Source organism: Diadema antillarum, unplaced genomic scaffold (assembly GCF_040938485.1).
Source record: "Diadema antillarum isolate AM-2024a unplaced genomic scaffold, OU_Dant_1.0 seq00002464_RagTag, whole genome shotgun sequence".
In the NCBI taxonomy this organism is placed as follows: domain Eukaryota; kingdom Metazoa; phylum Echinodermata; class Echinoidea; order Diadematoida; family Diadematidae; genus Diadema; species Diadema antillarum.
Window position 1 is genome coordinate 3,195 of NW_027273071.1, and position 72,089 is coordinate 75,283.

A 72,089-nucleotide genomic window follows, 5' to 3' on the forward strand; every position below is an offset into this window, starting at 1 on the left:
TATGTCACACATACTTTCACTATGACATCATCATGGTAATTCACCTGGAAACATGTTAACGTCCTAAGTAGAACAGTCAAACCATGAACCACTGTGGGGCACAGTTCTGTCTATCATCCTAGGTGTGCAAGCTCACAGTAATTTGGGTAATATCTAGCGATGGTCTGAAATACAAGAGCCGCATGGCTCCATATATTTTCTGGTTTGCCATTTGGTCTTCTGTTGAGAAGTAGAAGGGTTTTGACTCAAAAGCATTAACACCCTTCTTGCTGTCAGGATTTTATTATAAAATATAGACAGACAATGATTATTGGTTTAAAGCCAATCATATATCCACATGCAACATTTAAAAGCTATATGCATATGCTATATGGTAAAGCAATAATAACCAAGAGAATTTCAGCAATCTTAATTTCAAAATATTGGTTGGAGGATGAAAGAAAACAATCAAAAAGAACAAGTAATAGAGAAAATATAGACAAACAGAAGGAATATCCTTCTTGAATATTGACGATATAGTCTTGAATGTTATTGTTCATGTTCACATCCGCAATCTCTGTGACTGTACTAAACACAATATCTCACCTTTATTCATCCATGATGTGATCATGTACCGATATTGAGCATAGATTTAACCAATACCGACATTCAATGCAAAGAAAAACATTTTCTGGACTTTAAGCAGCCAACAATAACAAAAATATTCTAGAGTAGCAGTCTCCCTCCATGGGGATCAAATCTCATGGCTCTCTCCTCAAGGTGTAAAATGAAGTGTTGGTTTCATTCCAATCACTTTCTGTGAAACTACGCCACACACAGTCTCAGTTTGCACATCATAACAAATACAGGTGTCGGGGGTTGAATTTCAAGGGGGAGCATACTGGTGCAAGCAAACATGTTGCGTCTGGACATCTGACCCATGCGATTAATTAAACATAACGAAATACAGAGCACATCCTTATTTGAAGCGGGATTCATGTTTTCAAAACGAGTTCTGTTTTCATGTTGGACATGCAACATGTATCACATTCATGCTAAAGCAAAATGTTCAGCAAAACTCAAACAGAAGAAAACTTGAGATAACAAAAAGGCAAGTTGGTGGTTGCGTATGCATCGAAATTTAGATGATCTTAAAGGCAGCCGATCGCCATCCCTAATGGTACGTAAACTCCGAACGACCGAAGTTTGTGCATGCAATTGCGCAATGCCAGACTCGGTGCTATATCCATAAACGTGTGGAACAATGCTGCCACTGAGACACGTGTGTGTGTGTGCGTGTGTGTGTATGCATCATACACAAACATTGTCACCGCGAGCTGCGGTGATTGGAGGAGAGAGGCCAGAAGACGTGTGTGTGTGTGTGTGTGTGTGTGCGTGTGTGTACGCATCATACACAAATATTGTCACCGCGAGCTGCGGTGATTGGAGGAGAGAGGTCAGAAGCCGCGTGGCTCTTTTGGCCTCTCTTCATGCGCATGCGCACTGAGAGTGTGCGTCCATTCGGAAGCTCCCGTGGCTCGCTCGGACAGCCATTTTGGGTTAGGAGATTAGCACAGAGAGCTCTCTTGTAGCCCACAGAACTCTTACGTTTTGTTCGCTGACCCATTGAGCCAGCGTTATTCTCATTCGGGGTCACTACATTTGATACAGAATGGGGGAGGCAGCGTGTTGCGTTCGTCTCCGTGCCGCACAAACCACTCGCCACGACTGAGTGTCTTTAAATAAAAACAGTACTAATTTCATGAACTTCACTGTTTTGAAAAGAGATTTTATCTGTATTTGCCAAGAGCCTTCTACCTTCTTACATACCAACATAATAATTGAATACTTGCAAATTGATTTTGCATGGTCCATGCAGTCAAATTGTATGTGTTACAAGCAGGTGTCACAGTTTTTTTTTTTTTTTTCACGTAATGCCTTTCACAGATTCTTTTCATCAGTCTTTGTAACATGCAACATGTACTTCATCTTTGCTATCTTTGCTTATATCTATGTTGAATGAATACAATGTATCATTTTTCAGACATGATTGTTTGGCTAAAATACTGTGAACTGAACATGTCCTGTCATGAAGAATAAACGAACAGAAAAATAAAAATAAGGTTGCTTTTAATACTTTGACATCAAGGGACAAAGAGTTTTGTGCTTCAACAAACCTATTCTGTCCATCTACTTGCGACCTTGGTTCAGTATCTTGTGCAGCAGTTGTTGACTGATGAAAGAGAGAGAGAGAGAGAGGAGGGAGAGAAGGAAAGGAGAATAATAATAATATGAATACTATACGGTTACAGACACTTTTGTATGCAAAACAGTACACTCAAGCTTTGACACACCAATGTATACGAGGCTCATGCTTTATAGAAATATACATTCCCCTACCCTATAAGATATTGTCTCTACTTGGTTGCTGCAGAAGGGGGAGGGTGGTTGGGAAGTCTACATCAATGATGCAGCACTTTCTCATGATCAACAATAAATTTTATGATTCTGTTATCCTGAACAGTTGACATTATAGCTCACATTGGTTAGAATGTACCTCTGGCAGTGAGGACAAAATAGTTGAACAGAGCACAAATTCCGGAAATTATTCTGCATGCCTTGTGTGTTTGTTGATAGGGAAACTAGACCACTGAACTGGTAAATGTGAAAACAGAATCAAAATCCAGTCTAGAAAGCTTTGGATTTTGTAATATGTTCAAATTTGAACACACTATCACAGATGACTAAGACAGGATAGCATTTCCGATATGATTTATAAAACATTTCCCTAAATATCAAGGACTGTCATGTTTTCTTGTGAGCCTTTTATATCACAAGTAGTCTTTTAGTGAATGCCAGCTAAAATACATAGGTCAACTGGGGAAACACAATAAGGAAAATAATAATAATTCACATTTATAAAGCGCATAATAACTAACAAAATTCTCTATGTGCTTGACATAGCATATACAATCGATCACAACATAACATATACAATCATCAATACTTGAACAGATAAGTTTTAAACAACAACTTGAACTCATTGTAGCAACACAAAGAAGGAGTGCATGTTGAATCAATTTAATCACATAGGTCATTATTCACTGTGAAAAGGAGCCTTTTTCTGCTCAAGAACCCCTCCTCCACCCAAAATAAACAAATAAACAAACAAACAAACAAACATACAACGGTGATGTTTAAAGTGTCGCAGTATGCAACACTGTATTTTCTCACTTGGTCAAGGGAATGCTGTTGGTCCACTCCAAACTTTACCGGAACAATGGCAATACCACGCTTCTTCCATCGGTTGGTCCTGAGATGATGGGGGGAATAATAAATTGTGTGACTGCTTGGTGCATGACTGCAATTTCATTCAAGTATTGTTTATCCCATATATTTTGCTGGGTTTTCATTTTCTCAAATTTTAGGACTTGGATGTCATTTGCAATTTTGAAACACACGAAAACATTAATTCTGATACCGACATGAATGCGATGTGCACTCGTACATTTCTCGGTCCATTGTTGTACACAAAAAATACAAATTTAACCATGTGTAAAATTGTTTCAAAGTCCTGACTGGTGAAAAATATAGGACATAATTATTATACAGTACCTCATGTACAGGATTTCATATCAACAGGACGTGTATTTCTTCCGTCTCACTCACGGCATATACATGAAATGATGAGAATTCTACATTATTACCATCATCATCCCTGTCACCTTCATCTTCACTAGAATAATCACCATGGTAACAACAATCTACAATGGTTATTGACATCGCCATGGTGATAACCATAAATATCATTTTTGTAAAATCAATCCAGTGACAACCATTCTCGAAGACTTTTTTCAAATATAAAATAAATCAATAAATCCATTTGAAATGTCATAATTGCCCAGCTGTAATTTAACCTCACTCAACAAATAAAAGTTCACTTTCCGAATACCATGAACATATCTATATTTCCTTCCAGAACCACAACTAACATGATCTGTAATTTCATTTATACTGTGCACTCCCGTTAGAACAAAATTCTCAATACTACGAAGTACAAAGTGAGGTCCCAAAATTATCATCTATAGGCCCTATATATCTCTATACACTTTACTGTTCGGCTATAATGAAAGAAAACAGCCGGTCCTAAGGACTTTGTTATAATATGGAGTCACCTGCATGTGTCATTTTCATTAATGAAATATGACTCTGTATTTAAGAGCATAACTCAAACCAACTTATAATCAGCATGGATTAACATGACATGATTATGAAGGAGTCAAAGGTCACACCGATTGAAAGCCTGGATCGCATCTCTCCTCCTCTGGTACTCGCTCCCTTCCAAGCACCGGTCCCAGCATCTCTTGAGAGCTGGTATCCCTGGTGGGACCTGGTACTGACTGCTGGTCTGCCAATCTGTGCCAAAGTTGATCTCATTGGCCTGTAACAGCAGACAATGTGACAACAACAAAAAAATCTTGCTGGTTGACCTGGTTCCATTTTTAAAAAGTGGTAGCTTTATTCACATTTGAAGAGTTTGTTTGCAAAAACCGATAAATCCATATTTGCCAAATGGAGATACTTGCGATTAAAGGTCAAGAAAAACAAAGAGAATAATAAGAAATTTTTTGCTTCTTTTGACCATAACTTCAAAAATGTACCTTTATATGTAATGGCCAATATATCATTTAAAAGGTATTATTTTGTACTTTATGACAGAGACCGTAATTCAAAAATGGACTTATCGGTTTTTGCAAACAAACTCTTCATTTATTCTTCACGCATGTGTGTATGTGTGTGCTCTTCGAATTGTTTTACATTGTCATCTACAATTGGGGGAGAAAATCACAAGTCAAAAAGTTCTCACAGTGCTTTTCACTTTCATGATAGAAAGATATGGTCTTCTTGATTTGTAGATTTTTATTCCTATCTCTGCTAGTGTTAGTTATTTGACATATTTCTTTAGGCAATTGAATTTAAATTTAATTTATCAAATTTACTCTCCATCTTATCTGTATGTACATGCATTGATACACTGTTTGTACCAAATGTTACATTGCAATTTTGTAATAAGTACCAGGTACCGTAATAATAACAATATCAACATCAACAATGATGAATTGAATTAAAATCCAATTAGATCTTTAAAAATACAGATCATTGATTACCTGGATGCAATAAAACTTATTAAAGGGTTCATACTCTTTCTCATTCATTAAATTCCATGACTTTCCATGACCTTTCTAGCCAGAATTCCATGACTTTTCTGTGACTATTATACATTTTTTTTTTACACATTAGACTGAAAATTTGATCTCAAATCAAAGCGAAGCAAAGGGCATTGATTATACACATCTCACACAAACAACAGATAAACTTCTATATTTGCAATTCCATGACTTTCCATGACCTTTTCATGAAAATATCAGTTTTCCATGCCTTTCAAGGCCTGGAAAAAGACTAAGCCAAATTCCATGACTTTCCAGGCTTTCCATGACCTGTATGAACCCTGTATTAAAAGCAGAAAAATGATATCTGCTATTAAAGTCTTGCCACAAACATTCTGATGCATCCAAACATCATCTAAATAAAACAAGCCTAAATGCCAACACCCTTCCCTTCCAACCATCTCACCTCCCTCTGTGTGATACTGCAGGAAAGCGCTATGTCAGAGATGATGTGCTGCATGCAAGCCGTGACCTGTGGGATTCCGAAGCCCGTCATTGCAGTGTTGGAGGGTCTGTTGGTCTTGCAGAGGTAACCGGTGACACGCAGGTGATCGATGGAGTATACATTGCCAAGATGGAGCATGGCATGATCAAGTATCTGTATTCATGGTGTCAGTGTAATACAGAGAACAGGTATTTGTGTGGATATGTGTCAGAGTGAAATACACACACAAAAAAAAAACCAAAACAAAACAAAAACATGTAGAGTTAAGAGTGTATTACAAAGAACATAGTGTCAAAGTGTAATACAAAGAACAGGTATTTTGGTGTATGGCGTCAAAGTGAATTACAAAGAACATTTGAATAGGAAGGGTTAATTAGTGTATTACAAAGAATACAGTGTTAGCATGTCATATAAAGAACAGGGTGTTACAGTGTGATGAAAAAAAAACAGGCATTTGGGAAAATGGTGTCAGAATGAAACACACACACACACACACAAAAAAAGACATGTTTTAAGAGTGCAATGCAAAGAACAGTGTGTTACAGTGTGATACAAAGGATATGGTATCATCGTGTGATACACAGGATACAGTGTTGTACACAGAAGTGATATGAGGTATAGGGTGTTGAGTTCCACTAACAAAGAGATGTGTGAAGTGATGACATCATCACCTCCCCTAATTTACATATTTTATTGCTTTTCATATATGTCTCTTAGAAAAACATGTAAAATTATGAATTCCATAACTTTCTTTGTTTAAGTCCAACTTTGGTATTACAAGCCTTATCCATTCTTTCCATATGCTTTAATTTTGCTTGATTTCTACCAGGTAGGCCTAAGTACATTCAACTCGATTATGGTGTGAAGTCACACATTTCCCTCGGCAATGCAGGAAAGTCTTCTCATCTGAAGTTTGTAATTCATGTCTTGACAGAATGAGCATGGTCTACAAAAAAAAAAAAAAAAAAAATACTGGTATTGTGCATGTTGACACAACATTGCTTACATCACCAGAAGCATCCAGACTCCAGCCACAGTCAATGTACAGCCGGATGTCCAGCGCTCCGACCCTCCCTTCCTCATTGAAGCAAACCCGATACTTCATGAGGAATGCACTTCTGAAGCCTTTCATCAGTGTGTCGTCATGGCGACTTAGAGCTAACCTCACTGGTCTTCCGGTCCTAGGATGACAGTGCAATAAGACTTTCTAAACAGTAAACATCTTTTCTTTATCAGGGTAGGACTATAATATATAAAAGTAAAAATGATATGATGTAATATCATCGCCGTTTAGTCTTGAAACTTGAACTCAGATAAATATCATTCTGCATACATCTGATGCAGTATAAAACCAACATGAATTGACATGATTTAATTTGATTTGAATTGAATCTATTTCCACTTTTTACATCAACAAATCTTATAATCAATTATAAAAAACGAATCAGTCATCATACACAAATTTGGCTCATTTATGGTACAAAATCAAAAGGGCAACTTACTTGCGCGCTGCTACAGCAGTCGCCAAGGCGTACTGTATGCGGCTTCCCTTTCCACCAAAGGCTCCCCCGAGTCTTCTGGCCTGGCACTTCACACTACTGGCTGGCACCCCAAGGCAGTGGGCAGCATTTAACTGTGATGACATTCAGAGAACAGAATTTTGAACATATGTTACTTTGTGGGGCAAAAAACCCCTCCATTTTCCTTTTCAAGTAAAACATTTTACAGCTCTTGAAAGCAAACAGCAACATACATTTGTATTGTTACCAAGTGTCCATTACTTTTTTTAAAAACTATTTTATGCAAGTTCAGAAAAAAAAAATGAAGCAAGACATATATTATGTTTCATATTTGTCTAATGCTTTCACTTAGAGTGTATGTTAGTATTTGATCAGTACTCAAAAGGATAGGCCTATCAACAATGAATTCTTCAATTGATCAACAGAGTTACCCAAGGAAGGTGAAATGTAGAAAGAATGCACAGGTGTCAAATTGCACTTCTTAAAAAAGCTTCTTCTAGTTCATTCGATTATCATTATTATTTTTTGTGGGGGGGGGGGGGCAAGAGGAAGCATATGAAGATTTATATTCATTCGGAAACTGTGACCTAAAAGGTCATGTATTTAACCCGTTGAAAACTAGTCCAAGTACATATATATATTCAGGCAGGTGTCTATGGAAAGTGTGTGTTTAGCAAAATCAGCTCTTCCTCAGTGGGTTAAAGGAAACCAAAACCAAAAGAGAAATGTGGATTGAGTGAAAGCAGCAACATTATTAGAACACATCAGTGAAAGTTTGAGGAAAATTGGACAATCGATGCAAAAGTTATGAATTTTTAAAATTTTGCTGTTGGAACCGCTGGATGAGGAGACTACTAGAGGTTATGATGTCATGTGTGGACAGCAATATAAAGAAAGTATAAAGTGAATTCCACAAAAATTCACTTTTCTAGCTTAATGAAAGAGCACTTGACTAATCGCTTTCAGAAAGCAGGGGGAATAATTGCTACCCTTAACATATGTCAGTATCAAGTTGATAGGATGTGTAATTTTCATGAAAAATGAATTTTTGTGGAATTCACTTTATACTTTCTTTATATTGTTATCCACACATGACATCATAACCTCTAGTAGTCTCCTCATCCAGCAGTTCCAACACCAAAACTTTAAAAATTCATAACTTTTGCATCGATTGTCCGATTTTCCTCAAACTTTCATTGATGTGTTCTACTAATGTTGCTGCTTTCACTCAATCCACATTTCTCTTTGGGTTTTGGTTTCCTTTAATGGAATCTACGAGGTCTGAACTTTCACCTGAACATGAGTTGGATTCTCTGATGTCACGGTGATGCTCATGCCATCAGACTCCATCGGCTCAGCGATGCAGACGCGGGGCTCCAGATAGGCGTGGTCCTGGCCCCCGATGTGGAGCTCGCCTTCCAGCAGGATGTACGAGGTGTCGGCCGTTATAGCGCCCTCTACGTCTCCTCTGGCGAGCACCCTGGGTTCGGGCTCCAGCATCGAGTTGTGTGCCACTGCATCCTGGAAGATGAAGAGAGAGAATGGAAGACATAATCTCTTTGGTTGACATCCACATTTCTCATATTTTTGTTGTTATATGTTCAGCATTTGTTACAGGAAACCAAAGCCCAAATACAAATTGGATTTGAGAGAAAGCAGCAATATCAATAGAGCACATCAGTGAAAGCTTGAGGAAAATTGGATGTCCAATTCAAAAGCTTTGATTTTTTACAGCTTTAATTGTTTTCCTATAAGTGTTTGTTACTCAAGATACAAATACACTGTAGACCCTCCCCCCTCATACAGAGCTACGTATATGTTTGCATTATTTAAAAGGCAAAAGAAAAATAATATATCAAATGAAATCAAAATCAAAGATCAAAACAATACATTGAAGAGAATGTAAAATTTCAGTAACCTCTAAGCACAAATACTGCACATGTACAGCATTGTCAGATTATTAGCTGGTCAATATTAGCTGGTCAATAGCAACATCATATATTTATTTCATACAGGACAAATTTACCTCAATAGTCCTTATCACTGGTTCTTGGTCCTCATATTGAACTCTGACCAGTTTTGCTGCCTTGAGGGCTGTCTGTCGATTGTCAGCCACTGCAACTCCAATCAGCTGTCCAACTGACTGGACCTGAAATTACCACAAAAAATGCAAAAATTAAAATGAAGTAATTGATTGTTTACTAAACCATGCTGATATGCAAACATTGCTCTTATCCTTTTTGTTCTGTATCGTTTAACCCTAACTAGGCCGGGGGGGGGGGGGGGGGGCCTGGGGGGGCCTCTGAGGCCCCCCCTCGACGTTCTGCGCGATATATCGCTAACGCGAAAAGCTATCGCCGCAACGTTTCATGACTTCTTTCTTTCGAGTCTCCCGCATCTTTTGACACCAAATTTGCGACGCCCGGGCGTGCGGTTCCGAAGTTGTGCATAAATATGTACGTGCATGTCAGACTAAAAATTGCTCAAAAACGTGAATTTGTGTACAATTTCAATGTAAACTGTGCTAACAGGCAAATTTCATAAAAGCATGATTATTTTGGGGTTTTATTGATTAAAATCAATTAATAACATATTTTCTTGATCAGAACAATGTCGCGGACAAGTTTCATCAAAAAACAATGAAAAACATAAAGTCGAAAAAACAAAGAAATACATAAGAAATTCAAAAAACAATGAAATACTTAAGAAATTTTTTCTGATGGCACAATTTTTTGTCCTTATATTTGCTCAAGACACTAAAAAGAATATTTTCACAAAAAATGTGCCCATTTTGAGCTTTATTTAGTGATTTATACCAAATCGTCTGATTTCATGCATCATGATGCATAAATTAGCATAATTTAGCATAAATGATAATTTTTTGAAAATTTAACTTCGTGGTACTTTAGATTACATCATAGGCAGTGTGTGCGCCAATTTTCGTCGCGATCGTGCGGTCGATGGCCGAGATCTGGAGGGGGGGCCTGGGAGGCCCCCGGCTCTATGATCTACCTAAATAGCCCGGCCTAGTTAGGGTTAACTGTTTTTAACTGTCAATTTCAATGAAGACGTCTTTTTTTTTTTTAAAGCAGTAATATGTAATATAGCAACTATTTCATCAACCAGCAATTTGACTTTGACAATTTCTATAGATAGTTGCTATCTAAAAAATAGGAATGCCTTTTAATGCTAATGATATTTTTCTCAACATTTTACTTTAAAGACCATACAGGTTTATCAAAGTTTCACCAAAAGGAAGCATCAACTGAAAGGCTCTGGATCTCTTCTGTAAGGAATCATTTGTGAAAATTTCATTGAGAAATACAATGAAACCACAATGCAAAAAAAAAGCAAATTGTCATGAAAATTTCATCTTCTTCTTTGATTTAGAATCCCGGCACACATGCACACTCAGGACTTCTTGAGGTGCATTGGGGACATTCAGGACTCCTAAAAGTGCATAGGCCTACTTAATGTTCTGCCATTATTTTTTGCATTGTATGATTGCCAGCCTATATGAATTTGATTCTTTTTTATCTCTTTGAGAGTGAAGCAAAACAACAGGTAAATAAACAGATTAAAAAAACATATCAGGTGAAATTTACACAATAAACAAACCTTGGAAGAGACAAAGCATTCCTCTGCTGGATCCGTCACCTGACCGTTGACGCCTGGGATGTCCAGATGGGTCACAAAGTCCACAACTCCTGGCAATGCCAACGCTTGAGATGCATCCACCGACCTGTGTCACACAGGATAAAATAATAGCACTCTCAATACTGCAGTGATTCAGAAAATTAGTGTTGGACAGAAGAGTGTGCTACAGTACAGATTGCATTGAAAGAGGTGCATATGACCCTACGAATAAAGCATGATATACCACTGGTGGCACACCAAACAAAATGAATTCACATACGTCCCTCTGTTTTGGTGGGGTAAATATGACAAAAGCCTAAGATGAGACCAGGACAATAGTATCATGATTATTCTTTTTACATTAATCTGAAAGTGTCCCTCTATGTTTCAGCTTCATAACATAGTCCATGCAAGGTAACTCTCAAATTTGAAGAGGTATTACATCTTAAATTACCAAACTATACATTGCAGGACATCCAGTCGCAGATCCAGGGGGGGGGGGGGGGGGGGGGGGGGGGGTGCACCGAGCTTGTGTCCTCCCTTCATTTTTTGCTAAAACAAAAGAAATAAAGAAAAAAAAACCAAAGGGGTACATTACACATGTGCCCATCCTTTTAAGTTTGTAAAGGTGCCCCTCCCCCTTTACGGAATTTCTGGATATGCCCCTGACATCTACACATTATCATTTTAATATTACATATTTGGCCATAATATATACTTTACTAATACTTTATATCTCTCCTACTTTCTCTCTCTCTCTCTCTCCATTTCTATCTAGCTATTATCTGCCATTTTGTCCTTCCATCTCTCTATCTATCCACCATGCATCTAGGGTTGTACTCACAGGATATTTGCATGGGGTTTGGTGCTGAGAACTGGGGCTGCTGACAGTTCACCTTGTTTGCAAAGACAGAAATTTAGCCAAATAAACAATCTTCTTCATGTACTTGAATCATACACATTCTCACTGCAAAACAAATTATATGTCTCCTACAATAATCAAATGCCATATTAGTCTCCATTTTACCCCAATATTCCTACTGTTCATAACAAATTCATTGGGTTGCCTTTTAAAATTTTTATAAGAGAAAAACATCCATAACTCAATACACTCTGAACCTTTTTTTCAGTAATCCAATGCCATAATAGTCTGTATTTTACTGAAAAAATTCTATTATTCACAGCAAATTCGTTGGGTAACTTTTTCAATTTTTTATAGGAGAAAAACATCCATAACTCAATACACTCTGAACTTTTTTTCAACATCACATCACATATGCTATTTGACAATAGTTCTACATTGAAAATGACGTAAAGTAACATTGCCTGTGATCACATTCGATATTTTCATAGCAATGTTTGCAATTTTGCTGATTGTACAGGCATGAACAGCAATGGTGCAGATTTTTTAGGACAAACAAGACTTCGGAACCAAGTGTTCACTCTTTCATCCTTATATCACGTCAAGGGAAATTCTATATAAAAAAAAAAAGACCAACAATGTTAAATATTTCACAAGTATTGTTTTCAGTGACAGTGAATAACACTGGAAGTAAAGAGGAATAGAAGACATGTTAAAGTTATTCTCAGAGAAGGAACTATACCATTAAGTGGAGGTATGTCATCAACAAAGACTGCTTTTTCACAGCTAAGTTCATTTCTAGAATGAAACTCCAGTGGACACTCTACCGCTGAGTCTTCATTTTGGCCATCACCTGAAGGGGGAAACTGAAAAGATACAATAAAGACAATTCTAAAAACAATTCACCACCAACAACAACAACAATGATAACGATAAATAATCATCATAATCACATGTACAATCATATAACTATCATTTGATTTTAACAATGATACGCAATACTCTCACTTGACACCATACTGACGACCAAATGAGTTTAGGACAGATGGGTGTGTAACAGCATTGAAAGGGGATTTCATCTCATTTCTTGTATGCTTTTTTGTATGCTGCGCCGAAAATATGGAATAATCTCCCTCTGTCTGTAAGGCAAGCAGCTACAGTTAATGAGTTTGAGTCCAGGTTAAAAAGTCATCTTTTGAACCATGCATTCTCTGTTTGAATTATATATGTCGTGATTATTACTTTGTAATGCTCAGTAGAGTATATTATCATCATAGCTGCGTAATACAAATGTCCTTTATTATTATTAGCATTATTTACCTGACAGACTTCGGCACTCCCAGGCACTCCAGGATCTGCACTGGATATCAGGCTGGGATCATGTAGGGGTATCCCCAGGGCTGTCTCATGGAGAACGGTCTAAAATGACATGTGGGAACCAAGAAGGGCAAATCAAGCATATGAGATAGCACACATGTATATGCATGGAGCACTTAGTCACGTGTGTCAAGCATACAAAAGCAAGCAAGTTTGTGGTTTCCAACCTACATGTTACTAAAATGTCTCCTTATTTATAGTGCTGGATGCACAGTTGAACTGTAGGAAAAACAATGATGAACTCCCAAGAGATTTTGCCAATGGCAATGCACAAACAACATATAGGAACAGAGTGGTTTTGCAAAACAAATTCAAACTCTGTGCACATCTCTACATTATGTTGAATAGCAAAGAAAACATACATCTTCTTATACTTGGCACATAGGCTTAATAGTGATATACTTTCTACACTGATTGGCCCGAATTCACAAAGGTGGTACAGGATATCTTTGTCCATGGTTTAAACCATGGACAAAGATTGTAACACCTTCGTGCATTCGGGCCATTAATTCCTGCAGAACATGAATAGTTTTGAGCTAAACGTGTAGATTTCAGACATGCTGTAACTCCAGCAGTAGATGAACTCTGCAATGCTAATACTCTCTCTAAGATGGAGATGTATGGAAATAGGCGGCTTCCATAGTGATATATCACCACACATGTGACCTTATACTTTAGATGCATTAACCTTCCTCACATATCTCAAGAGTCAAGTGACGGATCACGAACTCTTTCAATATTTAGTCCACATACCTCACATATAACTATTTTTTAATCAACTAGAATCTATCAATAAATCTCTCATAATGTCATATAATTTCCCTGCATCTCATACTTAAACTCATCATGATTAGATGTGAAAAAATCTTGCAATATGAATTCAATATCATATGATTATCTGAAAAAAAAAATACATCTCTTACTTTGTCATTCTGTGTGTCCCTGCACAATCTCACAAAACTTCTAACGAGACACGAAGCCATCAATGACCTCAGGAAGTTGACACCGTTCAGGTCAATGTCAGAGGGGTGCAGTTCCTGGGCTGCCTGGGTTGAGAGCGTGCTCAGTGCTTCTTTGAGGAAATCTTGGTCGAGCATTCTGTTAAAAGAATGAAATAGAAGAACAGAAAATTATGAGATAAAATTAAGCATGAGATTAAATTCATATATACAAGCTTATATATACAAACTGTAAATGTTATTATAACACACACTGAGGAAGCGCATAACTATGACTGGTAGTTCAAATTGCTAAAGCTGACACTATATTGCAGGTTGCATCATTTCTAATTCTATGTTGAAAATAGTTGAGGCAACATCACTTCAAGGTTTGCATTACAATTATGATACCACAAGCTTCAACATACTGTAAAAGTGGAAATTTTCATAATGGTGAAATTTTTGCACATTTCACGCAACCAGAAACTAGTGCAAAAATAAAAGCACGCGAATATTTTGCTTGCCAAATGTTTCAATAGTTAATATCTTGATTCTGCGGAATTAAAAACACACAACATTCTTCTTACCCAGCTGAGCACAAAAAATTACGAGTAGTCACAAGAAAATATCCACTTTTACAGTGATAGTCTAAGTAGCGTTTGCACGGCTTCCAAAATAGATCAGTTTTTCAGTCATGCCACTGGAACGATAACCACACTACTGTTGTCAATCTTGGTTTGGGTGATGGGTGGTATATATAGCTTCTACAATTGCTAACAAAACATATTTCACCGAACAATGCTCCAGCATAGCATTTTCTGAAACCATTGTTCTGGCATTTTAGTACCTCACTCTTGGCTATAATTTCCAATACCAGATTTTGGAAGAGAAACACCATATAGAGACACGATACAGCCATGTAGTGTGAGGGAAGAAACAAAGAAGAATTGATTTACACACCTGTCAGTAAATTTGATTGGTCCAAGACTTTTATCTCCTCCAAACATAATCACAAAGGTGGAAATCTTCTTCAAGTCACTGGCATCCATGGTGACAAAGCATCCACAGTTGACGGTTGCTAGGCAGTTCCTCTTCCTTTGGCCAAGTTTGTATGAGTAACAGAACTCATTCTGTTCATACAACACACACGCAAACAAGAAGAAATGCATCAGTGGAAGGAATAAGTACTATATAAAATTTGTCAAATGTTGGAAATGGCAAAATACTGATAAGTGATGATTTCTTCCAACAATGACAGGTGTTAATTCTCTTAGCATGGACTCATCAGTCTTGTTGTTCCCATTTTGAAGAATAGCCAGATGGTTTGATCTTGCACAATAAAGACACTTTTATTATATGTCACTGTAACTACCAATTGGAGCAAATGGCAAGATATTGCTGCAAATACTGACTTGTATGGACAGGAATATGTTAGCTTATATTCGCTTGAATTTCAGATATCAAATGTAATATCACACAAAAATGTTTTCATTGCTATCATTCTATGTATTTTCCCCATCAAACCTCTTCATCATTCTGGGATAAAGTACATTCTGTGCAAAAGGGATCTGCTCAAGAGACAGTACACTGAAGATTATGAGGCAAATAGCAACATTTTGACAGTGAAGAAAATTTGTACTGGCTTTTGTAACTTTAATAACAATGTGAGAGAAAAAAAAAATTATATATAGAGCAGAATAAATGATTTAATGTATTTATAACCAATTCCATTTTTCTTTATATTGATATCACTGAAAGAACTAAACTCCCATATTACATGGGGGTTCAGTCAAAGAGAAATGATTTTAACAGATTAGCAGCAGGAGAAAGTATTAGCAATCTTAAAGGGATGGTACTGTATTGGTGGAGATGAGAATTGGGCTTTTAACTTGTGTGCAATATACCAAGAAAACATTTATGAAATTGTACAGAGCATAAAATTTAAGAGGAATTCAAAATTTATTTGATGAAAATCGGGTTTGGAATGGCTGAAACATTAAAAAACAAAGAAAAACAAAGCGATCGTAATAAAAGGTGGGTCCCACATTTTATCAGGATCACTCCGTTTTGGATATCTCAGCCATTTCAAAACCAATTTTCATCAAATAAACATTGAATTCCTCATGGAATTACATGCTCTTTCATATTTCATGGGAGGTTTCTCATTATCTCACCAAAAAATGTCAGAAACCTGAAGTTAGGTCTCAACCAAAACTATACGATCCCTTTAACACTGTAAGGAGTTGATTTAAATCTAATTTAAATACCCTCCAGTCTGGGAGGAAGTGGATTAGCATATGAATTTAGTTGGGTTGGAGGCATCCCACATGCAGGTGTTTGACAGCTATTGTTTCCCGGCATAGTTAAGTTTGCAGCAGCCAGCGTATGTATAGGCAGGCTCACAAGAAGTGAAGCTGCCACACCCTGTCTTGCCACCAGACAGACCAGACGCTGCAGAGCCTTGTCTAGCAGTGATGCCACAACTGGGGTGTCCAAGGCCCAACTGTAAGTTTCAGTTTGTTTTATTTATAATTCTGTAGTATGGATAATGGCTGAGTTTGCTCAGATAGTAATTGTTATTGTATAGTTATATTTCTGGCGGTAAGCCGTATTCTGTAATTACTGTCGAACACTGATACCAGGAGAGTTTAGAAGCCCCCTTCTGTGGATTGTATTTGTGATATGAATACAGTTGATTTAATTTAAGAAAGTTGATATAGGGTTTTTTGTTTGTATTCGAGTATGATATGAGGAGGACTGAAGATAATTGTCAGGTAAAAGAGCAATTTTGATAACTGAAGTCTGAAGTATAGTGTGTCTGCGTTATAATAATTATGCGGAATCATGTCCCCGCGTAGTAAATTGTAATGATGATGATGCTGTAGATTTAATTGTCTGCTGTATATTTTGAGATTAGGGTATATTTGAGAGGCCCTTGTGATATTTCTGTATTTCTTATATAAATGGCTAAAATAGGCTGTTTGAGTGTATATGTAATGCCCTCATTATGTTTGTGAGTTGATGACGGCAACAAGGTAAAGGGATTATAGAAGTGGATAATTATTGGAAGACAGTTGTCCCGTGAAATGTTGTTTGTAATATTTTTCCAGACGGCTGTTAAGGGTATAGTGGAGCTTCGTCCACAAAGCTCATGCAATCACCGGGTCGAGACTCCACAGGTGTCTCCCGTTCAGCCGCTGCCTGACCCGTTGCCCGGATTTCCCTCGCCGAGTCCGAGACACACCCCCTCCACAATAACGCCGGTTACACGGGGCTGGATCCGTCGCCTTCGCTGAACCGCGGTCGACCGGGCGAAGGACGTCGTTGTCGCCCCGGCACATTCTCCAAGCGCTTCGCGTTCGCCGTCTCCAAGGACGCAAGGCTGTCGTCGCATATGGAGAACGCCGATTCGCGAAGCAAAGTCAGTATGACAACATTCCCCAGTATTAATGATAAACCGGAACCACAAATGTATTAAACTGAACTCTGAATGCTGACCGACATTATGGTCAGGGATATGAATTGTTGTGGCAGGCCACATGCCCACGCCGTCTCATATTTATGTCAATATTGTGAGAAGTGTCATGGTACTTGGTTACTTAGTTTATAAGTTGAAAGATGAATTTTGAGAGTTGTTAGTCCAGGACTTAGAAGGTTGTTAGTATTTGATATATGGGATAACAGTCATTTAATCTGTGAGATATGTTTAAGCTCTGAGCTCAGAAGACTATTATATTGTACGACCGGATGTATGATTTGAAGACTTGATTACACTCTGATAAACGCACACACAATTTCAACGGTACTTTATCTCTTTTTATATTTCATTTCGGGTGATCAAACTGCCTCATCTAGACCAATAAGCTAGTTCACGTGTAACACACTGTGACAATTTGGGGGCTTGTTTCCGGGAGTTGTTTGATCATAACTTTACCTGAGTTTTGATGTATAATTGAAGGACCATTGTACTGACGTATTTTGTGTGTAACCATTTTCTAAGTTGCAGTTAGCAGAAGGGCTCTTGCAAGTACAGCTGGCCTAGCGGAACCACGGACACGCCAGTGCACCATCACTGCTAGCATCCGGCACGCGTGGCAAGGACAAGCGCAAGCAATTAGCCCACTTCTGTTATTGGTGAGTTACCAAATTACCCAAGAATTGCTAACAATTGCGTTAGTTAACATAGTTTTCTAACACCTGATTGTGGGACACCCCGGGTAAAAAGTGAGATATTGATAATTTAGCTGGTATAAGTGTAATTTGTAGGGTTCATAATGGGTACTAAATGGTTTGATATTGGAAAGGAACTGGGTATGTCAGGTGAGGACCTTCAAAAATTTGTAGACACTAGGGAGAAGTTAGAAAGAGACGAACGTCAGGCAAATAGGGAAGATAGAAAACAGGAGGAGAGGATCCTAGATAAAAAACTTGAGCTTGCACGCATACAAAATCAGAGACTTTCTGAGAGTATGGATAGCACGGAGCAGGAAAACAGCCGTCGTTGGGCACCATCCCCTAAACTCCCCCCTTTTTCAGAAGGGAAGGATAATATGGATGCGTATTTAAGCCGATTTGAAAAATACGCAGAAAGTCAGTCCTGGCCGAGGACTAGTTGGGCAATCAGTCTTAGTGCACTGTTGCAGGGCAAGGCCCTTGATGTGTATTGTAGGCTTCCAGTTGATAAAGCCGATGATTATGATGCTCTAAAAGAGGCACTGTTGAGGAGGTTTGAACTTACCTGCGATGATTTCCGCAAAAAGTTTCGGTACTCTACCCCAGAGCAGGGGGAGACACCCAGCCAGTTTGTAGTTCGATTAGAACATTACTTGAGTCGTTGGATAGAATTGTCTGAGACAAAGCGGACATATGAAGGCTTAGTAGACATGTTGTTGAGACAGCAGCTTCTTGATAGAGGGGGAACCCCTTTGGCATTGTTTCTCAAGGAGAGGAAACCCAAGACTCTTTCCGAGATGAGTAGCCTGGCAGACACGTATGTACAGGCGCATGGTGGTCATTTTGGTGTCGCTAAGTTGAGTAAGGGTGACAAGAAGGCTAAACCACTAGCAAGTAGACCCCCTAACCAGTCTAGTGAAGGGCAAAGTCGTACAGGGAATCCCAGTCGGAGTCCGCCTACGAATAGGCGTAGAGTCGGTCCATGCTTTATCTGTGATAAGATGGGTCATGTAGCTTCTAGGTGTAGACTGAAGCCTCAAGCGGCTAGTCTTGTGAGTACGCAGGGTCATAGAGGTCGCAAGCAGAGTCCGAGTAGGCAGTCAGATAAACCCCCTACGAAGGATACGCCCCCTGAAGTTGAGAGTGCTCAGGCGTCGTGTCCGACTTGTTCCCATGCTATGCAAGATAGTAGTCATAGGCACGAAACAGGCGGGCTGTTGTTGACCTCATTTAATAGCCAGGAAGTGAAGGGAGAACCAACTCCCAGGGAGAGGGTTAAAGAAATCCCATTGATGTGTGCTGCATGTCAGCGTCATTGGCGGAGTCAGTTACCGGTAGTAGATGGTAGGATTGGATCCAGGAAGGTAGCTGTGCTTTGTGATACGGGCTGTTCGGGCGTAGTAGTGAGGAAATCCCTGGTGACTTCTGACCAGTTCACAGGCAAAAATAGACAATGTCTTTTGATTGACGGAACTGTGCGTCAATTTCCAGTGGCCCGCGTCCACATTAGTTCTCCATTGTTCGTAGGTACTACAGAGGCCTTATGCATGGAGACGCCGGTCTTCGATGTCATAATAGGTAACATTGAGAATGTTCATTCTGTCAGTGACCCCCATCCAGGTTGGAAGGATGATGATGGTAGTACTAGTACTAGTGTAGGCATGGCTGTGCAGACTAGGTCTCAGAGTCGGGAATCAAAGCGCCCGCAACGCCCTCTTGTTGTTCCATCGGAAATCCCTAATGTATCCCCGGAACAAATCAAACAGGAAACGGCAACCGATCCCTCTTTGAAAAAAGCCAGGGAGCTTGCTCAGGTTAGGTTGTCAGATGAAGAGAGGAGAGATACACACTTCGTCTTCGAAGATGGACTGTTGTACAGGATATTCCAGCCTAAAAGCCAGACTAGTAATTCGGTGAAACAGTTGGTAGTGCCGAGGCCATTTCGAAAGGCAGTGTTGTCCCTTGCTCATGAAGGTATCATGAGTGGTCACCAAGGCATAGGTAAGACTACAGAGAAGGTCTTGTCTTGTTTCTTCTGGCCTGGAATTCATGCGGATGTTGCTCGCTTCTGTCGCTCTTGCGATATTTGTCAAAGGACGGTGCCAAAGGGAAGAGTTCCCAAGGTACCACTTGGTCAAATGCCAGTTATTGACACACCTTTTCTCCGAGTAGCTATTGATATAGTAGGCCCTATCCACCCCACGACGACCAGGAAGAACCGATACATCCTGACGATCGTCGACTATGCATCTCGATATCCGGAGGCTGTTGCACTACCCAACATCGAAACTAGCACAGTAGCAGAGGCCATGGTCGAGGTGTTTTGCCGGGTAGGTGTGCCCCATGAGATACTAACAGATTGAGGTAGTCAATTCACGTCTGACATGATGCGAGAAGTTAGTAGGTTACTGTCTATTCGACAACTAACCACCACCCCATACCATCCGATGTGCAACGGATTAGTTGAAAGATTTAATCAGACGCTGAAACAAATCTTGAAGAGAGTCTGTGCAGATCGTCCTCACGATTGGGACAGATACTTGGGACCAGTGTTGTTTGCATACCGGTCCGCCCCCCAGGCTTCGCTTAGCTACTCGCCATTTGAGTTGATCTATGGTAGGCAGGTGAGAGGTCCCCTAGAGATTCTGAAGGACTTGTGGAGTGGTCAGACTCACGACCCAGAGTTGAAGACCACGTACCAGTACGTAGTCGATCTCAAAGAGAGGCTGAAGAGTACGCTAGCAGCGGCTCACGAGGAACTACGTAGGGCAACATCCAGGAATGCAAAACACTACAATGCTAGGAGTAGGCAGCGTAGATTTAACCCGGATGACAAAGTACTAATCCTCCTACCCACTGACCACAATAAGCTTCTCTTACAATGGAAAGGCCCATTTAGAGTCGCACACAGACTTGGTGACAATAATTATTGTCTAGATGTGAATGGAAAGATGAAGACTTTCCACGCCAACCTGTTGAAGAAATACACAGAGAGAGTAGACATGAGTAAGATAACCTCTAATCATGTGAATGAAGGTTCTGATGTGTATGCTGCAGGGATGTTGGAAGTCGTCGCTCAGGCCACGATCGTCGACCAGGATGACGACGACGACGCCGACGACGAGGAGGTAGTCGGACATCCAACCCCCAGCCCCATGACCGTACAAGTCCCAGTCCTAGAGGCAAACGAGACTGTAGAGGACGTAAAGTTCGGACCAGACGTGGAGGCTAAGCAGCAAGGCCAGATAAAGAGGTTGATGGGTGCGTATAGGGATGTCATGACTGACCTCCCGGGTAAGACACACCTAGGCAGCCACTCAATCCGGCTGACATCAGATGACCCGGTCAGACAGAAACCATATCCTGTTCCTCATGCCCTCCGCGGCGTGATTGAAGAGGAAGTTGAGAAGATGGTCGAGCTGGGAGTCATAGAAAAGTCTAACTCCCCATACTCTTCTCCGATTGTGATCGTGAAGAAATCTGACGGCAGCAATCGCTTCTGCATCGATTTTCGACGGCTGAATCGCGTCACTGTCTTCGACGCCGAACCTCTCCCCAATGCAGAAGAAATATTCGCCGGACTGTCAGGATCACACTACTTCTCCAAAGTGGATTTGAGTAAGGGATACTGGCAGATCCCTCTCTCAGACGACGCAAAGGAGAAGACAGCATTTCAGACAGCAAGTGGGCTGTACCATTTCCGCGTAATGCCTTTTGGGCTAGTCAACGCACCGGCCACGTTCAGCCGAGTGATGCGGAAATTGCTGGCAGGCATGAAGCACGTGACCAACTACTTGGATGACATCCTCATACACACACGGACATGGGAGGAGCACCTCGATACACTACGCGAGTTGCTTCGACGACTGAGAGCAGCAGGACTGACTGCTCGCCCCAGCAAATGTCAACTTGGGTGCAAACAAGTAGAGTTCTTGGGGCACCTCGTGCAACACGGAAAAGTCCAGCCCATGCTAGACAAAGTGGAGAAAATCCAGAACGCGACTAGGCCAGAAACCAAGAAACAGCTGCGAGCTTTCATAGGTCTGGCTAGTTACTACAGACGCTTCATCCCAAATTTTGCGTCGATCGCAGCACCACTGACTGACAAGACGAGGAGCCGAGAGCCAAGGCAAGTACAGTGGACTGAGCGTGAAGAGGAGGCCTTCATGCAATTGAAGGGTAGTCTTGTAGAGAGCCCCATTCTCTGTCTACCCGATGTCCACCGAAGATTCATCGTTAGGACAGACGCCTCATCAACTGGGCTCGGAGCTGTTCTCCTCCAAGAGCACGATGGAGAGAAACATCCAGTCGCCTATGCGAGTCGTAAACTCTTGGCTCGAGAACAAGCCTATTCCACGATCGAGCGAGAAGGCTTGGCGTTGGTGTGGGGAATTCACAAGTTCCAAATGTACCTTGAAGGCACTGAATTCACCCTTGAAACCGACCACCAACCGCTCCTCTATCTCAACCGTACCAAATGTATCAATAGCAGAGTGATGAGATGGGCTCTCGCCCTCCAACCATTCCGCTTCCGCATCGAAGCCATTCGTGGCTCCGACAATGTTGGAGCCGACTTCTTAAGCAGAAGCTGAATTTCTCTCCTTATTGCCCCATTCTCTGTTTTGAATGCATCTAATGGTTACATTTTGGCTAAGGTATATCACCTAGTGTGATAGATAGCTTTATAGTTTAATTTAAGGGAATAAGTATCTTCCCAGGACGAAATCGTAATTATAACCCCTTTTTTTCATTAGGCATGAAGAATACATGTCAGCCTTATGACAAAAAAGCGTCACTTTATTTTTCATTTGCCAGGTTATAGGGGGAGAAAAGCATAATGAGTGAAAATAATTTCTATGTCGGGTTTGGTAAGATAGTGAAAAAAAAATGATTCACTCATAGTGAGTGAAAATAGCTCTTCTGTTCGGTTTGGCAAAATGTGATACATTTTCTTGAAATGGGGGGTAGTGTAAGGAGTTGATTTAAATCTAATTTAAATACCCTCCAGTCTGGGAGGAAGTGGATTAGCATATGAATTTAGTTGGGTTGGAGGCATCCCACATGCAGGTGTTTGACAGCTATTGTTTCCCGGCATAGTTAAGTTTGCAGCAGCCAGCGTATGTATAGGCAGGCTCACAAGAAGTGAAGCTGCCACACCCTGTCTTGCCACCAGACAGACCAGACGCTGCAGAGCCTTGTCTAGCAGTGATGCCACAACTGGGGTGTCCAAGGCCCAACTGTAAGTTTCAGTTTGTTTTATTTATAATTCTGTAGTATGGATAATGGCTGAGTTTGCTCAGATAGTAATTGTTATTGTATAGTTATATTTCTGGCGGTAAGCCGTATTCTGTAATTACTGTCGAACACTGATACCAGGAGAGTTTAGAAGCCCCCTTCTGTGGATTGTATTTGTGATATGAATACAGTTGATTTAATTTAAGAAAGTTGATATAGGGTTTTTTGTTTGTATTCGAGTATGATATGAGGAGGACTGAAGATAATTGTCAGGTAAAAGAGCAATTTTGATAACTGAAGTCTGAAGTATAGTGTGTCTGCGTTATAATAATTATGCGGAATCATGTCCCCGCGTAGTAAATTGTAATGATGATGATGCTGTAGATTTAATTGTCTGCTGTATATTTTGAGATTAGGGTATATTTGAGAGGCCCTTGTGATATTTCTGTATTTCTTATATAAATGGCTAAAATAGGCTGTTTGAGTGTATATGTAATGCCCTCATTATGTTTGTGAGTTGATGACGGCAACAAGGTAAAGGGATTATAGAAGTGGATAATTATTGGAAGACAGTTGTCCCGTGAAATGTTGTTTGTAATATTTTTCCAGACGGCTGTTAAGGGTATAGTGGAGCTTCGTCCACAAAGCTCATGCAATCACCGGGTCGAGACTCCACAGGTGTCTCCCGTTCAGCCGCTGCCTGACCCGTTGCCCGGATTTCCCTCGCCGAGTCCGAGACACACCCCCTCCACAATAACGCCGGTTACACGGGGCTGGATCCGTCGCCTTCGCTGAACCGCGGTCGACCGGGCGAAGGACGTCGTTGTCGCCCCGGCACATTCTCCAAGCGCTTCGCGTTCGCCGTCTCCAAGGACGCAAGGCTGTCGTCGCATATGGAGAACGCCGATTCGCGAAGCAAAGTCAGTATGACAACATTCCCCAGTATTAATGATAAACCGGAACCACAAATGTATTAAACTGAACTCTGAATGCTGACCGACATTATGGTCAGGGATATGAATTGTTGTGGCAGGCCACATGCCCACGCCGTCTCATATTTATGTCAATATTGTGAGAAGTGTCATGGTACTTGGTTACTTAGTTTATAAGTTGAAAGATGAATTTTGAGAGTTGTTAGTCCAGGACTTAGAAGGTTGTTAGTATTTGATATATGGGATAACAGTCATTTAATCTGTGAGATATGTTTAAGCTCTGAGCTCAGAAGACTATTATATTGTACGACCGGATGTATGATTTGAAGACTTGATTACACTCTGATAAACGCACACACAATTTCAACGGTACTTTATCTCTTTTTATATTTCATTTCGGGTGATCAAACTGCCTCATCTAGACCAATAAGCTAGTTCACGTGTAACACACTGTGACAAACACACAAATTCAAATGGCCTGTTTATATGAAAATCGTACTCTTCTCAAGATAAACCAGTGAAGAACATATGAATCTCATCTCACCTGTTTGGTGAATGGTATAAAGACATCCTTAGCTATCTCACAGGGTTTCATGATGGTTCCCGTCTTTGTCCTGTATGTCTCATCAAGAGGCACTTTCCTCTCTCCTGAAGAGAAAAAATGACAGAAAAATAGGTGTTTTTAATGATTTCCAGGCAAAGACCCAATCCCCAGTGATTTGCACCATCTTAACCATATCCAAAGTCCTTTCCAGGATGAGTATTGATATTGATAGTGACACAACTTATTCTTGGGTAGGTTTAACTGAGAAATAATACTCACTTTACCATTGATTCAGTTTATGGTGAAGAACAGATCACATGAACAACACAGAGTTATAATAAAAATCATATAATTAGAGTTATAGTTTAAAAAAGCACTCTTGGAGAACAGACCTCCTCCAAGCAGCTCATTCCCACCCATATACTCATGCTAAAAATCGCACAATTCCCAATAATGAAGCCTTTTGTTTACATCATCAGCTTCAAACTATGCGGGGCCTCGCCCCAAGCAGAGCACACGCTTGAGAGCATGTGTGCAAACCTCAAATACACGCAGCCTGAATTCCCAAGTTCCTTGACCCTATCCTTCAAAAATTCATAAAAATGACAAATCCCTACCAAAATTTTTAACATGTGCTCCTTATGTGATCAACTTTTCCTAAAAGTTTTATCCAAATCCATACACAAATTTTTTGAGTTATTTTGCAAACAAAGAGACGAACTAACAACACAAACATAACTTCCTTGGTGGGGGTAATAACACATCATACACGAATACGAACATGACTGGACATCTTTTAAAAGTACCTTTACTAGTTAGCATAAATTTCCAAGTTCAATCCCCTAATGGCCTTTGTAAGGATAACAGAAGTGAACATGCCTTAAAAGTTTTTCCATGGAATATATAAGGTATCATTTTTATGGAATATTTCATTGCTAGAATTTGTATATATGGAGGTAGCAAAAACTAAAAGTGCTACACACAGGAAAACAACCAATACTGAAAATGCTAATTACTTTGATGAATGACAATGCACTTAGTTTAGAAAATGGTTTTCTTGCTCTGATTGTTGACCAGTTATGTATACTCATCATTATGTACATGTACCCTATGTACTGTTTTGCTATTTCTCAGCATATATATATATATATATATATATATATATATATATATATATATATATATATATACATATATATAAATGAGGAACAGTAAGAGGAATAACGATGTCAAAGCTACGCACCGATTTCTCCTCCCCTTCTCATATCTCTTATATATATATATATATCTTATATTCTTTTAATCATACATGAACGGCACAGTTTGCACAAGGTGAGGCATATGGAGAAGAGACACTTTGGCCTGAATTCGCAAAGGTGGTACAACTGAAACCATGGTTTAAACCATGGATTATGCAAATTTCTTCTGCGTAAATACGATTGACAGATTGCATACGCCAACAGACGCCCAGTAGTAAATGCACATCAATATGTCAAAGGTACGCCTATTTCACGCTTATTTCAGACCAAGGTCTGAGTTTAAACTACCTTTGTGAATTCAGGCCTTTGAGATGAGACTTAAGCTGTGAGTTTTTTTTTTTTTTTTTGGTTTGTTGTTGTTGTTGATTTTTTCCATTTCATATGTACTGAAATAAATGGTATTTGCTTTCATTGGTCTGCCATGCTTTGGGCATACCTATGCTTGCCTGAGTGATACATACTCCACAGATAGATATCTGTACTTACCATCCACTTCCACAAGTGTTGCTGTGGCACCACACACCATGAGGACTGGTACCAGATCTCCACGCTTTGAGAAACTCCAGATAGTGCCTCCCAGACTCTGAAATGTAAAAGAGAGAAAGGATATTCTTCTCTTGCAGAAAAAAAAAAGTGTTCATATTCTTCTATTTTTTTTAAGTCTATGACACAATACAGAAAAGTCACTGTGTCTTACAACTAGAGTATAATATGGCACCTATGTTTGTCAGTACTAACACAATTCTTTAAGAATTAACGTTGAAGAGCAGTGATTGTTGAAATGAAACTTAACCTGTCATACTCTCTAAATACTTTAATTTTGACATTCATTCTTGTTAAATGCCTGTGTATGACAATACACTGAAGGTTCCCCGGCTTTGTTAATTTGCAATGACAGATTTATGACAGCAATCTGACACACATGTGCAATGGTTGGTGGTAAAAGGTATAGATGCTAAGATCAATAAAAATCTACTTTGATGAAAAGGGATGTACAAGAATGCTCGGAAATGCTTGGAGCTCTACTAATTGTTATAATCTAAACAACTAAAGTAAAAAACACGCAACTTATGTTTCTGAAGTTTACACTTCATGAAGTGAAATTATAACAACTGATGCCTGGTGAGAGTGTTCAATATAAGCATATTACCCACTAGAAGGGATAATTTTAGCAAAATGGTTGGGGCCAAGTTTGCATTGATATTATATCCTGAGTTGAAAACTGTATGCTAATTATCGAGTTTCTCCGCATACTCACTGCAACATTTCTAATCTGGGGACTCGCATACTGCTGTACCAAGGTGATGATGGCTTGAAGAGTTCTTGTTTGATGCTCTGCGGTTGTCGAGAGAGGATAAATGTGTCAAGCATGAAAGCCTGACTGAAGAAACGTGGCTTGGGGAGCACAAAATACTTGAAAAGAATCCTTTAATACTTGATACAGACAGGGCCTGACAATACAGCATAGGGTCAACTTCCTAACAACAACAACAACAACAATAAAACTGACTGAAATATGAAATGATACAGTTTTTATTGTTGGTTTGACCAATATGGGCAATCACACACCACTTAAAAATGGAATGGTCCTCCTAAAGCAATGCCATCAGGATGAGTGAAAGGGCTGTCCATTTCTAAAAGAATAAGCCTACAGTTAAAGACAATCCAGAACAGAAAGATACAACCATGCACAGTCTAAGATAACACAATAGTTAAAAGTGAACAAATCAACATTATAAGTATACTTGAATGTCACTTGCATTAAAAAAAAAAATGGCATCTCCAAACAAGAATGGCTTACCAGGCAGGTCTTTGACCAGCTTCTTGAGACCATTCTCCAGCTGGGTCATGGTGGTCGACCCTCCAATGGTGACCCCAAGGTCAGAGGTCTCGACCCGGGTCAACTCCACAATGGCAGGACCAGGGGATATGACAAGTGGGAAGGTCACACATTTAGCTCTCTTTGAGTTGCCTGTAAGTTTCAACAGCCATTCCCAAAGAATTCATCTAGCATTATACCATATTTAAACAATTTCAAATGTGCATAAAAATGTGCTATTCCAATAAGTGAATTGAATTAACTGCAAGATTTGAAAGAGTTTCAATCAACATATGAAGAGGTTGAATGCAAAATTGATATATCTATGTTTTATCTAATTAGAAGTGTTTGAGATTAATTGTGATGAAAAACAAAAAAAAAATAATTAGAGTACATGATAATTCCAATAATATCATCACAAATGCTTCACTATGTAATGCACGCAGCAATATTGAAAAGATTTAACATTTTTGTATTTGATGATGACCTTACTTTAAAAAAAAACTTTGAAAAAACGTTTATCTGTTTGTGCGCTCAAACTCTTCATACCGTCCTGTGATGGCCGCACTAGTGAATTTTATGTGGCTGAAATTAGTGGACACAGTCTGATAAACAATTACACATTTAAATGCAAAACTGACCAAGAACAAGTGGGTTTCACTGAATTTTAAACTACATACTAATTCATCACCAGTTGGTGCTCATTAAAAAAAATGAAATAAAAGTCTTCCTTAGCAAATTAAGTAGATTAAATTAGGTACATGCATTGGATCACCTCACTGAACAATCACTGATATCAGCAATGTCTTAAAAGTAAGGGCTGTTAGGCTGCACGATGACATTAAAAAACAAAAGCAGTAAAAGCCCCCTCACCCATAATGGTATTCCCAACTATCATGGGAGCATCTGGATGCTGTTTCTTTAGATCCAAGAGTTCCTCCAGGGAGGCTAGGATCATCCACCTGACTCCGCCCCTCTCAAAAGTCACAGATTTGGTTAACTCTGCGCTGTTGGTCTACAATTGAGAACGAGATCAAATGAATGCCTACAGAAAGTACTATGGTAAAAAGAGATACTACGAGGATATTATAACAATGACATCACCAATATTCATGGGTGGTGTCTCTCATCCATGTATATAGGCAGTGGATTATCAGTATTAATTTGTTGGGGAATTGACAGGTACACATTATAGGAGTGGCTTAGATCGCAATTGATAAAATCACAGATTTATGTCAACACCAAAATCCTGTTACTTAAATCATAGTTCAGATGATATTCACATTCACAGGTTCCCTTCATATTTGTTGCATATAGATAGATATTCAACTCACACAAAAAAAGTTTTGTTAGAGACTCAACTATACAATTGTATTGTACTACCTTCTGATGATTCTATCTCATGTGGCAACATACATAGATAATGTAAGGCAAGTATATTGGCCGTCTCCATGGCATCTGATATATATGAAATTTACTATCTGTAAGTTTTGTGGCGTGAGACTAAGGCATTCTTAAATGTCTAAATTTAAAAGAAAATTCATTAATGTTTTTTGCCATATTAATATGCTTCTTGTGTTTTCAGTCCATGTCATATGATACCAAGGTACTTAAAATTGATTATCTCGACACTACTACGAGCAAAAAAAAATAAAAGCAGGACAGAGAGGACAATGTTTTAAGATCCCTCTTGGCAAAAAAAAAATGGGCTGTATAAATATAAAAGATACAAAGCTGTTTACCAACAATTCTGGTGGAAATATAGGCTCCTGAGTCGGATCATATGATGTATCACTTTGATGCACGGTCTCTGAAATCTAGCATGATTATTTAAAAAAAAAGGTTTACTCTCTAAGTGACAATAATCATATTAAATAGCTGATATTCAAATTCAATTTGATACATTGTAACATTATATTTCCTTGCCCACTTCATTACATAATGTAAGCATCATCATATTTTGCATACTAGAGATCAGTATACATTTAATTCAATTTTTATCAAGTGATCACTCCTGCACATATTGTGTGTTATCTACAGAAGATATAAACATAGAGTATATATGCACCTTCTGTGGGTTGAAAACTTGATTTGATATGAGCCTGGTGTCATGCCATTTGAATCAAACAATGTGTTTGTTTTTTATTTGTTTTGTTTGTTTGTTTGTTTGTTTATACTTTGATACAGTTTTGACATCTCCGACAATCATCACATGATAGCAAAGCATCCTCCTCCCTCAAGAAACATTCGCAAACTTTGAACGGTAGCTGCCTCATAAGTTAAGAAGTAATACAATGTATACAATGTATGGCTAGATAGGAAAGTAGATGGATAGTTGAAAAATAAAGGTATATTTCATACATAAATTTATTTATTCATTTACTTATATGCAGTACCAAATAAATTCTTACAAATAGATATCCAAACAAAATAAATCAATTAAGAATGTGTAATTCACTGTGTCCGGGTTCGAGACATACAAAGAAAAAGATAAACAGCTAGAATAACAAACTGACAGACTGACAGGTAAATAGAAAACTAGATAGGAACACTATACCAAGCTTCTTTTTCCTTTTGTACCACAAATTCTTTTGCTTACTTTGTTTGCTGAGACAGGCTGCTCAGGTTCCCTATCCTTTTCCTTTTCCTGTCTTGCACACTCACAGTTTTCCTGTTAGAACATAAATGCAAAATATGAAGAGTTTGTTTGCAAAAACCGATAAGTCCATATTTGCCAAATGGAGATATTTGCGATTAAAGGTCAAGAAAAATAAAGAGAATAATAAGAAAAATTTTGCTTCTTTTGACCATAACTTCAAAAATATACCTTTATATGTAGTGACCAATATATCATTTAAAAGGTATCATTTTGTACTTTTTGACAGAGATCGTACTTCAAAATCTTCAAAAATGGACTTATCGGTTTTTGCAAACAAACCCTTCGTATCTTCTTTTTTTATCCTTTGGATGAACATACTCTACATTTCTCATACATAGGCACAGAAAGTTTATTTCTAACATTTAAGACTCCCTGGAAGAAAATCACAGGCACATTCTATGCTTTAAATGTAACAATATTTTGCCCACCCCACAAAATGTCCTGAAGCTGTCCAGGATGGGCCTGTAGCTGGAGCATCGGCAGAGGTTGCCTTCGACGGATGTCACAACATCCTCCATGGTTGGTCTGGGATTATTTCGCAGGAGGGCGTACATGGACATCGCGATGCCTGGACTGGAGAAATGAAAGAGATTGGTCCGGCTCTTGGCGAGGCATTCCTGCAATGGTTGTAAAGGATGAGACTGTTAGAGGATCATAACGATAACTTTGTAATTTTATGTAACATGCTGGAATGAATCGTCATTTGTACATATACAACTTTTACTCAGTCCAAATCAACAACTGCATACTCTCTCATTCATCATCTATGAAGGAATTCAAAACTGAATTGAGAGCTTATGAGACCAACAAATAGACTAGGTACATATGAAAACTACATTTTGTTTACCACATTTTTTTTTTAAAATGCACGCTGAAATGACTGCCTTAGCTTGACTGCCTGAGCTGTGTCAGAACTAAGTGCTATACAGTTTCTAGTCATGGGTCAAATATCCTAACATTTCACATTGGCACAGAGTTTCATCATTTGTTGAGACATTTTTTTTTTAATGAATGCTATCGATAAATGCATACAATGTACACAAACTTGAGATGTGCCATATTAGGAAATTTAAAGTCAATATAAGATCTATATTTCAGATGTGACAATGTATAATCATAGAGGTTCACTATTAAGTGGCTGATGAAATTATAAAACTACAATCTCTTATTTGAAAACCTCACTGTGACATCATGGACATTAAGTGAGTAAAAACAAAATCGACTCATGGAAATTTATATCTTCTAAGATTTCTTACAGGAGTTGAACATTAAGCTCTACCGATCAATTTATTGAATGGAAGATAATCATTCTGTTCTTTGGATGCTACTGTTGTTAGAATCCTACTCCCTGCTCCATTTTTGTTTTGTTCATGAATAACTGAGTTGGCAGTTATGACTTCAGAGATCAAAGACTTCTGGATATATCCTCGGGGAAGTTAGGAAACAATCAGAAGCTTGAGAGGCTGTCTCACCTGTACAGCATGCAGTCCAGTCCTGACACTGCCCAGACCCTCTATTGTCGTGACTGCCTTGCCATGGATCAGGCAAAGTGGGTAGAGGCACGCCGTCACTGCTATGTGGCTGAAAAATTGAAGGACACCATGGCAAACTGAATTTTAAGTCCTGGGCAGGGGCTGCAGAACACTTTTAAATGGCGGTGGTGGTGGTGGTGGGGGGGGGGGGGTCCAAACGCATTATCAGGCTGGGGGCCCTGGGGCTGGGGGTAAAAACCCTGTGAAAATAATGATTATTCTGATGGGTTTGTATGATATTTCAAAATAATCATATATTTCATGAACATATGAATATTAATGTTTCTCACTTGAAATGTGCGATTAAAACCAGGACATGTTCTTCCTTGCAAATGCAGGCTGATTTATGAATACCTCTATACTTTTAAAGTTTCCCTCTCTTTCTCAACAAAGAAGGAAACGTAGAATGCGAGCATTGATGACTACTCTGGAAAGTTGGGACTTCACCAAGTTGAACCATTGAATGAACGTAAGATCTGTCATTGTCAAAATATGGGGCCATTCTGTGAGGTTCAGCCAAAGTTCAGTCAACAATGAATGGAAAAGAGAACAAATTTGCCAAGCAAAATTGCTAGTATGCAAGATCCCAGAACTCTGCATGCACTGAGTATTCTAGCAGGTCAGTCACAAAGCTTCACAATCCTGAAAGGAAGGGAAATGTGTTTGTGAATCTTCCTGACAATGACATCCATCTTTTTTTTTTAATACTTGGTCTATGCTTGGGGCCCTGACCTTGCCATGATCAAACTTAAAACTATCCACAGTCACCACTATACTTACTCATAGCACTAACTTAGTTTATCATTTCTGGTTCAAGAGAAGAAGTTTTTTTTAAAAGCTTCCTTTATAGGGGGCTTTGAGCTCCACCTGGGAGCCTCAAGGAGGGGCATGGTACAAACGTGAACAAATTAAATTGCTATCATCCTAGGGATGCTACCTGCCAAGTTTGGTGAAAAACAATTACAGTGTTTTCAAGAATGCTGAAAATGTTACAAGTTTATGCAACACAGAAACCCGACAATAAATGATTGCAATAGCTCCCTTGAGCCTTAACTCTTTATGTGCCACGTTTGCAAGTCCGACTCAGTCGACGGCGTGCCAACTTCGCATATTCTGCTCAAACGCACAAACCCGCCCAAACCGATCGATAAATCGCCAAATGCCGCAGTACAACTAAAGCATTTCTCGCGCTTTCGTTCCTTTCACATATAGCTTGCATTTTATGTTGTGAATGACTAACAAGAAGTGTTTTGCAATGAATTTGCCTGTAAAATCCTAAGTTTCTGTCACTACTTTATGTGCAAAAGTCATGCCTTTACAGTAATTTAGCTACTATAGTCATTTGAAAGAAAACAGATCATAGATTATTCATACAATTAATACCTGAAAGCAAAGCTTGGCATTTTCTCTGTACTTTACTCACTATAGTCCAGCTTAACAGAAATCTATAAAAGTAACATAGATTTGAAAAACAGAATGCTTTCTCAAAGCATGACAACGTTGGTGTCTCAGAATAATGTGGCAAACAGGGGCTTTCCACCATGGCACATTAAGGCCCGAATTCACGAAGGTGGTCTAAATTTAAACCATGGTTTATGTATATTTCTTCTGCGTAGATATGATTGACAGATTGTGTACGCTAAAAGGCATCCAGTAAAAAAATGTGCATTGATGCGCGCATGTATTGGTACGCCTATTTAACGCTTATTTTAGACCATGGTCTAAATTTGTACCATGGTCTAAGTTTAAACCACCTTCGTGAATTTGGGCCAAAGAGTTAATTGCCTGATTGTACAAAATGACCCTTTCCTGCTCATGTGCAAAGTGGGTCTATGGACTGGCTTATATTTCATGAGTGGTTAATATTTTATTACTTTTTAGCCTTCTATGATTTTCTTTCCTCTCTGCAACAAATTGTCAAAGAAGATATCTGATAGGCGATCTTAAAAAATAAATTAAGAGAATTTCATATAACTTCAAACAAACTACACTTCCCTGCTCACAGGGCAAGTCATTTATACCCCAACCTTAGTGTAAAATTACAGCAACGTGAAAGCAAGTTTCAATGATGACATTAGGGGCTTAATGCCCATTTTGGAGATGAGAAACTGCATTAGATTGATCAACTGGCCCCAGTCTGTTACCTGATCTCCTTTGTTGTGGGGTGAGCGGAAGACACCATCACCGTGCAGGATCCACATCCCCCTTGATTGCATCCTGCTTTGGTCCCAGTGAGACGCACTGGTGGATTACATCATCCCACAGAGGAAATAGCTGTCAAGGCTTGAACACAGACTAGCACCCCCATGCCATACCATGCACCAACTGACTGGTCTAGGTCACTGCATGACTCAGAAGTTTTAATTGCTCATACACTGGGCCAGGTTGACCATCAGATTTTGCCTACAATCATGAAGAGGGTGTTTCTTAATTGTCTCAACCATATATGAGCAGACTGCTTCCCAAACATGACATTTTTTTTTTTTTTTTTTTTTTTTTTTTTTTTGGTGTGCGCCTCCATAGAGTGGTAGCCTCTCCCATTTAGGCTCTGAAGTTTCTCTTTTTAGGTAATGATTTTGTTTGTATTTTGTCATCTATTTTTGATGATTGATACCTTATTGGTCAAGGAATATTGTAGACAATTTGTAAGTATTACTTTGGTCTAATTGTTGTGTATTTTGACAGATAATTTTGTCATTGGTTTTATATGATTTGCTCTGCACTGCCAATACATTTTGTACATGTAGTGCATACATGAGTGGCTCTGTTGTCAATCCTGTTGCACTCTCCATCACTCCATTGACTGTGTGTTCTTTGTATTCCAGCTGAATTGTCAGCTTGGCATTCCTGCTTCTTTTGTGCATGCCTGACATGGCATATCATGACAATGCTGGGTACCGGTACTAGACTTTATGTGAAAGTGCTCATTTGCATTACACTTGTTACATCCGTTCTAAGTGTTGACAGTGATGTTGACCTGTCTCTTGTATGTAAGGAATGGTGGCTAAACTCACAGCCCGCTACTAATAGCAGGTTGAAGTTTTGTAGTACCGGTACCGGTAAGCCAGTACTGTACTACAGCAACACAACAGCTTGTTTTCATCTATGTTCTTTAACTTCTGGTGATATTGAACCTAATCCAGGCCCACAACAACCCAGTGCTCATCGTTCTGATCTTGTCCACGACCCTACGTTTCATTGTACACATACTGATGTTTCTTCAAATCGTATTTGCTATAATGTCAATACCCTATATCAGTTGAACAGCCAGCCTTACCAGCTGCTGCCTCAGCCTGTGTGGAATAGGATTGGCGAGCTTGGTATCGGCTGTCAGCGTCCAACTCACCGCGGACGTAGGCGTAGGACCCCAAGGTCGCAAACCCCGGTATCTACCACTGTGCCTCCAACGGGCCTCCAACTTGGCCTGTGGAATGTACGGTCCTTGACCAATAAGATTCATGCAGTTACTGATTTAGTTGTAGACAATAAGCTTGATGTCGTGGTCATAACTGAATCATGGCTCTCTGGGGATAGCACTAGAGATGCTTACACTTTGGCAGACCTTAGATCATCTTTGCCAAATTATGATTTTACTCATCAACCCCGTGTATCCTCTAGAGGTGGTGGCATTTTTGTACTTTATAGATCGACAGTACGGTGCACTGTTAATACAAACCACACTTTTTCTTCATTTGAGCTGCTTGATCAAACACTTAACCTTACTTCATCCTCTGCAGTTAGGTTATATTGTATCTATCGTCCTCCTCCTTCTACAAGTAACAGTTTCTCAAGTCGGACCTTCTTGGAAGAGTTCCTCACTCCTCTTGAAGGCGCAAGTGTTAGTGATTACTTACCTCTACTCTTAGGTGATTTTAATGTGCATGTAGATGATCCCAATGATAATTTTGCAAAGTTTTTCATGGATCGAGTTGATTCTCTGGGGTTCAAGCAGCATGTCCAAGGTGCCACTCATCGCGCCGGTCATACTCTGGACCTACTCTTCACTAGAGACTCAGATTCCGACATCATCCGCCGTGTCAGCATGTTATCTTCGCTACTTTCAGATCATTCTGCAATTGTTGCCTCAGCAAACCTCACAAGGCCGCAGAATCCCAAGAAACAAGTGAGCTACAGAAAATTTCGCAACATCGACATGGACTCTCTACGTAGTGACATTGACTTGTTAGTCAGTTCTTCTCTTGATCTGACTTGTCCTTCTGAAGTTGCTGATCATTACAACACCTGTCTCCGTTCTCTGCTAGATAGGTACGCTCCTCTCCAGGTGCGAACTGTAACGATCAGACCTCAAGCACCATGGTTCAATGACGAGATTCGAGAGGCAAAGAGGAGACGACGCCGGGCAGAACGTCGAATGATCAAATCAGGACTTAGTTTTGATCGGGAACAGTATCGTTACGAGTGTGAATCATACTACGAATGCATCTTCAAGGCTAAGTCAACTTACCTTAAGAATCTCATCGCTGATGCTGACACCAAGAGACTCTTCAGTCTTGTGAATTCACTCTCCTCATCAAATCACTCACTGATTCTTCCTGAACGCTCGTCGGACTCTGAACTTGCAAACAAATTTGCAAAGTTTTTTGCTGAGAAGGTAGCCAACGTTATATCTGCCTTCCCCGACTCTGTTCCAGTGTCATCAACTGCAGCTTTGATTGGTCCATCTCAGTTTCAACTTTCAGAATTCTGTCCTGTATCTGATCTGGAAGTTAAGGAACTTAAATCGCATCACTACCACCGAAGTACTGTAAATTGGACCCAATACCTACCTGGTTGTTGAAGGACACGCTGGATGATATTCTTCCTGTCATTACCAAGTTGTTCAACCTCTCTCTGTCCACTGGTCTCGTCCCAGAACCATTTAAGTCATCTCTACTCCTCCCTCTCCTGAAGAAGTCTTCACTTGACCCAAATGAACTCAACAATTATAGACCCATCGCTAATCTTCCATTTTTGGGTAAGGTCTTGGAGAGGATTGTGTCATCACAACTCAAAGATTACCTTGAAAGATCTGGCATGTTTCCTATTTTTCAATCCGCATATCGAAATCATCATTCGACAGAAACTGCCTTGGTTAAACTTTTCAATGATCTTCTACTGGCCGTAGACAAGGGAAATGAGGCAGCGTTAATACTTCTGGACTACACAGCTGCTTTTGACACTATTGACCACAGTGTGTTACTTCGCCGCCTTGAAAAAGACTTCCTGATATCCGGAACTGTTCTTGACTGGATCCGTTCATATCTTCACAGCCGTACTCAACGAGTCATCATCAATGACACGCTGTCTTCACCATTCCCCTTGACCTGCGGGGTTCCGCAAGGTTCTGTGGTTGGGCCACTCCTTTTTCTTCTATATACCAGTCCATTGTCCAAAGTCATTGAATCCCACCAAGGCGTTCAGCATTTGGTGTATGCTGACGACACACAGATTTATGTTACACTCAAACCAAATGAGACGGCTGAAGCAGCTCAAAAACTTCAGAACTGTCTTGAGGACATCAAAATCTGGTCCTCAAACAATAAGCTTTGCCTTAATGAACAAAAATCAGAGATGATCCATATATATTCCAAACATAGAAACACCAATCCATTCCCAGATTTAGTTTCTGATAATGTTTCTACCAAGTGTAGTGAATGGGTACGCGATCTTGGTTTGATCATTGACAAAAATCTTACCCTTCAACAACACATTAAGCACATTTGTAAGGCAGCATCTTTTGGATTGTTCAAAATTGGGAAGATGAGGAAACTACTTGACCGACTACAACTGCCAAATTAATTCATGCATTCGTTTCTTGTCATCTAGATTATTGCAATTCCATATTTTCTAACCTCCCTCAGACACATATATTCCCACTTCAACGGGTACAAAATTCTGCCGCAAGACTTGTCTCCCTCTCCAGGAAATCCGAGCCCATAACTCCAATCCTCCGTTCTCTCCACTGGCTTCCCATACATCACCGCATATCTTTTAAAGTTCTTTTGCTTACGTACAAAATTCTGAATGGGCAAGCCCCCAGGTATCTCACAGATCTTGTTTCTTTACGTTCCATTACTTCCTCAAGATCCCTCCGTTCATCCTCTACAATGCAATTGACTCCTGGACCACGTACTTCCACAAAATACGGTGATCATGCTTTTTCTACAATTGCCCCTTCTCTCTGGAATTCTCTACCCGCCTATATACATCAAGCCACTTCCGTTAATCAGTTTAAGATTTTGCTTAAGACTTATCTTTTTAGTAGATAGTTCTTTGGAATAGTCCAGTTGTGGGTCGGTCAATGGAGGTGCACACTGATTTTGATTTTCATTATTTATCGTAATTATACACTGTATCTATTTTTTTTTTTCTCTCTTTTTGGTATGTGTGTACTTGTATTTTGGTATTTTTGTATTATTCTGGTATAGATATTAATATTTCCGGTAAACTGTGCGCTTAGAAACATCGGTATTAAGCGCCTTATAAATGTATTGTATTGTATTATTTTATTTAGAAAATACTCCCACATTTGTGGGAATCAATGAAGATTAAGGTGCAAATATTAATTTCGAATTGTACCCATGGGAAAAAACATGACAGATGGACCGGCAGCAAGATACAAAGAAAAGGAAAAATACCATGTTATGTGCAGATCTCTTTAGTAGTGAATATTCTTTAACCTATTGAAGACGGGATTATTTTGCTACAACAGGCATTTCTCAAAAACACCTGCCCAAATATACATGAAGCTATAGTCTTCAACAATTCAAAGTGATCCGAAGGACACACTTTTTTTCAAATTGGAGACCTATAGAAGACATTCAGAACATATTTCTAAGACAGGTAAGATACAACACTGTATGTGAACATATCTCTACAAGGACAAATTCAGTAGATCTATCAAAGGATACATTTTGACCTGAGATAATCCAGCAGTGTCATGTCTGGGTCAACATCCTTTTCTTCAACCTGCACAACATAAAAATAAAAGCAAGTATATTTCAAGTTAGAGTGACTAAATTCACTATTTTGGACATTTAAACAAAAATCTGTACGCATTTTCATTATATCAGTGTTTGACTGTCAGTATACATATCAAAATCAACATTGTGCAGGCTGCATGTATGTATATTCTAAAAGTAGAAATGTATTCATACTAGTGACTTTGATAATTACATTTATATGTATATTTATGCAGATTTTCATTGACTTACTATTGAATGTAGGTACTGCAGCAATTATTCCTGGCAGTTAAGATAAGAGACATGAAGGGAACCACTTCGTTTACGGATGAAATAATCAGAGATAGGGGCATGTACAAGCCATTTGGCAGCCATTTTGCATATAAATCATATGCATATATATGCAAATCGTGTATGTAGGAATGCTTTTTGAGTTAAAACTGACATCATGATTGTGTTAATTGACATGAAAAACATAAATATAGATGCCAAAATTTTCTTTCTACAGGTTTTATGCACGGAAATATTAAAAGGCCATTATGGCGGCCATTCTGAATGCATTTATATGCAAATTTATGCAAATTATGTACAAAGAAATACTTTTAAGTTATTACTGATGTCATAATTGTACTCCTTGACTTAAAAAACATAGGTTTAGGCACAAGAACTGACTTTCTATGGGTTCTTATGTCCGAAGATATAAGCATAAATAGGTTTTATGGGGGCCATTCTGAATTTATGCAAATTAGGCATTGATCCACCACTCAAATTTAAGGGAACTTTTAATATGTTGTTTTGAGAGCTCTTCCAGGTTAAATGCAAGTAGAATGGTTTCTGTTGCAATTAGTTTTGGGTCATTCCATATTTTGACTGGACTAATACAGAGAAGTCTGATATATTAACACAGCAAGAGATAAATTACATTTGGTGCAGCAATTTTCACTCACCCTTACTCCATTGCAAAAGAAAACCAGTGTGCCAGATCTTGCCATCTTGATCAGTCCCACTAGTGTAAGAATTTAATAAACAGAATAAAGCAATATATTTAGTCAAAACAACACAATGTATTCGGATTCAACTTTAACTTGCATCTCATAGAGCAATTGATAGGAATAGCATAATTAAACCACACATACCTTCGTTGTACTTTTTTGTTGTTGATCGTGATGACCAAATAATGTAATTGTAAAATAAGCAATGAAAATCACTTGTGGTCCACGAGCATATAAATATCTAAGTACAAATGTATTTAGAAGAGGGGATTTGCATAGGCAGCCATGCAGGGCAGGCAGGGCAAGCGAGCGGAAAGAACTTGGAATTCCCTGACCTGATTGCTGCAACTGCAGCCCATGGAAGACCAACTTAAAGTAGCTAAATATGGGCTATCCAGCCATCTTCCCAGATGGAAAAATGAACAAACGAACAAAACAATTTGAAGTTCCATCGCAGAAGGGGTGGGGATTTCCGATTAGCTTGTTTACGATATAACTTGTCTGGCAGTACTGCGCACAGTAATTCAAACGTGTGTGCGTCGGCAGCGGGGATTACCCTACCACCACCTCCAGCCCGCATCTTGTGTATCTGCTACCACTCGTACACGATCAGGTCGTCTGCATCGCCTGTGTACATAACGCATCCAACGCACTTTCCATGCACGTTGCGAAGCGTGAGATTAAAATCTATCTACTGAACGACATAATCAAATCGAACGATGTATGTCGTCCATTCTCCTTGTTAGAGAATTAATACTCACGTGAAAGGCACCAAATTAGAGATCGGTGTGTTTCAGCAACTCGTGTGAAACATGCAGGATTCAATCTACGTATGCAGAGACTCCAACCCAAAGCACCTTCTGATCGGGAGATTCTCCCGCCTGAAACCCCTAGCAAACGGGAGACTCCAAGTTTATGTGTGCGAAGTGCGAAGTTCCTACTAGGGTTACAGATGCTCTCTGGTGATATCTAAGGCTTATTCTTGCAACATACGATAGCAATAAGTAAGAAATACTTTCCAACGGGAGACATTGAGCCAGGGCGGGAGAAATCAAATCTCAAACGGGAGAACGGGAGATTTTGCAAAATTGGGTTTTCGGCGGGAGATCTCCCGTCGAAAACGGGAGAGTTGGAGTCTCTGCGTATGATCAATGCTTGCCGTGTTCCCTGAATCCTGAACACTATTTCCTGAACTCTGCGCTCCGCCGCTACAGCAAGATGATGCGAGTAATTTGGTTATGCACACACAGGCACGTATAATCAAATCAACGAATGCAACACGGATCGCTGTCTGGGTCCCCTGGAGGGATGGTCGAGCGCGTTATGTCAACTACTCTGTGGGCGTGGCACATTATTGACACCAGGCTCTTGTTATGGTCGACTGGTTCTTACGAAGTATTCTTGATTTGCATCTGAAATCACGCTATCGTAGGGATGTTCCACGCTAAGATTTCAATCCATACGTTTTACAGGTGTCAAGGAATGGAGTTCTGTTGATGGTGATTAAATCTAGCACTACATTTTCCAGATTTAAAGTATCATATAAACAGATTTTAGACAGATGGTATCCATGACTGACTAGACTTCCTTTCTTCCTCTACCTTTCTTCTTCTCATCTCTTTTTCTCTGTATACAAAGGATGGATGTGTGTGTGTGTGTCTGCCAACAAATTAAGCTAAGATATGTTTTTGTGCCAATAACAGATGACTTAAGTACACATATATGTTATTTCAATTTGGACTAGTACTCTGTATGTGCCATATCACAAAAAGTGTTGGTTGATTGTATGTACAGTATTTTATCCTTTTTTTTTTATTTGAGGGCTCCAGCCACAAGCACAAATTTGCTTCTTAGGAGTCCTGGCATGTATTTGTTTCATGTTGCATGTTGCATGTTGTATATTGTTTTATATTTTGCCAAATAAATGAAATGAAATGAAATGAAATATCCCTTTCAGTTGTGACTGAAATTCACTGGGGAAACAATTATAAGCAAATTAATAAAATAGCTAAACTTTGGGGAATTTAAAATAGATTTCAAGATGCATTGATCTGCAGCGAGATATTTTTGATTCACATTAGTAGCTTTAACTAGTTATCTATTTTCCTCTCCCCCCCCCCCATTGAACATACATGTATAGATATAAACATGAATGTATTATACACATATGTATGTATTGTATGTGTAAGTGCACTATCATTGTTTATTTTCCATGTCAATACAAAGCAGATGAAGTCTTAAGCAAATTTTCCTACGGCCACTCAACCATCAACAGAGACTCCAACTCTCCCGTTTTCGACGGGAGATCTCCCGCCGAAAACCCATTTTTGCAAAATCTCCCGTTCTCCCGTTTGAGATTTAATTTCTCCCGCCCTGGCTCAATGTCTGCCGTTGGAAAGGTTTTCTTACTTATTGCTATCGTATGTTGAAAAAATAAGCCTTAGATAGCACCAGAGAGCATCTATAACCCTAGGAACTTCGCGCTTCGCGCACAAACTTGGAGTCTCCCGTTTGCTAGGGGTTTCAGGCGGGAGAATCTCCAGATCAGAAGGTGCTTGGGGTTGGAGTCTCTGCATCAACAATGTCAGGCCACAATAATTATAATTGTTTACTGACTCTCCCTAACTCTCTTTTTTTTCCCTCTTCTCTCCCTTTATCTTTTTCCTCTTTTTTTCTTTCACTCATCTCTGTCTCTATTATCTGCTATTTCAAGAAACTGACAAGGAAAGAATCAGACTCATTTGAATTTTAGGTGCAAGTGAGAATATATTGTACATGAAGGAACATTCTCGCTTTACAATATGGTACAGCACCGTGAGTGTAATAAAGAGGCACCTGTGTTAATTTGTGGCTGTGTATATAGTGTAATACTGAATTCAGGAGTGAGCATGGTAAGTTTATATGGCTAGATTTACCTCTACCACTTAGAGGTATAGGTTAACAGAACACGGAGTAGCATGGAGGAATGAACTGACTTGAATAAGAGATAAAGGTCTACTTCCATTGGGCATTACATGTACCAACCGCTTGACTTTTCTAATAAGATATTTTTGACCGAGTCCATGCAATATGCACATCATCCATGCAAAACTTGAAATTTACGCTTCCACTTTCATACTTGTCGTTCTCATAGTATTGGAAAAATTTTGCTTTTTGTGAACACTTGTCCAGCCTGAACTGCACTGTATTCATTAAATTGAAAAGCAGCAGTTTGTCCATCAAAGCTTGATTATATGCAGTGTGATTACTTTGCAGATGAATAAGTCATATGGTACCAATGTTAAACTAGAAATGTGTAAATTTGGTAATATAGAGTGAAATGTAGCCTTCTCCTCACTGCTTACAGTGAATTAACTCACATGACTAGAGTATACATACTTACATATCTACAAATTCAGACAATACATATAAGAAGTCACAAAATGCAAGGACTGTAACACTGGACTATCAAAGATTTCACTGTCAAAGACCTAACACAGTTACGGTATAATTACTGACACAAAACACACAAACTTATGAAAATCTATCCGGACACATTTGTGCAGGCATGACTTGTCTTATTCTTTGCATAAAAGACTAGTAGTCATTCACCTGACATCTTTTTTTGTTTTGTCCCACATTATACAGGAGATAGAGATAGCATTTGCCTCTTAGCAAAGTTTGTAACAAAATCCTATCCCTTCTAACTCACTTATTGTACCTTTGATTTAAAACACAAAAAACAAGACATAGAATGATCATAACATTACTATACAGACACAAAAACAAAACATAGAATCATCATTACATTACTATAACCTGATTTACATAAAGTGTATTTACATGTTGAGCATATCAGCGGGAAAGGCAAGAACACTTTAACTTCAGCAGACAAGTTATACGCTAAATCAAAGCAGTGAGCACTCCAATGAACTACAAACTTCCATGGTGGCTAATGTACAGGAAGGAGAAACAGCTTTCAGATAAAAACATGTTCGTCTGGAAAAAATGTTCACTCTCTAGTTCTGTGAAAGTTTGAAATGTAAATGCACCTTAGTGTGATAGCAAAAATTGCATCTCGTTAGCAATGAACAGTAAAAGATAGTAGTTTGTTGAAGTGTTACTATGAGGTAACGGCAAAAACATTAATTAGCTGGCTCTGAGGTGTACATAACCAAAAGATGAAAAGAAGCTTTAGTTTGTGATAACTGAAAATACATCAGAGTTGTACACAAGAGTATCTGAAGTTACTACGTCCATGCTTTTTTATGAGAGATATGTTTTTCTGTGAAAAAGATATGACAATCCTGAGTATGTTTCACTTTCCTTTGAAAGCTCTTATATATCAAGTTTAGATTAGAACATTTTGGAGAAGCTACATTACTATATAATATACATATACATAAGACGAGGTCACAGACTATTTGGTCCATTGCAACATATATTTGCTTAACAAATTAAATACTATGATGATTGACAACTGAAAAACTACAATAATCATACAGAAACGACACTAAATACATACTTTCTCAAACAAGTACAATTCTTTTTTTTTTCACAGAGGGAACTTCACAATATTCCTACTGATCAGCCACTGAACACAGACAAAAATAATGAGATATTTCCTCAATTTCAGGTCCAAGTTATCTTACAACGTAGAGCAGAATTGCTAACACCATATTTCTGTACATAAACATGTATTTACAGTTTTAGGAGGCAAATGATGAGGTGAAAAACTACCATAAACACATATCCAAGTCAACCTGGGATTTCATATCAAAGTTTTCAAAAGGGACATAAAACACAACTATCAAGATGCCAATGCAGTTGATGACACAACACCAATATTAATAATCTATGAAATGTGATTCTTACAATGATCACCATCTTTGGAGAAAATATCTTACAGCAATGTACATTCAGCTTGACCTTAAATCGCACAGATTTACTTATACATGTCCAATGGTCATATGATAACTCCCATTCTTCGTAGTCTTCATTGGTTGCTCATAAGAGCTCGTATCAGGTTTAAGATTTTGACCCTTGTATTCAAATGTTTTCATGGAAATGCCCCTGCATATCTTAGTGAACTCATCAAGCCATATCATCCTGGTCGTAATCTGCGCTCAAAATCAAAAAATCTCCTCTGTGAAATAAGTGTCAAATCTAAGACATATGGTGATAGGTCTTTTGGAAAAATGGCACCCTCATTATGGAATAATCTCCCTCTCAGTGTTAGATGCATTACAGATTTTGATAAATTCAAATCTGTGTTAAAAACTCACCTTTTTGACAATTGCTGATTACATGTTTGAATTAGAGAAATATGTGATAGATTTTGTTTCATTATTTTGTACACGCATAGAGACTATTTGTATGGTATTATGCGTTTCTAAGAACTGACTATTATTATTAACTAACGAGCCTACAGCACACAACAAATTGATAGCTAAAGTTATTCATATACATATTTACCATAAGCTCCTTCACATACATCAACATTAAATCCTATTAAAGTTAGGAGTTAGTCTCCGTCAAGTGGCAGTAATTTACAGTAATGCTTACACCACTTTATGCTGCCATGAGGTATATTTTGCATCTTCGATAGAAGATCACACACTACATTACACAACCAGAGTTGGAGGCTTCTATACGGCATTAAAAAAAAAGGAAAAAAAAAACGTTACCAAGGTATACTACTTTTATTCTGAGACACAAAGCTTATAGGACGTATGTCAAATATTTCCACAAAAGAAAATTTTCTCATCTGAGCACATGGCAACTTTATTTTGCCGCCAAGTCTTGACAATTGACACTTTTTATGCACTCTACAGAATGGAAACAAAAATATTTGGTTTTACGAGATCTCAAGTTTTGACGGACAAGGTTGGCAATTGTTTTCTAATCTACATAATGTCAAAAACAACTAGAGAACTGGACTCACAATAGAAAACAAAATCATATCCTGAGGTTGCAAACTGAAGATCAAACTGCCTGTTGATGCCCGACAATCAAAACACTAGCACACCATTAATAGGTAATACTAACCAAGGAACTGAATGTGTGGTTATCCCAGGCTTGAGGCTAGCTTTTTCTTTCGGTAGTCCAATCAGGCCACCAACACATATCTCTCCTTAAAAAGTGGTGGCCCTGCATCTATTTCTGGTGGGCCCTGGGCCACCAGGTCATGGCTAACGTGGCGCCCTGGGTTATCTTTTCTTCCTATGCCACACCGAAAATATGCTCTCATATTTTTGTTATTCATTCCTAGGAATATATAGCTTGTACTCATATCACTCATTTATCTATTGTTTAAACCAGTCTGAGGGATTAACTCCTTTGGTGCCAGACAAACAAGTCCCCAAGGAGGATGGCATCGGGCGAAGATGCATGTTGCAACACTGGCACGATGAGGGTTAATGGAAAGTGGCCAAGCCCTACTTTCCACCACCAAAGATCTCCCACAGGAGTCTCAGGTTCTCATCCTGCTGACAAGCGGAAGAAGGAACTTTCTCCATAACCTGAGGAAAGCAAAGGAGATTTCAGGATAGTGGGTTGTGAAACATTACTGTATACGCTATAATTTTCGCGTACATAAATTTTCGCGAATTGCCGCTCTCACACATTTTTCGCGAGTGGTTAAATTCGCGATTGGGGGACCAGAGAAAATATGAAGTGGCAAAGAAAGTGTGAATTTTCAACTAAGTAGCAAATAAGAATGATACTAGTTATACACTGCATGAAAAAAAACTTACCAAACTCTGCCAACTAGTAAGTTAGAATTCAACATTTTTGAAGTGGTTAAGTCCATCGCGCTAGATTTCTGACGAGTGGTCCCCTTGCGATAATGGATTGGCTCTCTACAGTACTCGTAAGTAGACGTGGACGTATGTACGTAAACAAGCTTAGCCAGTATGGTCTGTTCGGTAAGCCACGACATGGTATACTAGTACTGAAATGTCCGTATCATCAAGGCAAGGGATTCATTTTGGAAGGTAATATTTTCGCGTGTTGTTAATTTCGCGAATAGAACCCGACTCGCAAAATTCGCGAAAATAAAACCCTCGCGAAATATATAGCGTATACAGTACATAACTCTTTGCCACAATCTTTCAGCATCATCAGTCTACACAAAGTATACATGGAAAATTTCACAGTATTTTGATTTTCACAAATGTTGCAAGTCGACTGAATGCCTCCCCTAATACAAATGGGCTGCATACCTTCTGTAAGGTAAGAAGTCAATAAATGTTCTCCTGAAATGGGATAATAGTACTTACCAGTATTTCTCATTCTTTCACTGCGGTTGTGAAAGTGAATTCAACCTTTCGCTAAATCGTCTTCTTAGTTCCAGTTTGCAACATATCATATTAACCAAATACAAATTACAACTATGTGGCATATGCGGTACCTAACTAGTATGTATCTTCCAAATCATCTGGCAACCTATTCATACAACCTCCCACTCCCCCCCCCCCCATACTTCTTTTAAAAAAACTTTCAATAGCTGCTCTCACCTTTCTGCAGTGCTCAAAGACTTGATCAAGACGATGGATCTCAGATTCTGCCTTCTTCCAGTTTCCTTCCAGCACCTTCATCTGTGAGACAGTCATAGATTTTTGTGAAAAATTGAATAATGATAATGTTCATTATCTATTATAATAAACAATATAAAATTTGGTGTCAAAAATATTCTTATGGGAAAAAATGCATACTCTACTCTGGTTCGACAACATAAAGATTGTACACACTTACGCGTAGTATGTCGATCAAATATCTAACATGTTTTTTTTTTTATTGTGATGAAGAAAAAACATTTTCAATATTGTAAAAGAGTACTATTTGACTGCTCTGATTTTAGCACAAATAGAAAAAGAGGCATTGCAATATACAGGATGACATCTCAGGGTGACATCTCATTTTTGCCTTGGATATTACTCTATCAAATATAGTGGTAGCCAAGATGACTGTCTTTGGAGTCAGATGATTTGGAATGGGGTTAACTTTGTGAAAAAGAAATATACTTAAAATATGGGTAAAAAAATGCAGAGAGCATCGACATGACAACGTTATTTGTACTTTTTTCAAAGTTGGTTGATTTCATTCCAAATCTTTTCCAATCGTACATGGTCTGACAACAACTCTTCTTTATGAAGTGATTCTCATGGTATCACATTCTACACTGTACACAGAAAAAATTTGCTTTCTTGAATGCAAAAAGCAAAATTCATGCTTGGGATTGACATTACGTATGATACTCTTGAATTCTACTGAAAGGAGATGGAAACATACCTGTCTACCAGCCTTGCTGCGGAATGTCTCGTAGTCCTCTTGCCGTTTAAGGAACTTCATCCGCAATTTCTCCAGCTGCATAGCCAACAACACGAGGAAAGAAATTGCACAGATATCAAGTTTCTACAGCACTGCTAAAGAACCACACACACAGGACAAAATCAAATTTGTGCATTGTTTGACTCTACAAGACAATGTTTTCTTGGTGCTGCAAAACTCAAAAGAAACATGCACAAAATATGACATAACCATTATAGAGGAGAGATTCAAAGTGCCATGGTTGCAAACATCAGAATCACAGTCTGACATCAGGCTTTTGTCATTTGTAATCCATCTCAAAAACATTCTAAAATTAATTACTAAAATCTAATTCTAAAATGCGCGAAAATATCTCCACAATTTTTTCTGCACATTCTCAATGGGTTGACAATTGCGCAGCGCGAATTCAACCCGCGAATACGTTGTTGAGCCGCTCAGTGCAAAAAATTAATCATGCAAAAATATTGATGTTTATGGTAGTCCATGGTTCAAGTCCACTAGGAGCAACAGTAGTCATCCTTTGCATGACACTCCATCCTCATTGTCTAGTTCATTGGAGACAACTTGAAGTGGTCAGTCCCTTTTGTTTGCTTACCAAATACTTGATTTCTTCCTTATCTGTCAATACATGAAAACAAAACAACCACAGTTCTTTTCGAAGACTTTTTTTCCCGTTTTTACAAATTGATAGAATATTGCAAATGATTGGAATCCTTATTCAGATTGTATAGAGGGTCAAAGGTCATACGGTACCTCGTTCTTCAGGCCGATGTTCTCCCGCATCACCTTGGCCGTGCCGGCTCCTTCCCCGTGGGATGCTGACGAGGCCTGGCCGGCCTGCATCCCGGCCATGGCCTCAAACTGACCCATCACCATCTCCTTCTCTTGGCGAACCAGGTGGAGGGACGAGGTCAACTCGGACACGCGCTGCTCGAGGCTCTGCAAAAATGTTCATATATAAGGCACAGAAAATAGCATTAGATTGAAGCAGTCATAACTCTGTCCACACTTTCATCACATACATATACCAGCCAGGGAATTACTCTCCATGTCTGACTCTATAAGCTCTACATTAGGAAAACAAAGTGTGGAAAATTGATTTTGATTGCTAGGGTCAAAATCAGGGGAGGGGGAGAGGGAAGGGTGGAGGAAATTGTCATAAAACGGTCAGGCTAGAAACACATATGGTTTTATGTATTTCTCTCGTCTTCTGTTTTTTATGAATAATACAGGAAACAACTGCAAGGTTGCAGCTAATGCTAGAGAGAAACTTTGCTCATCAGCATGATGATGACACACATTCCCCCCACAAGGCATGGTCCACCCGACACTTTCAAATCAAGTACATTGAAATTTGGGACATTACAGCTGAGCATAGCGTATTTCAGTCACTCAATACTTTGTCCAGGCACTTTGTACCTATGAAGAATAGTAAAGATAGGAGAAAAATGCACAATAGTGAATTCACACCATAAGGACAGGCTAACTTTCAAAGATAAGTGCAAACAAAATTTGCATGGTATGCATATTCATAACTTGGTAGTCTCTCCACCCACCTCCTCAAAAAAAAAAAAAAAAAACCAAGTGGGCAAGGTAGCAAACACAACAACAAAATCTGTCTGCCCACCTCAATGGTAGACTTCTGGTCGGAGAAGCGGGCCAGGTTGGCAGCCATGCACTCCATGCGTTGTCGGGCGTGGTCCAGGGCCTGGTGCAGATGCCCTGCCCCGCCCTGGGCTTCCCCTAGCTCCTCCTGGAGCCGGTGACGGTGGGAGACGGATTCCTCCAGCTGTCTCTGCAGGAGGCGCAGCCGCTCCTCTGTCAGCTGCTCTGTCCTCTTTGTTCTCTGGTCCCGCTCAGTGCTGGAGGATCACACGGGGAGATGAAGGTCATTTTATATCAAAGGTATCAATGACTACCAAAACATGGGAATATCTAACAGTATGGTATTGCACTGGTATTAAAGAACATGAAAATAGGAATGCCGAATGGGAATACATTTTGCTTAGTACAATACATGTATGGATGTCCACATGAACATGTACACTATCACTGAAGTGTGGACAGTAAGCACAAGTAAAACATACATATTTATCAGACTGAGAGCAAAGTTTAATTAATTGCACAAAAACTGCCACCTAAATAAGTGCATACCAAAAGGATTGCTACCATGTTACAGCTTCATTCAGTGAATTAAGTCCATGGCATGCCTGCCCTTTAATTTGCTGATAGGCCCACATGCTTTCTCACTTAATCAGCATATATATATATATATATATATATATATGTCATAAAAGTGACTGCCAATGAAAAGACATTATGGAATCCCCCCTCATTCAGATCCTTTCACTTGGGCCTCAATGGGGTTGGGTGGCATTTGTTATATCAGACGGGGTTGTCTAGCTAACACTAGGGTCAATTATTAGCAGTACTGGCCAAAAGCCACTGACATAGCTCAACAAGCTGCAGCTAAGTGCATGAGCATGCGTAACAGGTTAGCATATCTTCTTCTGTTTTTTTTACCAATTTTTGTCCACTTGTGTTTCTCCCTGCACATAGAGTTAATTGGGACAAACTACAACTATGAATGAAAAAAAGAAAGAAAGGAAAAGAAATGAAGGGATAAAAGGTACTCACATCCCCAGCTGGAGCTCTTCCACCTGTACACTCAACTCCTCCTCCTTCTCAAGGAAGATGCCATACATCCTCTCAAACTTGGCCCTCAGTTTCTGCACCTGCTCCAGCAGTGACCCACTGGGCTCTCCCTCCTCCTCCTCCTCCTTCTCAGCATCCCTTTCCCCAGAGACACCATCTCCATGGTTCTCCTGGGACAGACTGGGCCTGACTGCCTGGAAGGCGCTGGACCCAGACTGGCCGATGGTGGGACGTCCCTCCTTCTCTTCCATCAGAGCTGGACCCACTTGCTCCTCAGGTGGTCCATTCCTCTCAGGTCCAGCTTTGGTAGAATGAAATGGAAATCTGATTAGACTGTCAGCTGGCTAAAATACAGGAGATGGAAAAGACACTATCTGATATGCATTTTACGTTAAAAGACATCTTTCTAATGATTGTGTTATGCTTGTCAAATTTGGTACCATAATTGCATAGCATTTCAGTAAAAGACTTTTCATAAATTTAGTTCTACAATCACAGTCAAATTTACATTTTAATTAAGAGACAAAATTACACTGATACTATGTATTGTCAGTGGAACCAAGATTGCTTCTGAGTTGCTGATACACATCTTAAAATTTTTCTAGTCAGGCACATGAGAGTGGCACATAATTCAGTTCTTTACAAAACTATCAATAAAGTGTGTCATTTGGGGGTAGCCAGATCCATAAGTACACTATGCTGACCTTCTTGCTCTGATGCACAATTGATAGTCTCTCTACCAGGAGTTTCCTTATGCTCTAAAGCCCTGAGCACAGACACGACCAGGGAGGCGGATGAACTCGGGGCTGGGGTGGAGGCTGTCTGCTTCGGCTGACGATCACATCGCTTGCGACGCCGCTCCGTGATGAAGCCCTTGGCAGAGGCTTTCAACACCTGGAAAGTTTATGTAGAGTTTACATAAGTTGAGGATAAGAATCATTTGTAGAGGTTATGAGCTCTAAGTCATATGATCAGGCAAGTTTAAAAATCTGCTCATATATGTCTAAAGTGAAATGATTACCTATTAACTGAATTTACCACATGGTAGAGGTAGAGGCAGATTTAATATCGTGACTCTCTGGATATCATCCTCATCTCATGCTGCTGATGACATAATTTGCTTTTCTTTCTTCTGGTGAATGTTATATCACAAAGGCTAATCTCTATCGTGAATAAAACATAAAACTAGATATATCGCTACGGCTACTGATATGCCTCCGCCATAATGCATGGTTCTCCTAATAGGTCTATAGTACAATGTCTTGACAATGTGTGATGACAGTTTCAAACAATTGGCAAAATATTAAAATGACAGGTTTGCCACAAATGTGCTGAATGTTCACTTTCCTAGAACTAGGTTCAATTGGATGAATAATTAAAATGTCAGAGTGCAGGTATTTGGGGAACTGATGATTTTTACTTGACTTTTGACCCCTTTATAAGTTTATGCATTGAGTAATTTTCAAGGTATTGAGAAAAAGTATAATTTCAGTATCAAATGGGAAAATAGCATTATCTAAACCTGGCCTTTGACCTTTGACCTCACAGTTCCAAAGAGAATCACTGTTAGGTTGAACATGCATAAATATGTAAGTTTCATGATGATACCTTGAGTTACTTTCGAGATATGGAGGAAAAAGTGCAATTTAGCACTTTCACTTGACCTTTTACCTTTTGACCTTTGACCTTTTGGCAAGAAACTTCCCCAAAAATATATATTGGGTAATACATGCCATACATCAAGTTTAAAAAAAAAAAAAAACCTTCAGGCATATTGCATTTTAAGGAAAGTAGTGATATTTTGAGGAGTTGACCTTGACCTTTGACCCCCTGACCTTTGACCCATGACCCCCAACTTCCCTAGATAATCACTGCCCATCGGTACAAGCATATATACTAAGTTCCATGAAGATACCTTGAACCATTTGCGAGATATGGAGAAAAACATGAAATTTCAAATTTTTTTTCACAAAATAACCCGTGACCTTTGACCTTTGACCCTGTGACCCTAAAATCCACACAAAGTATTATCCCCCAAGGATATACCCTCATACCAAGTTTGATGTAAAACCACCACACGGTTCTTGAGATATCGACAAAAACAAAACGGGACGGACGGACGTACGGACGGACGGACGGACGGACGGACGGACGGACGGACGGACGGACGGACGGACGGACGGACGGACGGACGGACGACCCGAAAACATAATGCCTCCGGCCACTTCGTTGCGGAGGCATAATCATTAATTTCCAATTTATCAGTACACTGACATACCCCATGGTGGCCCATACTTTACCATAAGAAGACGAAGCACATCTTGGGAACACATTTCAAGCAGCCTCGAAACAACATTAATGACCACTTACTTTGGAAGTAGGATGTGAGAGCATAAAACAGAAATATCTGTGAGATGGATTCATATTGCAGAAAATTTTAAAGGACAATATCTATACCTGTTGGATATTGGGCTTATCCTGCACTTTGGAGAAGGCAGCTGCCATCTGTCGGTTGAGTTCGGCCAGGGCCGTGGCTGCGTTGCTGATCTCCGAGCCCTGATTGAGCAGCATCCAGTGAGCCTGGGCCTTGGTGTGGTCCAGCTCGCTCTGGAGGGACTCCATCTTATTACTGGTAATGTGAGAAGAGCATCAAAAGGGTTAACCAATCTACCTGTGGCAATACCTCCATATTTATATATCTCTGGAGCTAACTTACACAGAGCAAGGTAACCAGGGAGGTGTTTCATAAAGCTGTTCGTAAAGTTACAAACAACTTACGAGCGACTGGTGATCAGTTCTTGTGCTGAATTATGGAAATTCTTATAAGTGTAGCACATCAGAACTGATCACTTGTCGCTCGTAAGTTGTTCGTAACTTTACGAACAGCTTTATGAAACAGGGCCCAGGGTTGCCAACCTTGAAAACAGCATTGACGTATTCTTCTGAGGGTGGAAAAGTGCATTTCTGGTGGAAAAAAACACTAACAGTATTTCTGCCTTTCCCACAATAGACATTTGTACAATTTGAGAAAAAAAAAGGTATTTCAAATGAAACCTATAGTATTTTTGGCAAATAAAAACAACTAAATACTGCAAAAATATAATGGTTGGCATCTCTGCATAACTAATAAGTTGATAATCTGAATACCACATAAAATGTATTTCTTTTGAAGATTACGCACTAAGAGCATGGAATACTAGATGATTCAATCCTCTCATTACCACATGAATAGATGAGTGTGTCTTGTTACTTTGAAAAAGATTCATATGGAGCGTGGAGAGCATTACACAGGAAGAGCTAAGCCTGTCATTCTCACATATGCATACCGGTATATCCACTGGCAAAGACTCACACAGAGAAATACAACCTACACTGCTCATTTCCTGGTGCATCATATCTCTAATAAATAAAGCAATGGCACTACTTGTAGACAAAGTAGTAATACACGAGCAAATATGCCCGGAGGTTAGCTCCTATCAATAATGAACATCATCCCCTTTCTCTTCTTTCCATATTCTCAAATCCCATCATTGGCACAACTACATCCTGATAAAATGGGCTTGAAGCCACACACAAAAATGTGTTCAAGAAAAAAAAAAAGAAATAAAAAGAGAAAACATCCTTAGCAAAGGCTATACCACCGTTTACTCACTGTAAAACTGCCACATTTGTGGTATGGAACCTTAGCGAATCGGAGCCTAAGGCCTATTTTGCAGCACGAAACTTTCGCAAATTGCAACTGAGATTCAATGCATTGTGTAGACTAGACCAACACATTTTCAAATTGATGAATTCTTTCGTTGAGTTGTTTTTAATGCAAAGTGATTGCAGCAATCAGTTGCAGTAAACACAATTTTGCATGTATTTTACTTTCGCGAATCCTGGTTCCTTGCGAAATTCGTAAAAGTTTCATGCACGTGAAAATTTCTGGTTTCACAATACTCACGTGAGGGAGGCTAGGTTCTCCTGCAGCTGCCTCCTGACATGCTCAGCCTCACAGAGGGCGCCCTGGCTCCTAGACAGCTCCAGGCTGGTGACCCTCAGCTCACTCTCAACCTCCTTGGCTGATTCCTCCAGGGCTAGCCTCTCCTCCTCCATGAACTGTTTGCTCTCCAGGTACTGGGTCTGCAGGGTCTGGGGGTCACAAGATGGAGAATGAGGAGGGGGAGGGGGAGGAAAGAGAGGGAGATGGAGAAGGGACAGAGAGAGATAGATGGGGGAGAGAGATAGATGGGGGAGAGAGAAAGAGATAGATAGAGCAAGTGGGGAGAGAAAGAGAAAAAGACATAGAGAGGGGGAGAGATTAATTGACAGTAATAATCTGTATTGCATGAGATAATCTGGCATGTGGTAATATACTCTTTTGGAGATAACACCAACACAAGTACTAGCAACAAACATTCTCCCTCATTCTCCCTGCCTCTGTTTTGGCCATAATACTGACTTTAAATGTGAAAAAATGTTAAAATAGAGACTCATTAACTTAAATGAACATGCTTATAGATTGCAGAAATCGACAGCTGATATTGCTTGAAAATAAGATCCATCTGTAATAAAGTAACCTAGTGCAATATCAAATCATCAACTTTGCAGAGACCTTGCACTACTCTGTTGTTTAACTCCTCCTGTGATTTCTTCACTGATCAGCACAGGTGTCTGGAAACTAGTTGTCAATGAATAGAGATTACCTAATCCCCAAATCCCTTTTGTGTCACCATGGCCTTTCTAATTTACATTGCACACCTGAGTGCATGGGCCTTCAAACTTTACAAGCTCAAGCTTGGGCCAATGGACGGATTACAAAAGAGAGCTTGGCAAATCAAGCTGAATGTCTGTGCACACAAAGGTTTAAAGGACAAGTTCACCCTCATAAACATAAGGATTGAGAGAATGTAGCAATATCAGTAGAACACATCATTGAAAGTTTGAGGAAAATCGGACAATCCGTTCAAAAGTTATGAATTTTTGAAGTTTTTGTGCAGTAACCGCTGGATGAGAAGACTACTGCAGTGTATGAATAACTTAGATGTCACATGCGTACAACAATATAAGGAAAATATAAAGGGATTTTCACAAAATTTCATCTTTTGAAAAAAGTACACATTCCCTTGACTCGTTACCGACATATGTTATGGGTAATATTATTCCCCCTGCCCTTAGAAAGAGGCAAGTCAAGTGCTCTTTTATTATGCGAAAAAAGTGAAAATATGTTGAATTTTCTTTACATTTTCTTTATACTGTTGTACGCATATGACTCATAAGCTATAGTAGTCTCCTCATCCAGCGGTTCCAACACAAACATTTTAAAAATTCATAACTTTTGCATCGATTGTCCAGTTTTCCTCAAACTTTCACTGATGTGTTCTACTAATATTGCTGCATTCTCTCAATCCTTATGTTTATGAAGGTGAACTTGTCCTTTAACTGACAAAGCCGATGATGTGCTGTTACCTGCAGCTTGGACTGAAAGGATGCCAGGACTGCCTTAGCATTCCTGCAGGAGTTTAGTTCACTCTCCATCTCGGAGGCCTTGGCACACGTTGCCTCATGAGCTCTCTTGAGGTCACCCAGCTCGGCTTGCACCGAGTACAGCTTGGCCTTGTTGGACTTGAGGTCAACCTCAAGGGCGAGCTTCTCCGACGACAAACTGCATGAGAGAGGTGTCAACAAAAAAGGGTTAATAATGCATTACTCTAGTTAGGGGGCAAAATGATGAGGCTTAGCACCCCAATAACTGTTATATTTAACCTTCATGTGTGTTACCACAAAATTTTTATGTTCATAGTCTATGGTAGCCTTTTGATACATCAAATAATTTCACATGGGGCCAAAAATGTATAAGGGCAAAGATCTACTTCCATGACAGCAGTTTACACCTCCATGAACGCATTTCTGAGATGAGTGCATGCTGGCACATCACAAAACATACGATGCAAAAACAAACGAACAAAAAAAGAATACTTTACAGCTAATTTTGATATTGTGTGAAGCACTATGCCCACAAAACTGAAATAGCATTTCTATATACCTTTATGAAATGTTAAAAAAAAAAAATTTGAATGAACAACAACTTATAAAGTAATCCTAATTATCACCATGAAATGCACTAGAATGAATATAGATATGTCAAATACATGCAATGATATCCTTCACAAATAACAAACTAACCTTTGGCACTGCTTCTGCAGCTGATTGATTGTCTCTCCAAGCTTCTTCTTTGTCCCTGCAAACTCTGCCTCCACTGACTTGTGCTGCTCCAGCTGGGCCAACATGGCTGCCTCCTGGTTCTGCAGTTCCAGGAAGTGCGCAACCTCCCTCTCCTGGAGCCGAGAGCAGTGGCTGGAGAGGTCTTGCAGCTGCTGGTTTTTACTGGCTAGATCTGGAATTATACCAGAAAAAAAAAAGATTTACTCTTGGACCGGCGGCACCTGTTAAAATCTTGGCAGTGATATCAAAATGCATGCAAGAGTATGAGAGACATACCTTGTCAAAAGATTTACAAATTTATCATCCTGAAAATATTTCACATTCACTGTTACAGAAAGGTACATCAATCACAACAGTACAAGGAACTTTTTCCAGAAAGAAAGCTCACTTGTAAGCCATTAAGCATTACTCAGCTGCTAGACTTTCAATAGTGATTCAAACCAGAGTACAATATTCTTCACTAGACAGCTTTGTATTGACAACCATGACAATTTATATGTATATCTTTAAGTATATCTGTGCCCAATAAACTATTGGTCCACATCACACTCGAGGCAGATGATGCATGATTATGATTTCAGCCAATATTTGTAATTAACTGAATGACAAACTCTACCAAACATAGGCAAATGTTTAGAGTGAGAAAAAAAAACAAACAACAACTAAAAACCACAAAGAGAAACTGTGGCTATACTGCACAGTTAAATACACCCGAGATCCTGCCCAGTGCTGGTATCTCTGGACAAAGTGTTAAAAAATGGGTTTTCAAGTAATGCTGGGGTATGAATGTCACTACTTATAATGGCAGAACCGGCTGCAAAAGAGAGACAAGAGTTTGTAATGCTGAAGAGGCTACCCTAGGTAGCACAAATGACCTGATCATTGTCTTTAAAGCCCCATGCTAATATCTGCAGATGGAAAAAAAAAAACTTCTAAAATTTGAGTCAGGGATAAGAATAATCAACATGAAAATGTTATTCAGTTTAATCATTGGTAACTATTGTTACATATATAAAATGTGAACAATAGCTTTATTGAAAAGATGCTCAGAGAATAAACCATCTCCAGTTATGATTTATTGGGAAAATTAGAGATATCTCCTTATATTTGGGGATCTATTGCGGAATTTTTGTACGGTAGGGTGTTTTGTGATACAAATGAACTATCCATATGCATCAAATGTGATAATTCAAACATTTCTTAATCACTGCTCCAGATGTTAAAGCAAGGCTTCATCCAGTACCTTGCTCATTAACGTCCAGTCTTTCTTGGAGCTCCCGGATGTTGGCGGTTGCCTTGGAGACATCCTTCAGGAGCAGCGTCTTCTGCCCCTCCCACTCCTGATGCTGTCTCATGGTGCCCTCCATCTTCTCCTCCATCTCCCTCACTCTCCTCTCTCCCTCCTCCAGGCGTTGCCTCGTGTTCTTTCGCTCCCCTTCCAGGCTGGATTTCTCCTCCTGCAACTCAGCTCTCTGGAGAACAAAGAAAAACATATGTAAGTAACAAAACATAAGGGTGATCTTTGAAGTCTCTGAAAGAAATGGAATAACACTCATTTCTCATTCTGTTGCTGTCATCTGTCATAAATTCAACCACTCACACAATTGTCTCGCTGTGTCCCTGTACACATGAATCAATATGGCCTTACAAAAGTGTGCAAACAAAACGAGAAAAGTCAAAACATGAACAAAATAAACATCATTTCTCAATGCAAACAGAAAATATTAACGTATTTGAATATACCTCTCTCTTCAACATGAAGACTGTGATTTATGCATCAATCAACAATGTCACCTATTACGTGGATAACTTTCTGTCTTGTGGGCACACACCATAGTGCGAAACTGAACCATGTTTTTCAAACCATGTTTTTCAGACCATGTTTTATCTTGAACACCTCATCATTCAGTAGCTTACAAGTCCCCAGTTTTGTTGGAACATGATGATTAAAGGGACTCCAGCTTCCTACCTGTAACTTTAAACCCCTCTGTTGCTCCATAGTCAGCTGGTAGAGTGAATGCACCTGACCAAATGTCTCCTTGACCACATCAAAGTCAGCCTACATATAAGATGAAATATAAACTGCATGAATACATACATTCCAATATGGAACAAAGCATGTAAAGCATTTACATGGGTGAGCTACTGACATTCTGAGATACATATAAAAAGAACAGACCTTGTATGAAGAAAATAGAAAGTGACATGCTTGTAAACATTTTTTTAATGGTTTCCATGTTTTCATGAATGATGGACACAATTGTCAAATTCTCTTAAATCTGATTGCCTGCTGTTGATTCTTTAAACATTTATTTTTTTAAAGTTGGACATAAAGAGTAAAAACTACTTACAGTATCAAAATGAAGTAATTAAGACTCACACTTTGTTTTCTGATTTTCTATCTAAAGGAATCATGTACATGAATATGCGTAATGTCTCAACACTTGAGGTCACATCCATGAGAAAAATAAGAAATTATAACAGATGTTGAATATTATCATACATTGATCTGTTCTCTGTGACTGCATTACTACTCTCTTGATCTTGCATAATAAGTTTCTGAAACAAAGCATCCTCATCTACAGGTCCATTCTAATGCAGAATATCTTTAATCAAAAATAAATCTGCTAATTTGCAGAGGTTAGCACAAAAACATTGTAGTAACATATCTACATACGCCAAAGTGTTGTAACCAGCTCGCTTACATCCAGGTACCATTTTAGGGAGGAGAATTTGGCAATTCCGACATTCTGTTACAGTATTCACCTAAATTTTTAGTACATTTACAACTAGGTACTGGTTTGAGCTTGGTAAAATAGGTGATCTCAGCAGTCTCATTATAAAGTGGTTTTTCCTGTACATACAGACAGACCTAGAATAGGAAAGGAATTGAGTTGGTCAGGCTGTGGATTACCTGTACTTGAAGAGCCCTGTCCACTGTGTCCTGTAGCTGGGTGAAAGCCGTCACCTGCCCCTCCAGCTCCTGGACACGCCTCTGACTCCTGGCGTAGTGTCGCTCACAGTCTTCCTTCCTATACTGAGTCTCCAGCTCAGTGATCTATTGTGATTGGAGGATGGAAGAGGTTCAGCATTATTAGAATGTTGCAATCACTGACAATGTTAAAACATTCATGAACGAATTAATCAACTTTTAAAAAAAAAAAAAATTAATTGAATATCAGTCTACAGCAGGAAAAAAAAGGATGAATGAAAATTTTATGTCGTCCTTGCAGAGAGAGTTATGACATGAGAACTTACAATTAACATCAACTGTATATATTTCCATTGCTGGAAATGCAAATGTATCTCTAGTGACTTATATCCTTGCATGTCCTATGATATTGGTTTGTGGAGACCTTTTGATTTGTGATGTCTTCCCCCCCCCCCCCCCCCCCCCCACACACACACCTTCCTAAAAACTTGAGGGCACCATTACCTCTCACACAAACACAAACATACACACACACTCACCTGCTGCTGATGCTGTCTGTAGGCTCGGCAAAGGTCATCCTGGAGGTCAGAGATCTGATGGTCGTAGTCTTTTCTCAGCTTCTGTTGATCAGCCTTCAGGCTGTGAATTGCTTCATTTTTCTGTTCAGACATGACAACAGGAGAGTAACTTTCAATTTATCCGGCCAACATCAGGAAAGGAGAAAAAAGTTTGAAGCTTAAAGGGGAAGGCTAGTAACTGATCAGTGGGAATCAGTGGAAATGCTGGGAGATGATTGTTCCAATCCTTACGGGATTCATTCAAGAGTTCATTGTATATCTATTGTTGTGTGAAAATGATTTGCTTCAGAACGGTCTCATATTCAAGTAATGTGCAGATTAATGCTCCGTCACTGACCAGGGACGCTAACCTGGAAGCATTAAACTGCACATTACTTGAATATGAGACCATTCTGAAGCAAATCATTTTCACACAACAATAGATATACAATGAACTCTTGAATGAATCCCATAAGGATTGGAACAATCATCTCCCAGCATTTCCACTGATTCCCACTGATCAGTTACTAGCCTTCCCCTTTAAGAAACTAATTGATCAATTCTATGATTGCCGGAATCAATTATGAAGCGCAGCTTATGATGATATATTATATATGCATTTAGAATATATCTCACATTCACTGTAATTGATGTATTAATCATTAACACAGTGTGTAAAAAAAAAAAAGAATGCACCCCCCCCCCCTCAAAAAAAAAAAAAAAAAAAAAAAAAAAAAAAAAAAAAAAACGGTGCCAGATCTACATATTTGTTTCTGCATCTGATTCGGTCTGATTTTTGTACTGGAATTTCTTTAACCAGAACATCAAAAAATACATTTTGCCACTTTCCCCTCTGAGTGCTTTATTTCTACATGATTTTTACTACAGCATCACCCTAAACTTGGAGGAATGCATCAAGCACATTACCTCGGCTAATGTTGCCTCCAGCTGTCCAATCTGCATCATCTGCTCCCCAACCTGTCCCATCAGGTCTTCAATCTCCCGGTCTGCTGACGCCTAAAAAGTTGGGATAATAATGAGATGAATGGATGAGAATGAGCCCCTTTAACCTCAATTCCCACTTTCAATCCAAACTGGCACAGGAGGGAGTAGGCATCAAAAGATAACCATCCTACACTTGAATCAGTTTGACAAAGACAGCATAATTTGGCCACACAGTCATTTTACAGTCAGTAAAAAGCAGTATAATGGCAGGCAATAATAGCAGTATGTCATCATCATCTTCATCATCATCAAACACCGTGAACCAAATCAATTAAAGCACAGAGCATTGTGCTACTTGTTAATCTGAGCAGCTTTTTACCTACTGAAAAAAAAAAAATCTACATTGAGGAAGGATAAATTCAAAGATGGAAGACGCTCAGAAGGTGAAAGAGCATAATGTACACATAGATAGTGTTCAGAAAGACGTTGCACAGAATGCTCTAACTGAAACTGCACACTACATAATATAACCTAAGAACATGAGCTTGATGTGAGCAAAGGGTGGTTAGTCGGTAGATTGGACCCCCCCAGTCTTTGGTACACTCACCCTTGCTGTCCTGCGGAGGTGCCCCATCCTCTCCTCCTCCTCGGCAACCTCCTGCTCCTTCTTCTCCATCTGCCTCCTAGTGGCCACCAGCCTCTCCTCCGCCTCATCCTTCTGGGACTTGAGGAGCTGGATTTCGGTGCGCAGGAGCTGGTTGCTGATGGCGGCCGTCTGCACGTGGCTGACCAGCTTGGAGGAGTCCAGGGACGACGGACTGGAGCTGAATCTGCAGCAGGGATTGAAAACTGATTGATTATGACATTCACAAGTGACCCTAAAATGCTAAAAGTTGGTCTCAAGAAACCCAGAAATTTTCAAATACTAGTATTGGCATTTGATTCGGGAAACTCAGGGAATGAGTGGTAATTTATTTATCTAATTATTCTCATTTTTCTTATTCTTGGCTGCTGAAATAGAGTTTGACTTTCATTGTAATTGGGCTGCACTGTCCCTGGTAGCATTCTTATGTAAACTGAAGATTGGCCGTAATAGTGTGTCGTGGATTCAGAAACATGCTTTATATACATGTACCATGCCACTACCTTGAAGATGTTAGCCACTTCAGATGGTCCAACTCGTGTCCACTGTTACAAGAACTATTTCTTTTAGTATGTATACTCACAATATAAAAATCTTTGTTCAACTCAAAATATAAGTTTTAAGTCAAGCATACAATTTTTTCTCTCTGCTGGTGAATGAGGTTTCTTCACAGAAGAATTTTATCTGCACACATGGGGCACAAAATCAAGTTTTTGCGTTTGGCTTTCTGAAACGTAAAACTGATGTGTCTGCCTTCAAAAATTAGTAGTAATTTTCGAGCTTTAGAGCTGTGTAATGATATCACAGGTGAGATACAAAGGCAAAAAGGCGTGACATCAACGAAATTGTTACCTAAGGCTTGGCACTACAGGCGGTGATGTGAGAGTTTGGGTGCTACTAAGCAGGACCGGTGTCATCACTGTTGACCCATCAGTGAATTGGTGTGGAGTGGTGCCACAGGTGGTGTCAACCATCTGTAGTGGGGTGCTTCCCACCTCCCTGTCCACAGAAGATTTGGGCGTGGTTCCTACAGCCGTCTCTATGCATTCCCTTGCTTCTGTGCCAACTCCGGCGTCAGTGAAGTCCAACACAGGCATTGTTGTCCCCGCATCGCATGTCTTGGGTGGAGGCGTTCCAATCTGTGCGTCCTGCACTCTAACGGGGGTCATGTACGATGCGGCATGATGGACAGGAACAGGGGACGTTGCAACCCCAGCTGAGGATACTTTCACTGGGGTTCCCACCATGGCATCCGATTGCTCTGGGCGGTAGGCATCCGTGCCGCTGTCTGTCAGTTCGATGCCCATCTCTGTGGAGGATTCCACAGTATTTACCAGTGAGGTGTTGGTTTCCACACTGCTTGACCTGACGGGGGTCACACCGGTGGCGATGCTGCCCGTCTTGATAGGGGTACCAATCATGGCATCTCGCGTGGCAATTGTCTCCATGTCTGTACCGCAGTCCATGGTGGGGATGGGGCTGGTCTCTGTCATCAAATCGCTGTGCCTAATTGGAGTCATGCATGTTTCCATGTTGGCAACCTTGCCTGGAGACATGCCAGTTTGCGCATGACTCAATACAGCGGGGCTGGTATTACTTGAGCTTTCAGTCAATTTTAATGGTGTGCCTACTGCTGCATCTTGCATAGAAGGAGTGTCTATGTCCCTATCAAAGCCATTGAACTGCTGATGAACAAACCTCAGAAACTCATCTTCATAGCTGCTCTCACTGCTGGTCGACTCATTGCGAATGGTTACTAACTTCAGAGGAGAGACCTGATTGGTCGCCTCCCTCCTGGGTGGGAGGAGCATGTAACCAGGAGACTCCCCAAAAGATGTGGTCTCCGTGTCTGGGGAACTAATGGAATCAAGGAGGCTGCAAGGTGTCATATTTGCCACAAGAAGCAAGGAGGATCTATGGGATGCTGACGTGTGACCCACACTTCTTAGGAGCGGAGATGCTCCAAGACTCTCGTCTGGGGCATCCCCAAAGCTTGACATCAGCGAGCCAATGGATGTTGCACTCCCCGCCCCACTTTCATCCAGGTATTCCAGCGCAGATGACTGCACAGAAATATCTTCTACAGGTGTCTCCAAGCAGACATTCAGCTTTTCTTCAAACTCTTTCCTGACAATCTGGAGCTGCACGGAGAGGATGGCATCTACGAACACACCGATGTCTTCATCTGTCGGCTCTCTCTGGAGAGTCGAAGGCCGGTTTGGCCTGTTCGATGAATGCTGGAGCTGTGACCAAAGGGTTTCAACCCTTGCCTGTTGAGATTCAGAAAGACGTGAGGAGGTAGACAACTTTAGGTACGAAAGCAGCAAAAGTACACATTTGTACCACAAAACAACTAATTTTTATCTTCCAGTACCGTATATTACACTAATTATCTAAATATTTGTCATCAAATATTACCTACCACAGTAACTGATCATAAATTATGGCATAATATTGTACAATGATGTAATTCTGATCCTAGTGCTAAACTGGATAGAGAAACAAACTGATGTACGCAATTTTTTTTAATAACTACTCCACCATCTCATTGAATTCCAAACTTACCTCCATCAGTGTATAAAAGTAACATGCCATATAAAGATTCCTGTTAATCTGCTGCACACCACACATTAATTGCCTGTACTTTAATTCTTTTCTTCTTCTTTTTTTCACGGAGTGAGTCCTATCAATGTCATAGTTTCTTCACAAACATGGTACATCAAACAGCCAGCTGCCACCAACCTCTCTCTCCAGATTCTCTGCGGTAGAGCTGATGATGCCCTGTACGTAGCTGGAAACATGTCGGGAGAAGCACTCCTCCCTAGCTTTCTCCCCTGTGGCCAGCCCGTTGGATGACGGCGGGGAGATTGAGGGCGGGGTCTTTGGCGTTTGCGTCGCAATCCTTCTGCTTGGAATTAGCTGCAGGAAAGGAAGACAAATGAAGAATTTCATTGAATTTAAGTCAAAATGACATATTACTCAACTTTTTATATGTCTTTCCTACAAAACTTTAAACACAGGAAAAGAATGGCCATCAATGTCAGTGCTTCACAAAGTTTTACTCAAATGAAAGTGAAAGCTACTACTTGAAGACCAATGAAGAACTGACACAAATATTGCCCTGCAAATTCACACAGCATTAAATCCTCCAGAGTAAAATCTTGTTCACACCATCTATCAAAAGGTTCTTTTCTTGATGGACACATTTGATTCTCAACCATCAAACGCAATAATCCATCCTCTCCCGTGTGACAGTATACAAAAGGCTAATTACGTTAAACTTAGACTCAAAGACATAATAAAACAAATGCTCATTAAAGGAAAAATAAATGTTCTCTATATATAAAATGAATTCAGATATATCTCCAAGACATAATCATCTATTCCATTTTTTCTCATTTCTGGCTTTGGTGCCACTTCTAATCCTGCTATGACGAAAAGAAGCAAATTGCTGTTGGGGCAACAAAACCTTGTATCTTAAAAATGTCAAATGTTCATGAGAGAAAAAAATATGGCAGCCAGACCACTATAATATGGTGGCTTGATTTATTGGGTAGGACAGAGCTCAGATGCAGACAGGACAACTTATTAATATTACTGATTATCTGACAATCAATCCCGAAAGTGATTTTTACCAAAATTTGAGATACAAGGTCTTGTCACACACATGACAAACGGTCCGAAGAAAACAAGGAAAAAGTGTTTGTTTTTTTTTTTCAGACATGGCAACTAACCTTGGCCACAGAGCTCTTGTTATGAGTGCCCAATTCATCCCCAATGAGTTTGTCAAAGAGGTGAGATGTGATGGAGTCGACGACAGAGTCTGCAGGCTTTCTTCTGGGCTCGGCACTCTTCACTGTAGGTGTTGTCAAACAGCTTCTTGATCTGCATTCAATTATTCACGCAAGCAAACACAGAGAGAAAGGTCAGTACTTTCCTGATTATGAGTAACATGTACTGTTAATTAATTGATGAAACTCTTGTCAGTTTTAGCTTATATGACAGATTTCCAGCTTGGGTAGATTTATTCCTGTCAGTAATGTACTATTGGATGAGCATTTCATTGCATGGAGCTTTGCATAGATACAGGATCATCATACATAGAGACGGATGTAATAAATCAAAGTATCATCCAGAAATATTTCCACGGCAAACCAATCATGTTAACCATGACTCAATGATTACAAAACTGGGGGAGTGAGAAAAACAAGAAATCAAACAAAAATCACCAAACATGGAGATACTCGATCCAGAACATCACATGTAACATATTCTGATAGAGAAGAAAAAAAAAAACCAAAGTAATCCGGCAGTTAAAGGCACAGTTGCTGTTGAAATCAATAAATTTGCTGCTGCTATGTAGGATTGGAACCAGTACTGGCTATCAAGCAGAAGCTGAATAGTCTCGGGGGATACGACAGCTGTGTAAGACCTACTAATTAGGCAATTGTTGGCTCAAACCCAACCCTATACCCATGATTTTTTTAATCACAGCTGCTACTAAGAAAATGAATAATCGGTGCTTATATTAACAACAATGACGGGCAATTTGTCAATCAGTTGCAAAATAAGAGGAGTTGCTTGCTGTTGTTGTACGGTACAAGAACTTACTTTGACCTCCTCGCTTTCCTGGCAGACTTGCTGCCTCTTGGAGTGCAGCCACTATCTGTCCTCCCATAGACCCCATCCTCCTTCCTGAGGGCCTCGATGCGGGGGAGGGACGGCTTCAGGCTCAGACGCCTCAGCTGCTGACTCCTCAGCCCCGACCCATCCCCATTGACTGGGGCTAAGGGTGGCCTCGACGGGGTCAGGACTTGGGTGTCTAGTGCCCTCAGGGGGGTTCCCCTCTTGGCTGAACTCTGGGGATAATAGATATCTAAACTATATCAAACTGTCTTCTTTTAGACCATGTATAATATTATGGAGTTATGTGATGTATCTCTCTACTATGTCAACTTTTCACTTTTGATCAGCACTTTACACACTATTGCTCAATTGACAATTTGTTTAGTATTACAAACATACACTGTACTTGATACAGTTCAAAATACAATGCCTCTCATTCAGCTAAATGCATGGACTGCTGTTTAGATTGAAATGTTGATTTAGAAACTCATTGTGAGATACTTGTAGTTGTTTCCTTCCTCTTTTAGGACTTTGTACAATGTACAGCATATCTTCATTTTGCTTGTTCTAATCAACAATGCTGATTCCAGCACTCTCACAATATCAAATCATGCATGTTCAATATGTAGATCTTCATTTCCCAGTATGGAATTCATTTCACACATGGCTTTTGACAATGTTAAACTGTATCTGCAAGTGCAGGATGAAGAAAAGTTAGCAGCCTCATGTGATTGTCTTAGACTTATTGACAGATTTTATCCGAGGGCCATTTTGTAACATGGTTTTATCATCACAATGCTTTCAGTAACAATTTAAAAAATAAAAACAAATTGAATGACATGTTAGCACTTGACTATCTCAAAATAAAACGTCGTATTATAGACAAGAATCTAGCTCACCCTTGGAGTAAAGACTGTCACATTTTCCTTGTCCAGGCTTGGGTTGGGAAGGGGCAGCAGCGGTGTTCTGCTAAACATCTTTCGTTAATTTGGTAATGAAATGATGCTTGGAAGTTGAATCATCCTCCTGTAGTATAAGCACAACACGGAAAAGAGGGAAAGAGAACGACAGCAGTAATGAATACAGGATAAAATCAAGGGAACATGAGCATTACACAGCTACTCCCATTCCACTCATTTCAAGGTGACATTAGGCGTTTTCACATCAGCCCGATAAAAGTCCAAGCTCGAGATATTTTTCTCGATCGCAAATTAGTGCACCATTTCATTACCTATTCACATCAGCCCAAAGAGAATTAGCCCTAAATTTTTTCGAGCTAATTCGACAGCTGAGCATGTGCAAACAGTGTTGGGTATACCAGTAGAGGGCGCGCTTTGGGGTCACACACGCTAAGCATGATTGGATGCATCTCACCATTTTCTTGAGGCGATTTCACATTATCAAATAGCGCGCTAGTTTGCAAATTATCCCGCTATTTCGGAAATTTCCTGAGTTGGACTCAAGAAATGTTTTTGATCAGAGCGATAAAATTAGCGCGCTAAATTGCATTCACATTATCAAATAGCGCACTACTTCGTGATCAGGTTAATTTCACAAGTCAGAAAATCGAAATCAAAAATCAAAACATCGGGCTGATGTGAAAACGCCTATTGATAATTAACATGCTGGCCTTGATTTCTGATCTCATAATATATGTATAAACTGGATATGATAAAATTGCACGTCGCACGGCAACGCACCAGCTCTGGACAATATTTAGGAATTAGGCTCTACTGTACAATGTAAGTGCTGTGATCAGAAATCTTATGTCCGGATTTTATTCAGAGTCAGAGACTCAGCTATTCTAAGCCCTGTCACTGTAGATCTACAGCAGGTCAAACGGGTAATGGTTTATGGCATGTCTGGGGTCCACCCGTAAGAGACTTTTCATCCACTGTTTTTCATTAAATACCTTACACTAAATCTTAAAAAATGTTCCTCAGTTGCAGCTTAATTTCACTTCAGAAAATACCACAGATTCATATAATCACCAACTCAGATTGCTGAATCATATTGCACGCACGGAATTCACGATAACAAACACAAGTGACATCAACTGTGCCAAGGTGCAAGCTCATCATGATAACTGACTGCATGTTCTCTATTGACAAAACATGTAAATCTAGTGTCAGTGAATGGCAATGACAACTAATCGACGTGTTACTGCTAACATCAATTAGAAACTGGAGTAAAATACCCTGCTTGCGGCAGGTTTTGCACAGGGTGCCTACACTTGTATTTGGGGCAGGGGCCATTTCATTCTTGGATAAAAAGGCCTAATCAGGGCCCCATTTCATAAAAGATGTTGTTATGATAGCAACTCTTGCTGGAATGACGACTTCCAATAGCAACAGCCAATCAAAAAGCTGGATTCTTGTCGTTACTATGACAATTGCCATCCTATCAAGACTTGCTATCCTATCAACTAAATTATTATGAAATGGGACCCAGGTGTAACTTCCCATAACACTTGCGAGTAACTCCTGCTTGTGTTCTAGCTGTTTAATTGATGAATGAAAGTGCCACTGCCAGAAATAGGCACCCTGCCGGAAACTAGGTTGATCTACTCTAGTAAGCCGAGACTTGACCAAAAGATCAGTCTTTATCTGGTCATTGGGGATATCTTCTGTTGAGACTGCATCTGGCTTCACAGATCCCCTCCCATACGGAGGAGAGTGATACATGTAACATCAAAAAAAATAATTTTAAGACTCTTCCGGACAGACAGATTTGTTCTGTCTAGCCCAAGACCCCCTAGACCATGTATATGAGCATTTTCTTCAATTTTTCTTTTCCTGCTTTCTCAAGTATTTACCTGTACCCCAGAGATGCCAAGTTCCATAAATTTATAGGCATGAAATTTCCATGACTCAGCATCCTCAGCACTGGCGCATGTGCACGAGCGAGGGGATCAGGAGCACGGTACGGAGCTTTACTTATTTTGAAAGACAAAAGGGATATATACACCTTCAATTGCAACTATCATGAATCCTTTGACCTACATTTTGATGTACATGTATGCTCCTGATGCGTGAGAAAAATGAGTGCCATGCATTGCGATTGTGAGACGGACTCTAAATGCGTGGGGATTACGCAGAATACGCGAGACATGGTAGCTCTGGTGGTATCCTCCTCGTTTCTCTTGATTTGTATTTAAGTTCGAATATTCCAGCATTTTGCACACGCACACGACCAATATTGAATATGAGCAACTTTGCCAATTCAGAGATGCCAAGTTCAAAGCATTTGAATGAGTGAGATTTTCATGACCTGGCGTCTTGGCACTCACGTGCATGCTCGTGTGAACGAGGGGGGTGTCCCCCGCTCCCATGGTAGGAAGCTTTTTTTAATTATTAGCTCTTAATGGTGCGATCTTAACTGTGCATACTAAAGTGACTATTTTATACTAATTTTGAAAGTAAAGGGAAATACCTTCAATTGCAAAGTCTACACTTTAATCCTTTGAAGTTTGAGCTATGCTCCTCATTTTTGGCCCAAGTTGCAGACTTCACGCGATGCGTGAGAAAAATGGGTGCCATGCATGAGATCGTGAGACAGACCCTATATATACAGTTAGGTTATGCTTGAGTCTCACGCAGCTCAGAATGCATGAGACTTGGTAGCTCTGCCAATTCTGACTCGGAAATTTGCGATTTACCCATTTAGACTATAAGAACTCATGGTATGGTACTGACTAGCTATGCAAAGTCGTTCTCATGTCAACACCTATTCACGTTAGACAGAAAGATTATAAGTCTGTCTGGAGGAGTCTTTTATTACCTACCTACCTACCTATGGTATAGGTAAATGGTATATGGTATTAACTATAGATATAGGTAGGTAGGTAAATTTACAGAAACGCAGTCATGTGGTACGGCACTGCGGCGAGTACGATTGAGGGTACCACCAACAGCACCAAGACCTATCGTCGTCACCCTAAGGATCTGTAGCTTGTTTATTCCAAAAGTATAAAACAAATTCGCCAAATTTTTACCTCAAATATGCCATAAAATACTGCAGTTTTGAATATCGTGACCGTCCTGTTGATTCTGAATCTCCGTTGGAAAATAACACAATTTTAGTGCATACGATCCGTTTCCTTCGCGCGGCTTAAAAGGGTACCTCACGATCAGCACCCCCTCCCTCCATAGGTAATACACATGAATTTCAGTCATGCGTTGCTACTGAGCGGATGTGTAATTGAAACTGTTTAGTTTGGTTTGTTAGTTTGTTTATGAGCTTGATTTCAGTTTCTTCGTTTTTATTGTTTTCATAGCTAATGGCACTTAATCCCGCACATACCTTTTTGTTCTATACGCAAACAGCCATGATGATACGCAGGGTGCCGATGTCAAGGTACCCTGGGGTCCCTGCCGATAGGTGGTAGGGCCTACCCTTACCATACAACAAGTAAGATAAGTCTGTCTGGAGGAGTCTTTTATTTTTCGGTCAAGTCAACAACACCTACTCCTAGGCTGGAAAGACTTCCTTTTGAGACAGCCACCCCAATCACACTAACGTTAGTACTAAATCAGTGCAGATCTATACAACTCTAGACATCTACCTAGCCTAACCATTGCTAACCTTGCTTGCGATACGCACGGATTGGGTGGCTGTCTCAAAAAGAACTCCAGCCCCTAGCCTGACCAGACTGCTGTGCTTCGCACAGCAGTCTGACATAGTACTAGTGTTTAAACGTTGTAAACAACCGTCGCTTTTGACGGCAAAATCACATAGATGGTATATGTTTGATTTTAACAGTAAGATGATTTTTACCACTCACCTACATCGTATTTTGCAGATGGTTGAGTTGAATTTGGTGTTTTGTTGGTATCCAGACCTTCTAATATTATTGTTGAATTTTTCGGAGTAGATTGTGCGATGATTCACAAAATCAACGAACTACAGTACCACGAATGCTCAACCGGAAGTACCGTGGTAGCATTTTACGTACGCCCATGCGTTTTGTGTGTTACGTAAAGCTTGTCGTCTGCTACGTGCATGTATTTCCGCACATGCTGCTCTCATGATTTGACCTTGCATGGGTCACTTCCGCTCCGACAAGGTCATGAACTTTTCCGACTCGCGTGCTACATTGTAGTATACGAGAGTGATTGCCATT

General features: G+C 39.7%; 2 protein-coding genes across 2 annotated transcripts; both read right to left on the reverse strand.

Annotated features, from left to right (window-relative positions):
* Positions 1-5,577: 5,577 nt before the first annotated feature.
* On the reverse strand, positions 5,578-40,552 carry LOC139714844 (xanthine dehydrogenase/oxidase-like). The gene is made up of 24 exons (XM_071626492.1): positions 40,428-40,552; positions 40,048-40,106; positions 39,050-39,107; positions 34,283-34,379; positions 32,079-32,187; positions 31,035-31,223; positions 30,547-30,618; positions 29,690-29,755; positions 28,821-28,962; positions 27,930-28,100; positions 27,387-27,463; positions 26,615-26,711; positions 24,870-24,973; positions 14,946-15,115; positions 13,971-14,145; positions 12,991-13,089; positions 12,413-12,536; positions 11,653-11,704; positions 10,791-10,914; positions 9,199-9,321; positions 8,466-8,693; positions 7,155-7,285; positions 6,659-6,833; positions 5,578-5,805 (listed from the first exon to the last, which is right to left on the reverse strand). Exons 2-24 carry the CDS (start codon positions 40,090-40,092, stop codon positions 5,578-5,580), a joined length of 2,856 nt encoding a protein of 951 aa, XP_071482593.1. The 5' UTR covers positions 40,093-40,106; positions 40,428-40,552.
* A 5,821-nt stretch (positions 40,553-46,373) lies between these two features.
* Positions 46,374-67,944, reverse strand: LOC139714845 (uncharacterized). Its single transcript, XM_071626494.1, has 22 exons — positions 67,867-67,944; positions 66,953-67,200; positions 66,076-66,226; positions 65,084-65,260; positions 63,194-64,611; positions 62,306-62,528; positions 61,681-61,770; positions 60,736-60,855; positions 60,179-60,322; positions 59,234-59,323; positions 58,508-58,736; positions 57,226-57,436; positions 56,509-56,704; positions 55,004-55,191; positions 53,515-53,686; positions 51,762-51,951; positions 51,040-51,322; positions 50,030-50,264; positions 49,156-49,341; positions 48,364-48,438; positions 47,589-47,669; positions 46,374-46,592 (listed from the first exon to the last, which is right to left on the reverse strand). The coding sequence occupies exons 1-22, from the start codon at positions 67,942-67,944 to the stop codon at positions 46,509-46,511; spliced, it is 4,869 nt and encodes a 1,622-aa protein (XP_071482595.1). The 3' UTR covers positions 46,374-46,508.
* Between the last annotated feature and the right edge of the window lie 4,145 nt (positions 67,945-72,089).

What these genes read in the sequence shown, in the direction of transcription:
- LOC139714844 (XM_071626492.1), bottom strand. Translation starts at nt 40,092, where the DNA reads ATGGCAAGATCTGGCACACTGGTTTTCTTTTGCAATGGAGTAAGG. An exon ending in TGACATACCTCCACTTAATG is followed by an intron (nt 11,705 to 12,412) that starts GTATAGTTCCTT and finishes TTTGCAAACAAG; the next exon opens with GTGAACTGTCAGCAGCCCCA. An exon ending in AGAATCCAACTCATGTTCAG is followed by an intron (nt 7,286 to 8,465) that starts GTGAAAGTTCAG and finishes ATGTCATCACAG; the next exon opens with TTAAATGCTGCCCACTGCCT.
- LOC139714845 (XM_071626494.1), bottom strand. Translation starts at nt 67,944, where the DNA reads ATGTTTAGCAGAACACCGCTGCTGCCCCTTCCCAACCCAAGCCTGGAC. An exon ending in ACAGGGCTCTTCAAGTACAG is followed by an intron (nt 59,324 to 60,178) that starts GTAATCCACAGC and finishes TCTTATATGTAG; the next exon opens with GCTGACTTTGATGTGGTCAA. An exon ending in ATAAGCCCAATATCCAACAG is followed by an intron (nt 51,952 to 53,514) that starts GTATAGATATTG and finishes TAAACTTTCCAG; the next exon opens with GTGTTGAAAGCCTCTGCCAA.